We start from the raw sequence: 72,089 nt of genomic DNA, 5'->3' as shown, positions 1-72,089 counted from the left end.
AGGTTTAAATCCCTCCAGTCTCAGGGTCAGGCGGTGGGGCTCATCTATTTCTTTCTCTCTCTCTCTCTCTCTCTCTCTCTCTCTCTCTCTCTCTCTCTCTCTCTCTCTCTCTCTCTTCTCTCTCTCTCTCCTGCCACTCTTAGGCATTCTGAAGATTCCTTTCTGTGTTAGATTAGTGACTGTTTCTTCAATGCACACCGTTAGGCTCAGGACTTCTTCCAACATTGCCTTTTGTTTCTCATATTGTTTGGTTGACGTTGTTGAAGCTGGTTGCTGCCTGTGTGTTGTTTTAGAGGAGCTCGGCGCCATTTTCCAGAGAGTTGAAAAGCACTAGGCTCTCCCTTTGGGAGACTCATAAGAATGCATCTTTGGACTGTCTGCAGCTAACAGTACTGGGGGTTGGGATACCATGTTATCCCCCTGTAGTGTCACTCTTTCCCTAATGAACCAGTATTCTGTTATTTGAAAGACAAGTTGGATTGTCCTCTGAGGGGACACTGGTTGTGTGGTTGCAGGCCCGGGAGGATGGAGCTGAGCTAGATGATCTCACAGGAAGCCATGGCAGTGTAGCCAGCAGTGTGGCCAGTGTGGCAAGTAGTGGCTCAGAGTGCCTTGGAGGGCGTGCAGAGGTGCCTGCTCCAGCAGAAGTGTCTCAGAGGGCAGGTGGGGATGCCCACTTTGGTGTAGAGTGCTGCGGATGGTGAACGGAATTGGGTTAGTGGGCAAGAGCAACCTGGAGGTTGGGTAGAGTTTCCCCCAGCAGTGTGGAGCACTGTGGAGGGTCTTTGGGGCTGCCCTAGGCTGTGTGAAGCACTGTGAGAGGCAGAAGGAAGTTCCCTCAATATAATACAAGCCATTTATAAAAAAACAACAGCCAATGTAGTAGTGAATGGAGAAAAGACAAAAACATTCCCACTGAAAAAGGGGACCAGACAAGGACGCCCTTATCTTTTTAATTCAACATCACACTGAAAGTCTTAGCTAATAACATAGCCAAAGGAAAGACATTAAAGGAATTCATCTGGCGAAAGAAGAGGTGAAACTATCATTAATGTCAGATGATATGATTTTACATATTGAAAACCCCCAAAGCTCCGCAATAGGAATGCTGGAAGTGATAGAGGAATATGGCAGAGTGGTAGGATACAAGATCTACAAACAGAAGTATATAGGATTGCTGTATACATCAGACAAGATCATGGAAGAGGAGATTAAACATGTAGTACCCTTCAAAATAGCAAAGCACAAATTGAAATATCTAGCAATATACCTAATTAAAAAATCAAAAGATTTGTATGAGGAAAACTGCAGAACACTATTACAAGAAACCCAAAGTGACCTCCACAAATGGAAGAATATCCCATGCTCATGGATCAGAAGACTCAACATAGTAGAGATGTCAAACCTATCAGGGCACTATATAAATTTAATGCAATCCTGATACACATACCAAAATCTTTTTTCAAGGAATTTGAGAAACTGACTACCAACTTAATAGAGAGAGGGAAGAAGCCCAGAATTAGCAAAGAACTCCTCAAGAAGAAGACGAAGTAGAAAGGCACCCTTTACATGATTTTAACACTCATTATACAACCCCAGTGGTCAAAACAGCATGCTATAGGTATAATGACAGGTACTCAGACCAATTGAAAAGAACAGAAAATCCAGAAATTAAAAATCAGCATACAGACAACTGATCTTCGGTAAGGGTCCCAAAAGTATCACATTGGAATCAGACACCCTCTTCAACAAATGGTGCTTGAAAAAAATGGATATCTACCTACAGAAAAATGAAGTACGACCCTCACCTCATTCCGTGCACAATAATAAAATCAAGATAGATCACAGACCTCGGAGTAAAACCCCAAACTATTAGGGCCATCAGTGAAAGAATTGGGACAAACTCACGAACCCTAGTGAAGGGACTACACGGGCTACTGGAAATAGGGAAGGACACAACCACAGAGGAGGCACAAATTGACAGGTGGGATATACTGACTTTTCCGAAAGGATAATAAGAAAGCCCACACACTGGGAAAACATCTTTAGCAATGACACATCAGATACAGGCCTTATTACTAATATATACAAAACATTGCTACTCTACAACAAGAAAAGAACCAAGAACCCACTGAGGAAGTGGGCAAAAGACCCACATAGAATTTTCACAAGGGTGGAAATCCAAATTACCAATAAATAAATGAGAAAACGTTTCCAATCATTAGCCATAAGGGAAATAAATGCAAATTAAAACTATGAGATACCCCCTAACAGTCTCATGATAGCGCAGTTCAAAAAACCAGAAACCAACAAGTGCTAGAGGGGGTGTGGTGAGATAGGTACTCTCATCCACTGCTGGTGGTCCTGTCCATATGTACAGCCAAAATGGAACTCGACCTAGTGATACCTAAAACAAATGGAAATCCAGTTGTCGAAGATCCAGCAATCCCACTTCTAGGCATACACCCAGAAGAATTAAGAAACAGACCAAGACCAGACATCTGCGCTCCAGTGTTCATCGTGGTACAGTTTACAACTGCAAAGACCTGGAAACAATCTACATTTCCCTCAACTGATTAACGGATTAAAAACTCTGGTGTACACATACAATGGTGTATTATGCAGCCCTAAAAAGCAGCAATGAATGCATGAAGCACATTGTTTCATGGGAAGAGTTGGAAGAAATAATGCTAAGCGAAGTTAGTCAAGCACCAAGGGACAAGTATAACATGAGTCCACTGAAGAAAGCTCAAAAATACAATGGGCATAGAGGATAATGCCTAAATCCCGTGTTGAGATCTGAGCACTTTGGTAGGGGTTTTACCAAGTAAAGGTTGCATATGGCAGCCAACTAGAAATGATGGGAAAAGAGAGGGGGAAAAAGAAAAAGGAAAAAAAAAAACCCAGAAAAAACCCCACGAGGGTGATGGGGAATAGGACACTAACATACCCACAGGGATGGTATTGTTTATGTCTCCACAAGAAAGGGAGAGAGGTACCAAACCCCATCCCAGAATGCCAAGGCTTGCATGCAATCCATTGGCATGGAGCAGTGAACTAAGAGAAAGGACGATGGGGCTGGGCCCAAGCCATGCTATGTTAACCCCCCTCCCCAGACGAAGGCAATGCAGAGGACAGCACTGAAGATAGAGCCAGGGAGAGTGGCGGGTCTGTCGAGACCACACTGCAGCCGCCAAAGAGGGAGAGAGAGAAAGAGAGAGTGGACCTCATGATCCACCAAGCCCCAGGGCCATCATCCCTGCCCAGAGCAGTCAATGCACAGAGAGGACTACTGGGCCAGCCCCACCACAAGACACGGCGTTCCCTCCCTGACCTATAGTGCTGGAGGACAGCACTGGAGACACTGTGAGGAAAGTGTGCCTGGTCTGTCCCAGGCACAGTGGAATGAAATACAAAGGGAGTGCAACATGACAGCAAGGGGAACAAAGTAACCAAACTCCCCAGCAATGCGGAAAACAGACATCTGACTTGCGGGACAGAGCTTAGCACCTCATCAGACTGGAATGTAAAACAGCAGACAGACCTGGTACTATATATTGTTTCTTACCCTTGTTTTGTTTTTGTTTGCTTGTTTTTCTTTTGACCCTTGTTGACCTATATAAGATAGTCAGGGCCAGCAATCACTAGGAGAAAACAACAGCACAGGCGGTCCTGGCAGGGGGACACGGGAGGAGAGGAGGTGGACAGGGGAGTGGGGAACCAACACACTCAGGGATGAGGGAACAACAAGAGATGTAAAATTGATTTCGAGGAGGGTATATAATGCCTGATGGGGTTTAATTGAGTGCAATGCATCTGAGAGGAACTACTGACAGCCGAATGGAGGGTGAGCATGATAGTGGGATAGGAAGAAGGTTAAAGGAAATAGAAGAAAGAAATAGGAGGCAAAATCTATTTATAGAGGTACAGTCATAGGCCTGTATCTATGTAAACATATTAATTTATAATGAAAGGGACAGAGACCAAGGCACATATATTTTTATGCTAAGTATTAAGATATCAGATGGACTTTGGACCTCTACTCAAGGCCTCCCTTAACACAAGAACACTTTGTCCTAATAACCTGGCACTCTTTGATGCCCACCTTCCTGACATGATTGCTGAAGACAAAATGGGTGCCTAAGCACATGTGGTGAAGAGAGAGAGGATGGTATCCAGCTTTCAAAAGATATAGCTTCTGGGTTTTTAAAGGCTTGAAGTTAAGCAAACAGCCATCTGGCAGGGAAGCAAATAAACCCACATGGAAGAAGCACACCAGCCTGTATGATCACGAGGTGTCGATAGGATCAACTATCAGGGATCTGGAACAAACAGTCTATATTGATATGAATGAGGTGTTTGGAGTGGAGACCCAAAGCCCCTCTGTAGACATTTGGATATCCCTCCACAGAATGGTTATGAGGAAGGGATGATTCAACCAAGGTGCAGTATAGCATCAGACTGCTGAATCTTTCTATCATGGAGCAGCTGGTGGATTCAAACCACCAACCTCTCCATTAGCAATTGAATGCTATTTCTTGCTTCCTTTAGGATTTCCCACTCTCACCTTTAAGGATTCAGGAAGGCTCTTCCTCAAGGAATTCTCCAGCATCTGTAGCATCTGGGCTCCTTGCAGTGTGAGCATCATAGAGGACCCTTCAGCCTAATAGGCAGACCAAGAAACAACGAGGAATGAGAAGAGCTAGAGGAGATTTAGGAACAAGACGAGTTAGTTATATGCTAAAGGCCCGAACTTCTGAACCCCTTCACTCTCGTCACCTTCCTGAAAGTCCTCAACAACTTCATGGAAGAACAAGACTGGCAGACCATAAGGGATCTTTCCACAAATTTTCTCTTACCTTCCTTATTTATGCTTGTGTTAATTCTAGTCATTGATTTCAATTTTAGATTAACAAGCATACTTTAAAATTCCTACAGAATCTTTTAAAATTAAGTTGTTTTCAGTGACTCTTGATTCCACCAGTAACAATTACATTTGCGTGTATTTTTGTTTACCCTTAAGTCATATTATTTGTGGGATATTATTTGTAGTAGTCACCACCCGAATACCTCTTAGCCTGCTTCATTAAAAATGAGTGAGGTTTCTGTGAATCAGTTGGAAAACTGAGGGTCCATCCATCCATTGATCTATCCTTCCATCCATTCATCGATCCATTTACTTATTCAATACTTTTTTTGAGTTCTTATTTGGAAAAACTGTCAGTGTTAGGGGTTTGAGTACCCAATGACATGAAAAAAAAACATGACACCTCTAATCTAGCCACCCACAATTACTAAGCGAAATAAAACCTGACGACAAGTACTAAGGCAGCAGATGGACATTGGGCCTCCACTCAAGCATTTACTCAATTAAAGAGCGCCTTGTTTTAATAAATTGGCATTCCAGGATGCACACCTTCCCAACACGATTGTTGAAGAAAAATGTGTGCATAAGCAAATGTGGGGAAGAAAGCTGATAGTGCCCAGCTATCAAAAGCTATAGAATTTTGGGTCTTAAAGGCTTGAAGACAAACAAGTGGCCATCTAGCTGAGAAGCATGAAAGCCTAAATGGATGAAGCACACCAGCCTGTCTGACCACATGTTGTAGAGTGGACCAGTTATCAGACATCAAAGAACTAAAAACAATATCAATGGGGCCCGCCTTCCTGATATGATCGCTGAAGACAAATGTGTGCATAAGCAAATGTGGTGAAGAAAGCTGACGGTGCCCAGCTATCAAAAGATATAGCGTCTGAGGTATTAAAGGCTTGAAGATAAACAAGCAGCCATCTAGCTGAGAAGCATCAAAGTCCACATGGAAGAAGCACATCAGCTTGGTTGACCATGAGGTGTAGAAGGGACAGTTATTAGATATCAAAGAACTAAAAATCATATCAGTGGGTGTCCTCTTTCCTGATAAGATCACTGAAGACAAATGTGTGCATAAGCACATGTGGTGAAGAAAGCTCTTGGTGCCCGGCTATCAAAAGATATAGCATCTGGGGTCTTGATGGCTTGAAGACCAAAAGCAGCCATCTAGCTGAGAAGCACAAAAACCCACATGGAAGAAGCATACCAGCCTGTGACCACAAGGTGCAGAAGGGACCAGTTATCAGACATGAAAGAACTAAATATCATATCAATGGGTGCCCACCTCCCTGGTACGATCAATGAAGACAAACGTGTGCATAAGCAAATGTGGTGAAGAAAGCTGAGGGTGCCCAGCTATCAAAAGATATAGCATCTGGGGTCTTAAAGGCTCGAGTGGCCATCTAGCTCAGATGCAACAAAGCCCACATGGAAGAAGCACACCAGCCTGTGTGAACATGAACTGTCAAAGGGATCAGGTAACAAGCACAAGGAACAAAAAACCATATCATTGAAAATGTGGGTGAGTGCAGAGTGGAGACTCAAAGCCCATTGGTAGCCAAGCAGACACCTCTTACTGAAGGATTGTGAGGAAGAGATGAACGAGTCAAGGTACAGGGCAGCAATGATGAAACATATATCTTTCCTATAGTTCTTAAATGCTTTCTCTCCTCCCTCCCCCGCACTATCATGATCCCAATTCTACCGTATAAATCTGGCTAGACCAGAGGATGTACATAGGTACAGAGAGCAACTGGAAACCGGGAATCCAGGACAGATGACTCCTTCAGGACCAGTGGTGAGAGTGGCGATGCCTGGAGGGTGGAGAGAACTTGGGGTAGAAAGGGGGAACTGATTACAAGAATCTACGTGTAGCCTCCTCCCTGGGGGAGGGACAGCAGAGAAGAAGGCAGGGGGAGACATCGGACAGTGTAATATATGAAAAATAATAATAATTTATGAATTATTAAGGGTTCATGAGGTTGGGGGAAGTGGGGAGGGAGGGGGAAAATGAGCAGCAGATATTAAGGGCTCAAGAAGAAGGCAAATGTTTTGAGAATGATGATGGCAACAAATGTACATATGTTCTTGGCACAATAATGTATGTATGGATTGCGATAAGAATTGTATGAGCCCCCTATAAAATGATTAAATCAATTTTTAAAAACCAATGAATTCTAATAGAAACGACTAAGTTATTTGTAGGGTACAGGGAAGCACATATTGTTTTAATGTGGCTCTTTTAATGTGGGGGATTTTTACATGGTTAAAGATGTCATTTTGAGGATGAAGGTGTTAATGACCCAACACATGACAATTTACTACCTCACATGCATCTGTATGCTGGAGAAGGAAGGGCAGAGAAGAATTGATGCATTTGATTGTTGTTTCAATATTGAATATTGAACATATATCATTGACTTCCAAGGAACCTGGTGGGAAGGCCAGAAATTAGACACTACCAGCTGTTTTGTGAGAGAATGATGGAGCATTCTATTGCCTTTAAAAGTTCCAGTCTCAGAAACTCACAGGGGCAGTTCTACACTGTCCCACAGGGTCACTGAGACCGAATTGACTGAGTGGCAGTGAGGTTGGTTTTGTGAGTTTATGGACTGCCAGAAGAACAAATCAACCTGTTTGGGGAGAAATTCAGATGAATGACTCCTAATTTCAAGTCAGGTTGATCCCATGTGTTTTAGAGTACAGTTGTGCTCCAAAGGAGTTTCAATGGATGGGTTATTGAAAGCATGTTGCCAGGCTTTTCTTCTGAGGTACCTGTGAGTAGGTTGGAACCTCCACCATATTATTTAGGAGCCAATTAGGTTAACTTTCGTATCATGTGAGATGCCACAGAAATAAGTAAGTAGTATAAGAACAGCATTTTACACATTTAACTCATGCCGTCATACGGTGATTACCCAAGCAACTGCCTCTTAGCAATCCAACCACACACACACACGCACACACACACAGTATGAAAGTGTCTATGCCACAGTGATTCCTTCAGAAGCTGCGCTGTTTGGAGGAGGATGAACTACTTCAAGTGGAGACATGGAGGAAGTGTTCAGAGACAACACTGCATTGAAACTGATCTCTGAGGAAAAGGCAGTGTGAGCTGCCATGCTCTAGTCCAGAGCGGAATAACTCTGTGACTTTACAAATAGATGGTTCCTTAGAGTAGTTTGAAGTTTTCAGAAAATTATTCAGGAAGTACAGAGCATGTCTGTGGATTTCATCCCCAATTCCCTCCCCCACCCTCCCACCCCGCCCCAGTGTTGTTTCTCTTAATTAGCATTTTGCCTTCCAGTGGCACATTTGTTACCTGTGGTACATATTGAAGCGAGACAGGTTTAACATTCCTAACTAGAGTTCATAATTTATATCCAGATTAGTGCTTGAGTCGTGACTAATGTTTAACGGTATGGTTTTAGATCAGCAAGGAGGAATTACAAAGGAAGATATCTGCTTTTGCCAAGATGGCGTTCCTCCACTCCTGCGCTCCTAAATTCACAAAGAAGCACATCACCAGATCTTTTTTCCCCTAGAATGTCTTATTCTGGAACTTCAGTTGAAACCTCTTCAGCGTGAGAGTAACATACAAGCTTCCTCTGAAGGTTGATGGTGGCTGTGCTTGAGGTTTATTGGCTAGGAGCCGAGCCCAAATCTCAGGCATCACAATTAGATCGGTGGAATGGAATGGTTGAGACATAGATGGTTTATTTATGGTCAATTGATTTCTGACAGAGATCCCTAAAGCATTCAGTGGGAAACCGAAATAGGAATTTTCTTTTCAACAAATGGTGCTGGTTTTCATTTTCCAACACTCAGATGTTTCCCTGATAGACTCAAATATCTTTCAAAGTCTGCATGAAGCTATTTGGAGAGAGATTCTCTGGGAAATCTGATGTCTGCACTGCAAGCTGGCATGTCAAGGCAGTGAGCAACGTCCTTGCCATTGAGCTTCAGAGCGTTTCAACTGGTAGTTCTAGAGGCATGGACTTATTCAATGAAAAGAAAAGAAATTTAGAGAGAATTTGATAAAGCCATACAGAGATAAGAAAGGACTGAACACAAGAAACCCAATGTCCAGCCAAAGGGAAAGTAATATACACCGGGCCTATCACGATGCCACAATTCCAAGGAATGACCACAATGCCGCTCCATACATGTGCGTGATAGGTGGGAATGTTGGTGATACACTGGCTAATGTAGTTGGCTGATTAGCCAAGAGATTAGTTGTCTGAATTCCCCAGCTTCTCGATAGAAGAAAGTTGTGATAGTCTATCTCCATAAAAACGTTCAGCCACAGAAATCCGATGGGGCACTTTTACAGGGTACTAGGGTTCCCATGAATTACACATGACTTGACAGCACTGAGGTTTCATTATTGCTGCTGGATACATATGTGAGAGTGTATTAACATTAAACCAGCTCATATATATCATGTACCTAAGCATAATTTTAAAAGTGAACACATACACACAAACTAAGATATAACCAAGTGTTGGCAGTAGCATTAGACATAATATATTTACTGTCTATTTAATAAAATTATTTACTTCGTGAACAAATTTAGTCTGTATCCATTGATATAGTTCTTCTCTGCCTTTAAGTGTGTGCTTTTCATGGCCCTTCAGGGCAAAAGCTGCCAATCATTGTATTAAACCAGATGGATTAAATAAGGTAACAAGTACACAGTGTCTCCACCCAGTAAGTGCTAGATAAATATTGCATGGACAAACAACCTTTCGGGAGGTTCAGTTCTATCTCTAGTCATCTACCTGTTCTGGAAAGTACCCAAATCCCTCTCCCTTCATTTATTAGATGGGCCAGATAAACCTCCAAGAACTTTCTCTTTTAAAAGTCTTCTTTATTCATTCCATATTTTCAATGTCACTGATTTCTGCTCTCAATTCTATGATTTCCTTTTAAAAATCATTTTATTGGGGCTCATATGACTCTTATCACAAGCCACACATACATCAATTGTGTAAAGCACCTTTACACATTCGTAGCCCTCATCATTCTCAAAATTCGCCTTCCGCCTGGGTTCTTGGAGGAACTTTCTTATAGTATGTATCAAATTGTCCTTTAATCAGTAGATATCAGGATACGTTTTGATTTTTAAATTGAATCTATTCCTTTGCCTCCGGCATCTCTGCCCGTGTATTCGTCACGAACCTCAATAAAATTACTGTGATTTTTTTCACACCAGTGGAGGGCTGTGGCAAACCATGGTTACCTTTATTTTTTAGACAGCTCCTCACCTGCAAAGTTATCTCCACAATCTCCGCAGATGTCCCAGAAACCAATGAAGAGCAGCGGTGCACACTTCTAATGCCGTCCCGTGGAGCAGGCTCTTATATAGGGTGTCTTTGTGGCTCTTCTCTGGGAATGACTGTGCTGAGCTGTGGATCTGGCACTAAGCAAACAATGAAGGCTGTCCTCCGTATAAATGGAAGGCAGACCTCCCCTCCACACCTCCTTTGAAGGAGCTTGTCTGCAAGGTTGTAAACTGGCAGAGGGTCCTGTGAACTTGGTTTTCCAAAACACTTAGCTGCTCTCTGCCCCAACATCAGCAATCATTAAACCAAACCCATTGCAGCTGCTGAACTGTGGAAGAACATCGAGAACATGTTCATGAAGCAAAAGGTCGCTAAGAAAACAAGAAAAAAAACAACAAAGCGGATGTCAGATGTGACTTTGAACCTCGCTGTTATCTTGCCTACGTCAAATGGAGGAAAGGATGAAGTCCCAGCACTGATTAGGAAATTTGAAAGGGCATCGCAAGGAGACAAAGTAACATATTATAATGAACTGGGCAAAGACCTAGAGTTAGAAAACCAAAGAAGGAGGAACACATTCAGGAAATCTTACACTCAACGGACTCAAGGGAAAAAAACCAAGTCTCAAGTTTCAATAAAAAGTATTCAATGGGCACAATATCGAATGATGAAGGAAGCATCAAAAGAGGTGGAAAGATACAGAGAGCCAGTGTACCCCCAAAGAACTAGCATATATATTTGAGTATAAGCCAACCAAAATATCAGCCAATGCAGTCAACATTCCATCACATAAGAAGGTGGCACATGAGTAAGAACCAGTAGTACTAAAGGAAGACGTTCAAACTGTACTGAAAGTGTTAGACCTAAACAAGACTCCAGGATTTATGGAATACCCATTGGAATGTTTCAATGAGTTGATGAGGCATTGGAGGCACTTACACATCTATGCTAGGAAATTTGAAGGTAGCTAGTAGGCCAACTGACAGAAAGAGATCCATATTTGTATCGATTCCAAAGAACCGTGACACAAGGTATGTCAACTTATAGAATAATATCATTAATATCACATGCAAGTAACGTGTTGCTGAAAATCATCCAACAACAATTGCAGTGGGATATTGAAAGGGAATTGCCAGAGGTTGGTTCAGGATGGATTCAGAATAGGATGTTGAAATCAGACATTGCTGATGTCATGTAGATCTTGGCTCAAAGCAGAGAATACCAGACAGATATTTACGCAATACACTCAACTGCGTGGATCCTAACAAAGTATGGTTAGCCTTGAGAAGAAGGGGAATTACAGCGACTTCATTGTGTTCATGGGGAACCTGGGCCTGGATCAAAAGGCAGTTGTGCAAACAGAACAAGGGGATGCTGCACGGTTGAAAGTCAGCAAAGGTGTGTGTCAGGGTTGTATCCTTTCAACATACATACTCAATCTATATGCTGAACAAATCATCACACAAACTCGCTTATATGAAGAATAATGCAGCATCAGGATTGGAAGGCTGCGATATGCAGATGACACGATCTTGCCAGCTGAAAGTGAGGAAGACTTGAAGTACTTTTTGATGAAGATCAAGGTTTGCAGCCTTCAGGATGGATATGGATTACAACTCAATGTAAAGAGGACTCAAATCCTCGCACCTAGAACAATAGGTACCATCATGACAAATGGAGCAAAGGTTGAAGTTGTCAAGGATTTTGTCTTACTTGGATCCACAGTCAAGGTTCATGGAAACATTCCGGCAAGAGATCCAACAACATGTTGCTTTGGGCAAATATGCTTTACAAGACCTCCCTGAAGTTTTGAAAAACAAGGATGTTACTTGGAACTTAAGCATTGTATTTTCCATGGTCTCATGTGCATGTTGAACATTGAAAAAGGAAGACTAAAGAAGAATTGATGGTTTGAATTATGGTGCTTGTGAAAAATATTGAAAGTACCACGGACTGCCCAAAACACAATAACATCTCTCACGGAAGAAGTCCATCCAAATAGCGACTTTGAGACTAGGATGGCAAGACTTTGTCTCAGGAACTTGGGACATGTCAGGAGACACCAGACCCTGGAAGGACGTCATGCTTGGTAAAGTAGAAGTTCAGCACAAAAGAAGTCCTTCAGCAAGATGCATTGACAGAGTGGTTGCAACAATGCTCTCAAACATTACTGCAAGTGTGAGAGTGGTGTGGACCAGGCAGGGTTTTGTTCTGTTGTGCAGAGGGTCGCTATGGATTGGAACCGACTCAAGGGCACCCAATAACCACAACAGCATGGATTGACTCCAATTTGAGGGCACCTAGCAATGACAGCAGTCTCCTGAACTGTGAGAGAGTAAATTTCTGCTTTTTAAAAACCTCCCAATTATGGTGTTTCTAAAATAGCAACGCTATGAATCTCGGCCTATTCCTATCAGCAAAGTGGGGTCTGTGGCCCCAATCGGGTTCCAATCTTCCAAAGGCTGACTACATCCAAAGAGTAGGATCTTCCTGTGCCCTGATCCCAGGAACCAGCCCCTGCTGCTTCTCTTTACTTAAGCCCCAAGCCTCACTCAAAATGGTAGAGTTGGAAGATTCTAGAAATCCCCTTTGCCTTGAACTAGCTCCTTGGAGATGCAGTGAGTTAAATATTGAGCTGCTAGCCAAAAGATTGTAGATTCATACCCACCAGCCGCTCCTTGGGAGATAAATAAGACAGACTGCTTTCATAAAGACTTACAGTTTTAGAAACCCTATCCCAGTGCCATCAAGTCATTTGCAACTCACAGTGATCCTACAGAACATGGAAAATCTGCTCCTGTGTGTTTCAGAGACTGCAATTCTTTACAGGGGTTGAAAGCCTATTCTTTCTTCCAAGGAATGGCTGGTGGTTTTAAACTGCTGTTCATACAGTGACAGTTTGTGGCTTTTATTTGTTTTATACCTTTGTGTGTGTGTGTGTGTGTGTGTGTGTGTGTGTATGCTTCAGTGTCGTTCAATATTTTGTCTGTAGAGTCCTTCAATATGGCAACTAAAGTCTTAAAAATTTTTTCTTCATTTTTTTTGGCATGAGAAATGCTGATTGTGTGCATTTTATTGGGTGCTCTTACATCTCTTATCACAATCCATACATTCATCCATTGTGTCGAACACAGTTGGTGTATTTTATTTGAGGGAATTCTACCTCTAGATCTTTGCACATTTATTTAAAATTTTTTTTTATTTAGTAAATCTTTTTATTGGGGCTCATACAACTCTTATCACAATCCATCCATACATCAATTGAGCAAAGCACCCTTATACATTTGTTGCACTCGTCATTCTCAAAATTTGCTTTCCACTTGGGTTCCTGGAATCAGCTCGGTTTCCTTTTATTACCCTCTCCCTCTCTCCCTGCTCCCCCCTGGTCCCTTAATAGTTTATAAATAATTATTTTATCTTATCTTACACTGCCCGGTGTTTCCCCTCACCCACCTTCCCATTGCCCATCTCCCAGAGAGGAGATTACACATAGATCTCCAAGATCGGTTCTCCCTTTCTACACCCACTTCCTTCCCTGTGTCGCCACTCCCACCACTGGTGTTAAGGGGTTCATCCATCCTAGATTCTCTATGTTTCCAGATCCCCACTGCACTGCTGTACATCCTTTGGTCTAACCAGGTCCGCAAGGTAGAATTGGGGTCATGATAATTGTGAGGGGAGGAAGCGTGCAAGAACTAGAGGAAGGTTTTGAGTTTCATTGTTGCTACACTGAACCCTGAGTGACTCATCTCCTCCCCACTACCCCTCTGTAAGGGATGCCCAGCTGTCTACAGATGGGCATTGGGTCCCCATCACGTACTCCCCTTCATTCACGGTAAAGTGATCCCCCCACCCCCCTTGCCTTTGTTGTTTGAGACCTGGTCTCCTCTGCCCTTCACGATCACCGATGTTAGTGTGCTGCTTCTGTGTGGGCCTTGTTGCTTCTGGGCTAGATGGCCGCTTGTTTGCTTTCAAACCTTTAAGTCCCCAGACGCTACATCTCTCAGTAGCCGGACACCATCAGCCTTCTTCACACTTGTTTGTCTACTCAAGCTACCCTTTGAAATTTTCTGTTCAGCTCTTTTGCATCACCAATCCTTCTACTCATTTTAACTACTCTGTTCAAGAGCAAGTTTTACTTTCTTTATTAAACATTATTTTTAAATTTGTTTAGTTTAAGAGATTCTGGCCTAGAGCACGTTTTAGAGCCTTTTATGACATCTGCTCTCTTTTTTGGCATAATATTACTGGAAGTTAATACAGACATCATATCATTCCGTAGTTCAATCACATCAAGCAGTATTTTACAATTTGACCAGGGTCAGTATCAAGACATTCTTTTCCTTCTTAAATTGCTTGATATTAGCTCGCCTTTACCCCCATCTGTACTTCCCCAGGAACCCTTACTTTAACATGGGTTAAAATAAGGGTTCCTGGGGAAACCCATAGCTTCGTCAATACTGGGTTTCATATTGCCGAAAGAAAAAAAAAAGAGGTAACAAATATTCAAGATAGCTACAGCAAAGTGTGGCGAAGACATTAGATGGTGACTGGCTATCTGATAAAATAGTGTCTGAGTTCTTAAAGTCTTATTTCCAAACAAGCCGTCATCTAAGTGAGATGTCAACTATGTCCACGCGTATGAAGCACACCACCATCAGTGACCAAAGGATTGTAAATCATGCCTTCTGAGACTCTGGTTTGCAGAAGGCTATGATTGACAGTGAGGCCGGCACAGGAAATGAGCCGCTGGAGATGTCCTTCTGTCCATAGTGGAGGGATGGGAGTGTCCTGCTTCCAGAGGGCGTTGGAGAGATGCGTATAGGAGATCAATCTGACACACTGGACTCGAACTGTTAAAACCTTGTCAGCGGGTCCCCCTCTGATATACCCTTTGGGCCCGACATCAACTTTTATGTCTTCTGACCTCAATCAGGAGGGGACAATCTAGTCCTTCTTCCTAGTCTGGAAGCTCTGCGGAAACTTGTTAACAGGGAACTATCCTGCTCATATTTCAAACCCTGGTGACTGAGTTTCCAGTATCACCTCAATACACAAGCACCACAGTGTGACAAACTGACAGATGAATGGTAGTCACCCACAGCACTGTTGCTTTTATTTAGATAGCTCATGCTCTTACTGTAACTTGAAGTAAATTAAGACCACGTCAATTTTTTTTCAATCTCGACCATATCAACAATGCAATATTTATCATTTTAATCTAGTTGTCTGAGTATGTGAGATTGCCTACTGTCACGAGAATTTGCAATCTTGGATTCTCTAAGGATGCAATACTCTATCTAATAGGGTCACCGTGAGTTGGAATTTGTTCCGTAGCAGTAGGTTTACAGTGCATACATTTTAAATTTGCCAAAAGTTCACAATATAGACGGGTTTTAAAAATTTTCTCCTTACATACCCAGTCTTGTTATGTAAACGTATTCAGTAATTGTATAGAATTTGCATATATATTGCTTCTTGATTTTCAGATGCAAAGGTTTCCTATTACTGGGACTTGAAGTTAAATTATTTTCTTCTGTATTCTATGTACAGACTATATATAAAGATCAATAGGATGCTATTTATTAATTAAGACAAGAAATAGTGGAACTATTGGAATAATTGGATGTGTTTAATCTTCATTGATTATGGTCACTCTCCTAAACAGACATATACAAGAAAATAAAACTACAAACCTACCAAAAATCGCAATATTATCATGATAACTTGTCTATATTTTATGCAGATTTGTTCTTTACTAACATTTAGGCATATATGTTTTATATACGTGGAAATTATTTTAAATACTTTTCCTAAATCTTTTAAAAGTAAATAACAAACATTTACTTTCCTGTACACATTTTAGTCTCTGTATTTTTGTTTGTTTGTTTTTATTTTAATTATTATTTAAAAAATCATTTTATTGGGGGCTCGTACAATTCTTATCACAATCCATAAATCCATCCATTGTGTCAAGAACATATGTACATTTATTGCCATCATTATTCTCAAAACATTTGCCTACTACTTGAGCCCTTAATATCTGCTTCTAATTTTTCCCTCTCTCCCCACTTCCTCCTACCTCATGAACCTTTCATCATTCATGTATTATTATTATTTTGTCACATATTACACTGTCTGACATCTCCCCCTGCCCTCTTCTCTGCTGTCCCTCCCTCAGGGAGGAGGCTATATGTAGATTCCTATAATCAGTTCCCCGTTTCTACCCCATATTCTCTCCACCCTCCAGGCTTCATCACTTTCACGACTGGTTCTGAAGGAGTCATCTGTCCTGGATTCCCGGTGTTTCCAGTTGCTATCTGTACCAATGTACATCCTCTGGTCTAGCCAGATTTGCAGGGGAGAATTGGGAACATGATATTGGTTGGGGGGAGTATTTAAGAACTACAGGAAAGCTATATGTTTCATCGTTGCTACCCTGCACCCTGACTAGTTCATCTACTCCCCACAATCCCTCAGCAATGGATGTCCAGTTAGCTACATTGGGCTTTGAGTCTCCACTCTGCACTCACCCACATTTTCAATGATATGATTTTTTGTTCCTGGATGCTTGATACCTGATCTCTTCGACAGCTCGTGGTCACACGGCTGGTGTTTCTTCCATGTGGGCTTTGTTGCTTCCGAGCTAGATGGCCACTTGTTTATCTTCAAGCCTTTAAGACCCTAGACGCTATATCTTTTGATAGCTACGCACCATCAGCTTTCTTCACCACATTTGCTTATGCACACGTTTGTCTTCATTGATCATATCAAGGAGGTGGGCACCCACTGATATGGTTTTAAGCTCTTTGATGTCTGATAACTGGTCCCTTCTGCACCTTGTGGTCAGACAGGCTCATTTGCTTCGTCCATGTGGTCTTTGATGCTTCTCAGCTAGATTGCCACTTGTTTATCTTCAATATTTTAAGACACCAAATGTTATACCTTTTGATAGCCGGGCACCATTATCTTTCTTCACCACATTTGCTTACACACACGTTTGTCTTCAGGAAGTGGGGTACCCACTGATATAGTTTTTAGCGCTTTGATGTCTGACAACTGGTCTCTTCTACACCACATGGTCAGCCAAGCTGGTGTGCTTCTTCAAGGTGGGCTTTGATGATTCTCAACTAGATGGCCTCTTGTTGATCTTCAAGCCTTTAAGACCCCAGATACTATGTCTTTTGGTAGCTGGGCACTGTCAGCTTTCTTCACCACATTTGCTTATGCACACATTTTTCTCCAGCAATCGTATCGCGAAGGTGTGCATCCTGGAATGCCTATTTATTAGAACAAAGTCTTCTTGCATTGAGTAAGTTCTTGAGTGGAGGCCCAGTGTCCATCTGCTGCCATAATACTAAACCTCTAAATATGTGCACATAGATCTATTTCCCCACAATCATATAAATATATTTACATATGTATATTCTAGTCTTTGAATCTCTAAAAATATCCTTTGTCACATAGTTCTTTCCTCTTACTTTCCTCTTGTCCCACTATCATGCTCAGCCTTCATTTGGGTTTCAGTAATTTCTCTTGATTACCTGGCCTTGATGACTCCCTACCAGGCCCCTCACACCCTCCTTGCTACTGATTTTGGATTACTTATTGCTCCCCTGTTCCTTGGTTGGTCAGCACCAACTCCCTACCCCTTCATCCCCCTCTCCCATGTCCCCCTGGAACCATTGGTCTCTTTGTTTTATCCTCCAGACTATTCATCCAGTCCATCTTATCTAGATAGATCTGTAGAGATAATAATATGTATCAAAAATCAAGTCATTACAGGATAGGCAATGAGTGAGAACACAGCTATGACAATAAAAAAGGAAACCAATTACCCATAGAAGAATAAATTAATTAAAAGAAAAAGTTTAAAAAGAAAGAAAAACCTGTAAATAGATAAAAGTCTGATTTTTGATCTCTAGGCATGTCCTTCAGTTAGGTCCAATGGTCTACTATGATCTGGCCCAAGAGTCTGTCCTTTGTACTCCCTCAGGGGCTCCATGCTCTGCTCCCACTGTTGCTGTATCACATGCTTCTAGTGCATTGCCTCAGTGTCACAGGGTCAGTCTGGCCCAGACCCGGCCCTGAGTCTCCACTGCTGTCCCCCTTCTGGCCCTGGGCCGTCAAGGGAAGATGTGTCTTCTAGTGGAATCAGCCATATTGTCCGCTTAGTTCATTGGCTGTTCAGATTGGGGATATCGTCCTCCAAGCTTACTGGGCCAGGTGTGCTCCACTCTCTCTTCCTTTCCCTCCGTTGGCTCTCATTTGTGCTGTTCTGACATGCCCCTCACCCCTAGCTGGAGTTTCAGTGCCGTCCTCTCAAATAAATTCTTCTGAGGTGAGGGGAAGTTGTCCATGTAGCTGGTTTGGGGGCCAAGTCCTCTGGCCCCTCTACTGGCTCCCCACTCCTTGCTGGCACATTGCAGTCATCTGGCATTGGCTTTATATCTGGTCCTTCTTTCCCTGTGGAGACACAAACAATACCCTCCCCTAGGGTGGATCAGTGTCCTATTCCCCCATCACACATCTTTTATTTCCCCTTTCCCCTTTCCTCCCTCCACCCCCATTTTAGTTGGCTTCCTTATGTACCCCTGGGTTTGTTCTGGCCCCTGCCATACTATCTGGACCTCACCCCTGGAGTGTATGTATACAGTAGCTTTTTCCCTGTTCCCCTTTTGCACTTACATTTTTGCTCTCTCTCTTTTTTATATATAAATAAATAAACTTTCCTCAGCAGACTCATGTTATACTTGTCCTTTTGTGCTTGGCTCACTTCACTTAACAAAATTTCTTCCAGTTCTTCCCATGCTTCGATATGCTTCATGCAATCATCTCTGATTTTTAGTGATGCATAGTACTCTATTGTATGTATGTCCCACCATTTTTTAATTCATTCATAGTGTTGATCGATATTTGGGTTGTTTACAACTTCTTGTAATTGTGAACTGTGCTGCAATGAATATTAGAGCACAGATGTCTGGCCAAGGTCTGTTTCTTGCCTCTTCTGGATATATGCCCAGTAGAGGAATGGCTGGGTTGTATGATAACTCAATTTCCATCTGTTTGAGGAATCGCCAAATCAATTTCCATACTGGCTGTAGATACCTACAGGCCCACCAGAGTGGATGAGAGTTCCTATCTCACCACAGCCCGTCCAACACTTGTTGCTTTCTGATTTTTTAATTGGGCTATCCTTGAGGGTGTAAGGTGATATCTCATAGTTGTTTTGATTTGCATTTCTCTAATGGCCAATGAATGGGAACATTTTCTTATATGTTTATTGGCCATTCAGATTTCAGACACTGTGAAACTTCTGTTCAGGTCCTTTGCCCACCTCCTCAGTAGGCAATTCGTTTTGCTCTTATTGAAAGCTTGCAAAGTATTGCAGATTTTAGTAATAAGCCCTTTGTCTGATGTGTCATTGTTAAAGATGTTTTCCCAGTTGGTGGACTCTCTTATTACTCTCTTGGTGAATTCTTTCCATGTACACAGGTGTCTTATCTTCAGTATATCCCACTTGTCTGTGTCTCCTCTGTAATTGTATCCTTCCCTATTTCTTGGAGCCTATGTAAGCTATGTGTCAGGGTTCTCAGATTTGTCCCTATTCCCTCATTAATGGCCCTAATTGTTTGGGGTTTAATCTCAAGGTCTGTGATGTATCTTGAGTTTATTCTTGTGCATGGAGTGAGGTAAGGGTCTTGTTTCATTTTTATGCATGTAGATATCCATTTTTCCAGCACCATTTATTGAAGATGGCATCTGCTTCCCATTTAATATTTTTGGATCCTTATCAAGATCAGTTGCCCATATGCAGATGTTTTTATTTCTGGGGCTTCAGCTCTTTTCCATTGTTCTCAATATCTGTCATTATGCCAGTACCACATTGTTTTGACTACTGTGGTCATATAATAGATGCTAAAATCAAGTAGAGCAAGCCTTACCACTTTGTCCTTCTTCTAGAGGAGTACTCTGCTAATTCTGGGCTTCTTCCCTATCCATATGAAGTTGGTAATCTGTTTTTCCAATTCTTTGAAGAAGAATGGTGGTATTTGTATCGGGATAGCATTGCATTTATATAGTGCTGTGGGCAGAACTGACATCTTTACTATATTCAGTCTGCCAATCCATGAGCATGGGATATTCTTCCATTTGTTGAGGTCAGGCTTAATTTCTTGAAGTAGCGTTTTATAGTTTTCCTCAAAGAAATCTTTTGGTTTTTTTTTTAGTCAGGTATACCCCAGGTATTTCAACTTGAGCTTGGCAATTGTAAAGGATACTACCTTTTTAATCGTCTCTTCTGTGGTCTTGTCTGATGTGTAGAGCAGTCCAATATATTTCTGTTTATTGATTTTGTATCCCGTGACTCTGCCATATTCCTCTATTGCTTCCAACACTCCGTTTGTGAAGTTTAAAGGATCTTCAATATATAGAATCATATCATTGCAAATAATGATAATTTCACCTCTTACTTCCCCAGCTGAATACCTTTAATATCTTTCCTTTGTCTTATGTTGTTAGCTAGGATCTCCAGTATGATGTTAAGTAAGATTGGGGACAAGGAGCTACCTTGTCTGGTCCCCTTTTTCAGTGGAAATGTTTTTATCTTTTCTCTGTTAACTACCACCTTAGCTGTTGGTTTTTCATATAAGGCTTGTATAATATTGAGGAATTTTCCTTCTATTCCTATCTTCTTAAGTGTCTTAAACAGAAATTGGTGTTGGATGTTGTCGAATGCTTTTTCTGCCTCTATTGATATTATCATGTGGTTCTTATCATTTTTCCTGCCAATGCGGTGAATAATGCCGATGGTCTTTCCTATGTGGAACCATCCCTGCATACCTGGTCTGGATCCTAGTTGGTCATGGTGATTTATTTTTTTAATTTCTTCGTATTCTATTGGCCAGTATTTTGTTAAGGATTTTTGCATCGATGTTCATTAAGGATATTGGTCTATAGTTCTCGATTCTTGTGGCATCTTTTCCCGCTTTAGGTATGAAAGTTACACTAGCTTCATAGAAAGAGTTTGGGAGTTTTCCGTCTTTTTCTCTGTTCTGGAAGGGTTTGTTTAGGATTGGTGTCAGTTCTTCCCTGAACGCTTGGTAGAATTCTCCTGTGAAGCCATCTGGCCCAGGGGATTTTTTGCTGGTACCCCCTTGATTACCTTGTCTATTTCTTCCTTTGCTATGGGTCTGTTAATGTTGACATACATCTGGTATAGTCTAGGGAGGGATTGTGTTTCCAAATATTTGTCTTTGTCTTCCAAATTATTGAATTCGTTAGAATATAGACCTTTACAGTACTGTGTAATTATCCTTTTGATTTCATTAGGGTCTGTTGTAATGTCCCCTGTTTCATCCCTCATCCTTGGCAATGTAATTTGTTCCTTTCTGTCTTTGGTTAGGTTTGACAGAGGTCTATCAATTCTGTTAATTCTTTCAAAGAACCAACTTTTAGTGGCATTAATTTTTTCCACAGTTTTCTTTTTTCCCCTCTCCAAATCTCTGCTCTGCTTTTTATTATATCTATCCTCTTGCTATTAGTAGTGTTGCTCTGTTGACTGTGCTCTAGATGGTGTAAGTTTTGTGTCAGCATATCATCCACGAGTCTCTCTTCTTTTTTTAATGTGTGCATTTATTGCTATCAGCCTTCTTCTGATTAATGCCTTTGCTGTGACTCACAGTTTTTGGTATGTCATATTTTCATTCTCATTAGTTTCCAGAAACTTCCTGATTTCATTTCTGATCTGGGTCAATACCCACTCCTTTTGCAATAGGAAATTGTTCATCCTCCGATTTTTGACCCTTGTTTTCTTCACTGTCCTTCTGTTAATTTCCAGCTTTATTGCACAATGAGCTGAGAGAGATGTCTGTATAATCTCTATGTGCGTGAATTTACTCAATTTCTACATGTGTCCCAGCATGTGGTCTATTTTTGAATATGTGCCATGTGAACTTGAAAAGAATGTGAATATATTTCCACGTGGGTGAAAAACTGAAAATATATATCAAGTCAAGTCGTCCAATTGTGCTATTTAGATCATTAACCTCCCTGTTGGGTTTCTTTCCTAATGATGTGTCTTTTTCAGAGAGTGGTGTATTAAAGCTACCAACTATAATTTTTGAGCCTGTGATCTCTTTTTCATCTTTTGGAGTATATGATTTACAAGTTTCGCAGGTCTCTCATTAGGTGCATATATATTTATTATGCTCACTGGTTCTTGGTCTATTGTTACCTTGAGCATTACAGAGTTCACCACCTTGAGTCTTGTTATGGCCTGTACCTGTACCTTGAAGTCAATTTGGTCAGATATTAAGATCACTACCCCTGCTTTTTTGCATTACCATTTGAAATGTGTGTTGGATATTCCTCTCATGTGACACTGGTCGGATCGTTGTGGGCCCACAATGGCATCGCTTCCCTGGGCTATCTCTAAGTAGGCTTCACAGTTCTTGGGGCACCACAGCTGTCCTGTGGTGTTTTTCTCTGTAGCTGTACTGCCGAGGAGGGCATGTGGGTATATCCTCCTTGGTGTAGAGCTCTGTAGCTGGCAGGGGAATTACCATAGGCAGAAAGATTGCCTTGGACATTGGGAGGATGTCCCCGCGGTAGCATGGAGCCCCACAAGTGGTGGTCAGTCGTTTACCCCAGTCACTTGTTGGGCCTCAGGAATTAGGCTGGGAATGCCCCCATGTTTTTAGGGGAGAACCCTCTTCTGCTTGGTGTGTGGGAGATGACCGGCATTAATTCCCTAGATTTTTCCCATGCCAATAAATGTGGGTGGGGTCTCCCCCATTTGGGCCTTCTGAGTTGCCCTATGCAGAGAGAAGTGGCCTGGAGGATGCTAGTGTCTTGTGGTAGGAAAGACAGTGAAAGGAGAGGAAAAAGAGAGAAAGAGAAAGACACACACTGGGGCAATAATGCCAAGAAAACTGACACCCAATCACCCACGTACACCTAAAGTGCACAGAGTAAACAAAGGTGAAAACAGTACAAAAAAAGAAGGAAAAGAAAAAACTAGGAAGGAGAACTAAATCTGTTGAGGCTGTGATTGAAAATAGAGAAGACGTTGAAGGAGAGGAGAAATGACAAAAATATGTAAGAAGAGGGCAGTGAAAGAAAAAAAGAGAAAAGGAAGGAGCAGAGAGAATTTTAAAAATAGTTAATAGCTGACCCTGTGCTGTGCTGTGTGTAGCACTGACTCGTCCTGTGTTCAGCACTGTCTTAGGGGATAGGCTACCCACTGGGAGCACAGGGTTGCCCTAGGCTGAGTGTAGGAGTCTGGGAAGCAGCAGTGGTATGTGCAAGGAAATGAGAGGGAGCAGAGAGAATCATACAAGCTGAGAGAGAGGTAAAGAGAGCAAAGACAGAGAGAGGAAAGAAAGATCAAGGGAATAAGATAAAGAAGGAAATAAACCCAACCAAGTTCACTAAGGTTGGCTGTGATGGTAAAGAGGGAGGAGAGAGAGAGAAGGATGAAATAAAGAATAAAGAGACAGCTGATCCCTGATTGCTTGGATGTGGGGCCAGAGGGGTTTAGACCCCGCCCTCAAATCGTAGGTTGGTATGTCCTTTTAATGCCAGGACCCAGTAGTGCTGGGCAGAATTGCCCTAGTTGATGATCTCGCCTTAGAGGTGTGACGGTGATAGCGCATCAGTGTAGCGCATTGTAGGTGTTTGTCCCAGGTGCCTTGTGTGGTGTACAGCACTCCCATGGAGGGCAGGCTGGAGTTCCTCCTGCTATTTGGGTTGATTTGCCCTGAGCGGTGGGTAGTGACCTGAAAGCCAGTAGTGGCATATGATAGGAGAGAGTGGGAGAGAAGAGGGGAAAGGGGGAAGAGGGATAAAGAAGAAAGAGAGAAAATAAAACATCAACACAAACTTGAGCTCATTGAGACTGAGTGCAGTGGAAAAGTTAGAAGGGCTAGTGAATATAGAGAGAAGAAATAGAGTAGTAGGTAAGGAGATAACGGAAGCTCAATTGCCTGTCCGTGAGGCTGGAGGAGTTCCAACTCTTTCTCCAGGTAGCTGGGTGGTGTGCCCATTTTGTGTGGGGTTCCACAGATGCTGTGTGGGGTTACTTCAAAAGTAAGCTAGCGCTGTGGCCCAGAGTCACTTGGGTGCTAGAGTTCTCTGGTGTACCTGCCTTGTGCTGTATATAGCACTGCAGGAGGGCCTGGGAGGGGGGTACTGGGATGTTCCCTCAGCCCTCTCTATGGCCCCAGGACAGGCAAGCCCCCCCCCTCCCATCTATAATGTAGAATCACTGAGAGGGAAGCTGGGCTTGTTGTCCTATCTAGTCTGCTGGTGCTTACCAGATCAGAGAATTTTATCCCCCTCCCCCGCACCCAGCTAGAATAAAGTCAAATGAAATTGTCTCTCATAGTCACTGGGCTGTAGCTCTTGCTGTTTAAAGGTGGCTTTTGCTCCATCGGGTCTTGGTTATGCTAAAAGCTGCCAAGCCCTGTAGCTGAGTTCTGGCATTCCTTAGCTAGGTTGCTTCTTATGCTGATATATTTAGTGGCCTCCACTTATGTGCTCCTTGCAACTGAGCAAACAGACGCTGGTTTAAGTTTTAAACCAAAAATATATATCTCACACTTCTTCTTTTTTTATTTTTTGCTTGTGATGTGCTCTGATTTGGGGGCTGTTAGGCTGACCCCCAGAGGAACCAATCCAGTTTATTATGGGGGTTATTTCCTTCTCTGCCAATTGGAACTAGGTTTTTTTCCTGGATTCCCATCTTTGTGCCTATTTTCTCCCACACCTTTATCTTCCAAATTATGGCCACCCACAGACATTCCCCTGGGTGTGAGCAAGACAGCCAACCACACAGAGAGCTCAGGAGTGGGGTTGTGCTCCTGTCTGGGATTCTGTACCCTCTTTACCGGCTACCTGCAGGAATCACTGCTCCCAGCAAGGGAACAGGCTGTACCTGGGGGTTCGCCAAAGCTAGAGTGCTTTAAATCGTTCTTGGTTTGCTTTGTGAGTGGAAATCCAACGCAAAAAGGGGTCCAGGAGAAACCCTGGTATCCTATTTCTAATTTCAGGACACCAATTCCTGGTTTCTTTCGCCTTACCTCCAAATTATCTGGTCTGGCAGCAGGAACTCCGGACGGATGAGTCCTATCTAGTCGCCAATTTCTCCGCTCTCCAAGTCTGTGTATTCCAAGTAAAAGAATGCTTTCAAAATAACCATAATATCATTATGAAATCAAAAGAATTTAAAATTAATGTATTAAATTAGCAAATTTCCAGTTCATATTCACCCTTTGCCAATCATTGTAAATATTGGGAATTTTTAGTCCTCCCCAAGCATTCCTAAGGGCACTTTCTTCTTATGTAGGATTAATTCCAGATCATATAGTGCCTTTAGGTGTCATATTTTATTCACCTTAAGTTGAAATCGTTTTTTTAAACACTTTCCATTATGAGTTAGATGAAGATTCGCAGAACAGATCATCACTTTGACATCCAACAATTCATGCACATGTGGTTTCAGGCATGCATTCCTCTCCCCTCATCATGCAGCTCCCTCCTCCCTGGGTTTCCTGCTTGCACGCCTCCTCCTTTCCTATCCCTCTGCTTCGTCTGTGGATAGCCCTCTGCTTTGTCTAGGTCTCTGCCCTTTTGATTTTCAATGGTTGATCATGCTAAGGTGTGCCTGCCACCCTACTGTTATTGCTACTCTTGTCAGCATACCTACTGTTTGGCTGCTAATGGAGCCATGGGATTGAGTTCAATGCTGGACCATGACACAGACTGGTGGTGCACTACAGGGTCTAAGAGTCCATAGCCAATCCATGAGCCTGTTTCTCCATCCGACCCCACCCCGCCCCAAGATGCTTCTGCATTTACGTAGATCACTGTCCTTGTGAACTATGACTCATCCCCTCAAGAGGATTGGTTATGTCACAGATGTTTTTTATAACTTTGTTCCCTGCATGCTCCATCACACTTATGGACATATTTGCAGCAAAGACAAATACATATATAGAAATAGCACCTGTCAAACCTATATATACCTTCATGGTTATAGTCTCAAACTCCCCCCCACACCTGCTCAACTTGTTAGTGCAAGCAGAAAAATAATGGTTATTACATGAATTATGATGTAGATTAAAGCTATTATAAAAGTGTGTATAGAACAGTATTTATTTCTGTCACCTTTAACTCTTAGAAACCTGAGAGTGTCTTTTCCTACCTTCATCATTTTTCCCCAACCCCCACCTTATTGTATAGCATCTTTCCCTTTATCCAAGTCATGACTTGTCTATCCTCCAGCCATTGGTTAGAAGGTAGAGAAGTGCAATAGCCTATTGATTTTTCCTTCTTCTCATGAAATATATCTCTTTGAAGGATAGAGACCAGTTGTTTTGTAGCATGCCCTTCAATTTGGATTTGTTGTTTCCTTATGACTGGATTTGGGTTCTGTCTTTTTAGCAAGAATGCAACATAGATGAGTTGTTTTCTCAGAGATTAAATCAAGAGATCAATGTTGTTACTTTGTGTTCTGGTGATTTTAACTTTTAACACCTAGGTTAATCGGTGATTTCTAATTCAAGGAAGATGACAATAACATGACACCATCATTTTTGACAGCCCCCAAAGCCTAATGAAAGACCCCAAATCAATTGCTTATCTTTTTAGATATTCTTAAGTAAGCTCATTTACCATTGAGTCCAACTCATGGCAGCCCCATGTGTTTGGGATAGAACTGTGATTCACAGTATTTCATGGCCATGATCTTTTAGAAGCAGGTTATCAGTCCTCTTGTGTAACACAATTCTGGGTGACTTTAACAGCCACATTGTGCTCAACAGCACTCTAACCAAACCCTGTTGTAGTGTTGTTGACTCTGACTCACGGCTGCTTGTGTGCTACAGCACGGACCTGACTTGTAGGGCTCTTGGTTGTATTTTTTATAGGAGGTTCCCTGGTGGTACAGTGGGTTAAGTGGTGGGTTGCTTACCACCAGGTCAGAGGTTTCAACCCAACAGCCACTCTTTCAGGAGAAAAAAAGAGTTTATCTTCTCTTGAAAATATTTATGGCCTCACAACCCTATGCTCTACCACCAACTACCATCAAGTCAATGAAACTTCAGTTTATTAGAGAACCATAGCTTATCAAAGCCTTGTGTAGGATTTCTGAAGCTGCAATCTTCAGGGGAGCAGATATCCTGATAGGTAAGCAGTCTAATGCTTACCTGACAGTGCTACCAGGACTCCATCAAGTTAGGAGTTGAGCACTAACTGTGCAAATGCAGACCCTGTAATATATTTGTTATTAGGTATCATCAAGTCAGTTCTGACTCAGCTACATCGTGCGTAACCACACGAAAAAATTCTCAGTCCTGTGCTATCTTCACAATTATTGCTACGTTTGTGTTTATTGCTGCAGCCACTATGTCAATTCATCTCATTAAGGGGCATATTTTTTTATTGAGTCCTAACTTTCCAAATTTGATACCCTCATTCAAGGATTGGACCCTGCTGATAACATTTCCAAATCAAGTGGCACTGTGTATTCCAAAGCATTGATAGGCTAGACTCCTCCCTACATTTTTGTATCTTCAAGATGACACAAAATTATGTTATTACCGCAATGGGAAAGAAAGAAAAGAGCAACGTGGATATCACAATAGACGCTGCAACTTGTTCTTGGATGTAGAGTAATTAAAGCAAAGGGAAGAAATGATGGAATAAAAGAGTTGAACAGGAGACTTCAAAGAACAGCTGGAGAAGATAACGCACTGTAAGACAATGGGCAAAGAGGATGAAATCAGCAAACCAGAAAGGAAGAACTTCAAGCCTTGAGCTGCAATAGTGAATGGTTCCATGGTCTAACTTTCTTTCCTCCTCCTTAAAAGCTACCTTGGGCAGGTTCTCAGGAGAGATCAGGGTCTGGAAAAGGACATCATGCTTGGTAAAGTAGCAGGGAAGTGAAAAAGAGGAAGGCCCTCAAGAGAGGGATTGAGTCGGTGACTGCAACACATGGGCTCCAACATAAGAGCAATTATGAAGCTGGCAGAGGGTGGGCAGTGCATTCTCTGTTGTCTGTACAGTCACAGTAAGTTGGAACTGACTTAAAGGTACCTAAAAACAATGAATAATCCAGAAGGAGAATTTCTAGGTTAGGTACAGAGGAAGTGTCACAAGGAAAATAGCCCCTTTATAAAACATGATATTTCCTGTCATTATCAGAGAAAGAAAAAAGACTCATTAAAATCAATGAAGAAAACACAATGACATTTTTCAAATGCCTATTATTTATTTTTTCATTTTGGGGGAGGTAATACAGATATATCATTCCATATTTCAATCACATCAAGCAGCATTGTACACTTGCTACCACAATCAGTTTCAAAGCATTCTCTTTCTTCTTAAACTCCTTGAGATCAGCTCCCCTTTAGCCCACACTGCACCCCTCAGGAGCCCTGATTGTGTTGTTGTCTCTGTAGGTTCATCAAGCCTGGCTTTTATATATATCGAAAAACAACAAAATTCAAGAGGGCTATCCCCAATGACAGAATACATCAGCTCTTAACCCCAATATGAAGAAAAAGAGAAGGCAAATACATGCAAATAGGTTGAAAACCTGATCAGGTCCAATGAGTAGGTGAGGAGATGGGGCAGGGGTGGGGAGGGGGTGATCAATTGACAAGGTTTTTAACTGTTCATGTCAGGTCTATCATTTAGATCTCCTATAGTCATCTGAATGCATTGTGTTTTTTAACCCTTTTATTCCCATCCTTCCATTATGTACTCAGAGAAATCACCAGAGGCTTATTTCCTGAATAGATCTCACAAACTGTCATGGACCCCCACCGTTATGCATAGCCTTCTGCAAACCAGAGTCCCAGAATTGGGGCTCTGAAACGATTTCCTCCTTGAGGTTCAGATTCTATGGTTTGCAATCCTTTGGACACTGATGTTGGTGTGCTTTTTCTACCCACACTTAGCTGACATCTCAGTTAGATGGCTGCTTGTTTGGAAACAAGTCTTTAAAGCCCAAGACGATATCAAAGGTATATTATTGGAATCACTTTCTAATAATCCTTTGGAAGGCTAAGTTTGAAAATGTTTATTATTATTGAATTATCGTATATATTCATGTAGAAGCCGAGTTTTTCAAAACAAAAAATGTACTGAACTGGGGTTCAGCTTATACATGTCACTGTTACCCCAGTGACTCTGGCTGCGCTCAGTCTCTCACCTCTGGTCTCTGTTAATTCACATCCTGCATCCCCTGCCCAAAAAGACTCCCCCGCCTCTCCTCCTGACTAACATGCTGCATGGGGCAGAAGGGTGGGGGGCATTACCATGAAATTTCTTTTTCAAAATCTTTTTTTTTATTCTCTTAGAAATGGGTAATCTTGAAGCAAAACAAAAATGCCGGTCATATGAGGCTGGTTTCAAAATGAAGGTTGTTTCAAGAGCAGAAGAGAGCAATAACAACAGTATTGCAAGTAGGGAATTCTGTGTTGATCAAAATCAAGTGAGGGAGTGGTGGAAAATGAAGGCTGACTTGGAACAGATTCCAAAAGCTAAAAAAGCTCGTCGTGGTTTAACATCTTTTTATGGGGCTCTAGAGAGTGAATTGCATAAATGGTTTATGGAGTGTCGTCAAAATGGTTACTGCGTAACAGGCATGGGAATCCACATACGTGCTCTACAAATGGCTAAGGATGACAAATATAAAGCACCAGGAATTGAAAAATTTGCTGCATCAGCAGGACTGTGTTCCCGCTTCATGAATAAGTTTGGCCTACTATGTTTGATAAAAGAAGATTTTCCAGAAATTTCCACAAGACCTTGAAGAAAAAATTGTCATTCCAGTCATTTATTATAAAACAAAGGATTCATAATTATGACCTGGCAGATATTGGGACTATGGATGAAACTGCCATGACTTTTGATCTTGCAAGCAACAGAACTGTGGCAAGTTTAGGAGAAAAAAACATTTTTCTCAAAACCACAGGAAATTAAAAAAACACAACTTTACTGTTGTTCTATCATGTTTTGCTAATGAAACTAAGCTGCATCCTGTCATTATTTATAAAAGAAAAACCTTGCCTAAAACGATCAATTCCCCACCTAGAATTACTGTGTGTGTACGTGTTAAAGGGTGGATGCATGAAGACAGAACAAAAAAATGGCTGGAAGAAATTTGGAACTGATGACCAGGAACAGCCTTAAAGAAAAAACCATTGTTACTTGTTTGGAATATCAGAGCCCATCTATCATATGACATACAAAAATTGCCAAAATCTAGTAAAGTTACTTTAACCATTATTACAGGTGGCCTTACATCAGTACTGCAGCCTCTGGATGTATCTTTGAATAAGCCTTTAAAGATCATATGCGAAGAATGTGGCATGAATGGATGTCATCTGGTCAAGCCCAACCAACAAAAGGAAGAAATCTCATGAAGCCTGACATAGAGTTAATAGCAAAGTGTGTTCGAGATGCATGGGAAGACATTCCAGAAGACATGGTGCAATGTGCCTTCCAGAAATGTAGTATTAGTAATGCTATGGATGGCAGTGAAGACTGTGCTTTGTATGAAAATGACAGCAGTGATGGTGATGACGGCGATCTCAGTAGGACAGCATCTATGAGGACCACACACCAGCTGAAGCACTGCATTGGGATATGGATGATGATGATGAATCCATTTTTGAAGGATTTTAAGTCTTTATATTTTAGTTTGGTTGCTGATTGAGCTCAGGAAATAGTACTCTTAAGGTATCATTGTTGATACCTTATTGTTTTGGTTGAACCTATTTTCTACTTACTGTGCTGATTTACTAATGTTAAATGACTTGTTTTTCCTTTTATTTATGTGTTTTATTTAGAATAAATATTTAAATACAATACCCCACTGAGGTCTCAATTTTTAGTAATTTTATTTTCATTTGTTTTGATTATTGAAACTCACAAGAAGCTGCTACATTTTCCACCCTAGGCTTATACTTGAGTCAATCACTTTTTCTGGTTTCCCGGGTAATAATTAGGTATCTCAGCTTATATTCTGCTTGGCTAATATTTGAGTATGTATGGCAATTAATACCTTTAGATGTCAAATTTTTGAAGTATACCTTTCATGAAGCCAAAAATATCAATGATTTCCCCAAAAGAAACCTTGGCTGTTGGCCGAGTTGATCTCGATTCATGGTGACCCATGCTTCACACATCAGACCTGCTGCATAGGATTTTCCTGGCAGTAGCTTTTATAGAAACTGTTTCCCAGACCTCTCTTCTGTGGAGCTTCTGGGTGTGTACAAACTGCCTAGGTTAGGAAATGGTCATACTTCCAAACATGCTTCACCAGTAGCCATTGCTAAATTTGCCACCACCCAAAACAAACTCAATTATTTATTCTTTCTCCCTCCATAGGTCCCTGGTAACCACTATCAAATTCAGAGCAGTATACATTTGCCTATTCAGAGACCAGGAGGCAGTCATTCAAACAGCACAAGGAAATATGGAATTGTTTAAAATCGTCACAGCAGCAGTGGAGAAACAAAAGGTCATATCATATTCGGACAAATCTGCATAAAACCTCTTTAAAAGCTTCCAGAATGAAGATATCAAACCATTCATTGTGCCTGATCCAAGCTTTGGTAATTTCAATTGGTTCATTTGCATTTGAAAGCCAGACCATGAGTAAGGAAGACCAACCAAGAATGGATGCATGTGAATTATGATAGTAGCAAAGAATATTGAATATATCATGTTCTGCCAGAATAACCACGCAAAAAATGTCTTTGAAAAAGCATAGTGAAGATGCTCCTTAGATACGTGGACAGTGAGATGCTCTCATTTATGCTGGACAAAGTATCAGGAGACATCAGCACATGAAAGAAAATGTCACTCTTGCTAAAGGGTCAGCAAAAAAAGGGAAGATACTCAAGAATGCAGTGACTGCAATTGTGGCTCTTAAATGTGAAGCTAGCACAGGATCATCAGGGCGTAATTCTGTTGTATGTAGCCATCATTCTGTTGCTATGAGTCAGAATCAACTTGCCAACAACAAAACATTTTATTATATGAATATATTACTGCCACCAAAGGGAATCCTCCAGCTTAACCTCTTATTACAATGTTTTCTTTCTCTCCAGGCACACCCTCAGGCCCCTTTACACGGACTGCTCTCAGGGCCAGAGTCACAGAGGCACACAGTTCCACTGGCTCCAGTCACAGGGCAGGCGGACAAGCTGCAGACTTTCATTCATTTTCTGTACAAATATGTTGGCTCTGTCCGTATGGTTATACACGGGGAAGCCAAGTTTGTTCACAGCCTGCATATGGGAATAGAGAAGATGGGATATGAGGCCCTGTGCCCGGTACTTGGGGACAGTAGCTCCCATTCTCACCTCTCCAGTCTGGTCCATCAAGGACCAGCTCACAGGGGTCCCCTCAGGCCCCAGCAGACACAAGGTGGGGAAGGTCCGGATGCAGCGCTCAATGAATCTCTGGCTCCTCTCATTGCCACCGAAATGCCAGAATTCATTCACCAAGGCAGCGTGGGTGACGTCCAGGGACGAGAGTTTAAACAGCTCTTCATTACTGTAAGGAGGATCAAGGGAAAGGAACAGGTCAGATTGCCATGCCTACTGTGAAGTATTATGTTTGTTTTTCCTAAAACTGTCTTAGAGGCAGAAAAGGTGCACAGACTGCTCAAGTCCATGGTCTGATTACTGGTGTGACCTTGTGGGGAAACTTAATGTCTCACTGCCTCCATTTCTTTTTCCATAAAACAAGGATAGTGTTGTATGAGCCCCCAATAAAATGATTTACAAAACAAAACCAACAAGGACATTAACAGCATCTCTCATAACAGACATAGGAAACCCAAGAGCAATTGCAGGACAAGGACTTAGAGCAGTGCTTCCCATACCACTGCCCCCCAAACCAAACCAGTTTGTCATAAGATGTACTCCAGCTCATGGCCTGACCCCATGCGTGTCAAGGTAGAACTGTGCTTTGCAAGGTTTTCAATGGTTTAGATTTCAGAAGTACATCACCTGCCTCTCTCCCTGCCCCCTGCCAATGTACCTCTGAGGGTAAACAGACCACCAACCGCTGGGATAGCAGTCCAGTGCTTAACTATATGTGCCACCCAGGGAACCACAAACAGCAAGACTCTCTAATTGTGATCCTCCAATTAAGACTGGGCATGAGTGACCATCTCTATTTTACAGATAGGAAAGTGGGCAACCAGAAAAACAAACATGCGTCCGAAAGCACATACTGTCATTTTTATTGTCTATTGCCTGGGTGGTATAGTGGTTATGCATTGGGTTATGAACTGCAAGGTCAGAAGTTCAAAACCACCAGCCTCTTTTGGGGCAAAAGATGAGCCTTTTTACTCTCACAGTTACAGTCTTAGAAACTCACAGGGGCAGTTCTACCCTGTCCTATAAGGTTTCTAAGAGTGGACATCAACTTGATGGCAGTGAGCATTTAAAAACCTTTCATTGTGAAGTTTATTCTGCTTCATATTGTCCCATATGACAGAACTGCCCTATAGGGCTTCATAGGCTGCAGTCTTTACAAGAGTAGATGGCAGGTCTTTCCCCCTGGAAACCACTTGTACGTTAGAACTGCCAGTCTTTCTGTTAGTAGCTAATAGCTGCCATTGTTCCACTAGGGCTTCAAAGCCACACGCTGTTGTTAGGTGTCATTGAGTCAGTTGTGACCCACATCCACCCAATGCACAACACAACAAAACACTGCAAAGTCAAGTGCCATCTTCACAATTGTTCCTTTGCCTCAGCCCACTGTGACAGCCACTCTGTCAATCCATCTCATGAAGGGACATCATCCTTCTCCAAGTACTGGTCTCTTTGGATATGCCCAATGTATGCAAGACAAAGTCTCTCTATCCTCGCCTCCAAGAAGTACGCTGGAACACTCTTCCAAGACACATCGGTTGGTCCTTTTAGCAGTTCATGATACTTGCAATATTCTTTCTCAGCACACAATTCAAATGTGTCTATTCTCTAGGGTCTTCCTTACACAATATCCAACTTTTACATGCATATGAGGCAATTGAAAATGCAAGACTTGGGTCAGGCACACCTTAGTCTTTAAAGTAACATTCGTGCTTTTCAAAACTCTAAAAAAGGGTTTGTGCACAAGATTTACCTAATGCAATTTGTTTTTTGATTTCTTGACTGCTGCTTCCAATAGCATTGATTGTGGATCCAAGCAAGACAAAATCATTCAAAACACCAACCTTATTTTCTTTATATTGAATTGTAATCCATACTAAAGGCTGCACACCTGGATCTTCATCAGAAAGCGCTTCAAGTTTTCTTCACTTTCAGCAAGCAAGGTTGTGTCATCTGCATATCTCAAGTGGTTAATAAGTCTTCCTCCAATCCTGAGGCAAAAGTCTTCATATAAGCCAGCTACTCTGATTTTTTACAGCATACAGATTGAGTAAGTGTGGTGAGAGGTAACCACCTTCGACACACAATTATGCTGGTTTTGAAGTATGCAATATCCCCTTGTTCTGTTTGCACAACTGCGTCTTGGTCCATGTTAGAAATTCCCATTGTCAGATTATCCACAATTTATTAAGGTCCACACAGTCAAATACTTTGGCATAATCAATAAAATATCTTTCTGGTAGTCTCCACTTTGACTCAAGATCCATCAAGCATTAACAAGTATATCCCTTGTTCCACATCCTCTTTTGAATCTGGCCTGAACCTCAAGTTCCCTGTGAATATATGGCTGCAACTATTGTTGGATGATTTTCAGCTAGACTTTACTTGCATGCTCTACCAGTGACCTTGTTCCTTAGTTTCAGCATTTTCAACCTTGGGTCACCTTTCTTTGGAATGGGCACAAATATGGATCTTCCCGGATCAGTTGACCAACAGCTGTTTCCCAAATACCTGGCATAGACAAGTGAGTGCTTCCAGTGCTTCATTAGTGTGTTGTACCATTTCAGTTGTTATTCCATCAGTTCCTGCAGCCTTGACTTTGGATAATACTTTTTGGGTTCCCAAATTAATTTAGTCTACTTTCCCATTTTCAGGGGGAGAAAATATTAGTCACCGTGCCACTGGCAGCTGAAAACATTCTTCCTATATTACTCTGCATGCACTCTAGATCATTACAATGCTGCCAAGCAATGGTATCACCCACTTTGGGAAACAATGATCTAGACTTAACCTCCATATATGCTAATACCCCTCCACCTGAACTTGACCAAGCTGTTATCACCTGCACCTCCTTTATGCCAGGATAATGGGAATAATACTTTTCACATTGTTTTATAGACTAACAGAACAACCTACTGTGATTTAGCTGCATACTGCCATTCATGCTGCAAATATATAAATGAATAAATCTCTTCAAACCATATGTCTGAGTTGGTCCTGGGATTGAGCACATCTAAATCAAATGCCACCACCAATTCTTAGTTGTATGAAGCTTTAGGCTGGAAGTCAATTGAGGACATTGGGATACGTACAAATGAATTAATCTCTCAGTTGGAAACCTTTTGTTCTGTGAAGTGAATTCATTCAGCACAATCTCATTAAACACTCGCTATGTGCTGGACAAACTATTGTACCCATTGAGGATAAAGCTATAGATCAGTATATTGAGGATCTATCAACAAGTAGAGGTTTTCTCCTAACATGGGTTTGCAATATCCAAGAGAAGATTACAAACAGCACAGAAGTAGATAAATATAGAAATCGTTGGTGTCTGATCATGATAAATACCATTAAGGAAATAAAACTGGGTCAGGCAATCAAGAGTTCTGGACAGTGGTACCTTCACAGAGTGTGCTTTAAGAAGACATGGCGAAGAACGTTATGGTAAAGTCTGAACAGCAAGGGTCCATTGAGTTTCTATCAGCGACAAGGCATCACAGTCAGGAGAGCAAGTTCTGTTTGAAAGTCTTAAGGCATGATGGAGTTTCACAGGGATCTAGTAACAGAAGGCAGAGTTTTCAGAGTTGCGTGAGAAAGGCAGATTAGAGGAGGCCCAGTGGTGCTGGGTCTCTAGTCATCATGGGCTCTCAAAGCATGGAGTCGGGATGTTATAGAAGGCGAGTCGAGAGGCACCGGGGTTTTATAAGCAGGTCAACAAGAAAATCCACATCAGGCACTGCAGAGACCACCACGTTCCCTGTGCGGGCCATGAGTTGAAGGGAGATCAGAGTCAAAGCCGGATGAGAAGTGGAGAGGCTGCTTGTGTCGAGAGAGATCTGCGTGCCTTTGATCATACTCACATGGGCTTGGCTCTCCTCGTTTCTTGAGCTACGTTTTTTGCCTGCAGCAGCGAGGGAACCAAGGTCTTCATGCTTTCAGGCATCATGTAAAGAAGGCATTGTGTTCTCTTGACTTTAACGGATTTAGTGGACGCAATATTTTGTATCACTTCATCCAGACTGGCCTGGAAACCTAGAAAGCATGCAAGGGAAGAGAGCTGTGATTGCCCATTCTCCCGGAACGTGTTCCACAGAAGCCTATAGAATTTAGAGTCAGAAATCTTGCTCCCAATGTGGCAAGTGCCGTTACCTTTGTGACCATGGCTGAGTTACTGTACACTGAGCACGTTTTCTCTTCTGGAAACACCAAGATAACAATGGAAAGCTTGACGAAATTGTTGTAAAATCAAGAGAAACAAGCTATCTTAAAAAAATTGCAGCCAAATTTATACACCATTAGCATCTCCTGTAATCCATCGTAATGGGCCCATATTTTCAAGTCTTTTCATGATTCTCACTTTTACATAGGAGGAAACAAAGTTACATGTAAGACACTTGTTGAAGATCACACAAGAAAGGAGCAGGGTAAGGGGACTCCGTGGGGAGCTGGACTCTGGGGGCATGTTTGTAGCCCAAAAGTCATCTTTGCTGCCATCGAATCGCTTTGTGCCACAGTAGCTAACACTTTTACTCCAGGCACAGGAGGCCAACACGAATCTCTTCTTCCACATGCAACCCCCCAAAGAGATCTGGGATGTGTGTGTAAATTACATCATGAGCCTGCAGCTACCAATAAAGTATACAGCTAACAGTTTCTTTCATCAACCCCTTAACTGACAGACTTTATGTTATCCACTCAGGAGGCAGTAACGGCTGATTCAAGAAATGGATATCAGGCTGAGTTGAGGAGTTGATGGAAGGAGGAAATCCCTTTAGGGCAGCAGTACTCAACCTGTGGGTCATGACCTATGTGGGTTTTAAATGACCCTTTAACAGGGGTCTCCCACTTCATAACAATAACAAAATTCCTGTTATGAAGTGACAATAAAAATACTTTTATGGTTGGGGGTGAGCACAATATGAGAAACTGTATGAAAAGGTCACGGCACTAGGAAGGTTGAGAACCTCTGTTTTAGGGGTTGGTGGTTGGGTTAAAAGGGACCCTACAGATGCAAACACGAGACCCCAGCAGCCAACACACATCTCAATCTCCTTACTTTGAATCTGCAAATGCTGTTTCCAGTTGATGACTTCTGAAATGCCAAGGAAGTCCTGGCAGTTCTTGGGATCCTTGGAATAGATTTGGTAAGTGTTGGTGTAGTGATCAAAGTTATCTGTCATGTCCTGTTTGTTGGACAAAAGGAAATAAATTTGTTTTTACTCAATAATTGCAATACTAGTGTTCAATTATAAAGTCTGATTTTATATACTACATTTTGATTACTTTGCTACAATCCTATTATGTCTATCTTTTTTACTGTATAAGATTAAGGCAGGGCTTCAGTTGATTTTTTATTGTAAAGAAAATTTGTTGAACAAGATACTTATATGTTGCATTTAATTTCACATCAACCAAAGACATACTGATTTATTTAAGCTTTATTTGAAATACCATGATCCTAAAGGTAGTAGAAAGTTATTGATAAGGAAATTTTGGTTACGAGTAAATCTTACTTACTCTGTTTCAAATGGTTTCAAAACATGAATTAGGAACCAATGAACTGAAATTGATACAACTAATCTTATAGTAAATCTTAATACATCTGTGATGAAATTGAATGAAATGAAGACTTGTGTTAAAATGAAAAATGACAATACAGTGTTGATTTTTTTCATTGTACATTCCCACCAAAATTAAAAGCCAGACTTGTTCCAAAGGACCTTTTCAAAGTTACCAAGCCAGAACTAGAATTATTTGAAGAAGGAAAGCACCAGGGGGCAGCCATTCACTAAAATGTTATTATGACTAGAAAATATAGTAAAGAAATGCACTCATAACTCAGCAGTGACAACAAGGATGATCTCTATTTTAAAAATTAGATTTTAAACTAAATGTTAGCTTTTAACCAGTAAATAAAATCTCTATCCTTAGTATTTGTTCTTTAAAAACAAATTGATTTATTGATTTATTTTTAACAACTTATCAAAATGGTGCTATACCTGTTAGTGTGTATAGATTTTTACTTTACATCTTGTATTTCAAATATACTAATGATTGAATTAAGGTGATTAAAAAAAATCTTGGTCCTGAACATATGGTCCAAACACAATGCAAGCATTGTGGTTTACACTTTACCTTTTCTTCAATACTTTGTTTCACACTTTTAGGCATTTTGTTTGTTATTTCCTCTGCTAAGGATGTACTTCCTGCCATTGTAAGCCTTTTAAAAGTCAATTTATCATCAAATTGCAGTTTTGATGAAACATCTACCAGGAAGACTTTTAGGTATTTTTCTGCATCTCCCAAAGTCTGTAGTTTTGCATATTTCCTTGGCAGTGACCCTTGTGTGTCTTGTATGTTCTTAGGTTCTTGCACACTTTCCCACTGTACTATACTTAGTCTGCTTCTCTCTGTGCTTCCCTAGGCTGAGTTTCTTGAGGATCAACACCCTCACAGTGATTTCTGCACTTCAGAAGAGCATGATATTGCTTGCAACAAGAAACAATTTAGTTCTATCACTCTAGATATTCATCTAAAATGCAGATAGAAATTCTAACTGCATAATTCTGTTCTTCATAGTCATCCTAACTCAGAGGGTGGTTTCACAGCTACAGATAATTGCTCTTTTAATACATGTATAAATATTTAATACATAGTTTTATTTACATAATCCATGTACCTATACTTTAAAGATTTAAATATACTAAAAAATTGGGGTGTCAATACCACATTCAATTTTAGATTTTTCTTCCCATTTTTGTACTCATTATCATTAACTCTCAGTTTACGCACCCCCCCAACCCCAACCTCACCTGTCTTAAATCTATGGAACTATTAATCTAATTACTGCTGCTATACATAGATTTACCTATCCTGGATTCCATATACAAGATCATGCAACACCCCCCCAACAAAACAAAAATAAAACACAGGAAACCTCAATCTAAGAGAAAGTAAAAGATAATAGAAACTAAAACAACTTAAAATGGGTCAAAAGGGAAAACGATAATATGTTAACTATAGAACCAAATGCTGATATTTCCATCGAATTTTTTTCTAATGATCTCATGCACATTTCATCGGGTTTTGCCTGGGTTTATCATCTTTCACATTTTCTGTTCTGCAGATCACACAGCATGTGGTAACTTATTTGCATATTATCTTTAGGCTGCCAGCTTCTAAGAAACTTTAACACTGTGACTTGGTCCAAGGTTTACAGAACAAATCAGTTTTCCATTCGTTAGTTCATGCACATTTTGTTTCATATCACTGATTGAAATCCCCACTTCTCTCATTTCCTTGCTCTGTTTACCATTTCTTTCCCTACTTTGAAACCCATTCCTGCCTTCCGGACTTCATCATTTGGCAAACGCTGTCCTTTTTGTCTCAAATGGTTGGTGATTCTGAAGAGTGTGTTACCCTCTAATGTTATTATTCAGTTTATTGACTGTCTATAGTTGGGCTAAAATGGAATCATAGGGATGAATTCAGTTCCAGAACTGAAGGGTGACCAAGAATTATAGTCTGGGGGTTCCACAGTCTCAATCTAACCCCAAAGCCCTGTAACTTTTATGATTATAGGGTTTGTTCCCCATGTTTCTCCCAGGATATCCAGGGCCACCTAATGTGATCCCTTTCAGAGCTGTTGACTGTAGTAGCTGTTGACTGTAGTAGCCAGCGATCTTCTAGTTCTGGGCCCAGGACCTTAGAAGCTGATGCTCATGTGCTCCATTCGTCTATTAGACTATTTGTTTTCACTTGTCTTCAATTTCCTTCACTTTTCTATGCTCCAGAATGGGACAGACTAATAATGGCTCTTTAGATGGCATTCATGAGCTCTTTAATGTACTTCTTGCCATCTTTCCATTCAAAACTGAATGTTTTATTTTTTTCTCTCCCCGCAGAGGGTGATTTATCCAGAAACCGGCGGGGGGGGGGGGGGGGGAGATGCGAAATCAGCATAAACTAAAAAAGAAAACAAAGGAACATGAGAGCAACGTGATAGACTAATAGGCAGCCAGGCCCGCACCCACCCGCTGCCTGGAGAGGGCTCCAGGCCCACCTAAGGAGCCAATGAGGGCAGGGTTGGCCACCACCAGTTGCTATTCTCAAAGCGGTAACATTGCCTTGGTGACTTAGGTTATGCCAAGTGACATGATGTCCCCTGAGCCTATGGTCCTGAGCAGCCAGGCCCACTGTCTCAGTCCCTGAAGGCATTGCCTCTTGCTAAGAAGTTTTCCTAACTCTGTCTCCTGTGTGTCCTCGTACATTCTTGGATATGTTGGCATTGCAGGGAAATGCACATGTAGAAATATCTTTGGTCAAATCTGTAGATGTTCATGAATCCCATTCTCCTCCCCGCACCTGTTCAGCTTGATTATGTATCTATGCATATGCTCAGATTATTGTTATTGCAAGGTTGTGTACATTAATATAATAGTAGTTACTGCTGTTGCTTTTAAGTCTTTATAGCTCCTAGTGTATTCCTTTGCCCCTTACATTCCTCTTAGTGTATACTGCCTTCTCTTTCGCTGGAGACAGACAGTAAATACTCCCCTCTTCCTTTACTTCCCACCAGATAACCATCGGATAATGGTTGTTTTTTCTTTGGGTGTGAACGTATGTTCCTGCCTTACTATAATATTTGTTTTCATATATTTGTCCTTTTGGTGTTTGACTTATTTCCCTCAGCGTAATGAACTTCTTGAAGAGCAACACTTCTTTCCCTATCTCCTTAATTAATCCCTATAGCCCCTGGGTCTGTCATATTCCCAGGCACATGCTAGCACACAACAAATGGAAACATGGAAGCACTTTCATTCCACATGTAGGATCTTACCTGTTCTTCTGGGCGGATGACCACTGCATTATAATCTGGCCATTTGTCCACTAGTGCCTTTAGCTTAAAAGGGTTTCCCTGGTTCATGTGAAATATGGTCCCGTAAACCTGCAGCACCCCAAAAAGTGTTTGATCAGAACAAGGCTTATTTACCGGAGGCCAGGGAAGATACTCTATCAGCCATGTGGTTTAAACAGTCTTCAGTTTCTACTTTATTACCTGAGGTAGAAATAGACATTTGGGCCAAACCAGGATAATGTTACAAAAGTATTTCTAAATTTTCAGAGAGATAATAAAAGTAAATAATTTTCACTCTAACCTTGTAGGGCTGAATGTTCTATCTTTCGCTTGCTTACCATTTATATATATAATGCAAATATTTTTTAAATAATGAAATTACCCAATAGATTCCATTTTAAAGAAGCTCTCATGGAATAGTGGAGCAAGTACTAAGCTACTCACTGAAAGGTCAGTGGTTCAACCTCACCAGTTGCTCCTTGGTAGAAAGATGAAGCAGTCTGCTTCCTTAGATTTACAGTCTTGAAAACCCCAAAGAACAATATTACTCTCCCCTATAGGGTCTCTTTGAGTCCAAATAGACTAAATGAGTGTGGGCTATACTATACTAACATGTTTTGCCCAAACATACTATGTATAAGGCATTAAAAAATTTAATTAACATAAACCTACACAATAATTTGTAATGATTAAATAACACTGATTATAATGAAGGATTTTGTGTAGTAAGAAATTCATTGTTGTTGTTGTTAGGTGCTCTCTGTACAAGAGAACTAAATATTGTCTGGTCCTGGACCATCTTACTATCATTATTTTCAAACTTGCGATTGCAACCAGTGTCAGACAGCTGCTTGATAGTCTTCCTCGTTTGGGCTCACCTTCCACATTACCAAGTCTCTCACTGCCATCAATTCAATGTCAACTCAAGGAGACCCTATAGGACAGGGTAGAACTGCCCCCATGAGTTTCTGAGAGTGTAACTCTTTATGGGAGTAGAAAGCCCTGTCTTTCTCCCACAGAGCAACTAGTGGTTCCAAAGGGTTGACCTTGAAGTTAGCAGCCACTTTATTACCAGGGCTCCTTTGACACGATCTGGTCTTTCTGATAACAGGTCCAAAGTAGGTAAGATGACATTTTGACATTCTTGTACCCCAAAAGGCTTACTGGTTATGCATTGGGCTGCCGTCCACCTGGCAGCCACTTCAAAACCACCAGCAGTTCTGCAGGAGAAATACTGGGCTTTCTACTTCAGTAAACAGTTACAGTCTTGGAATCCCACAGGGACTCTATGGGTTAGCATTGATTCCATGACAGTGAGTTAAAGGAGGCCTGGGCCTTGCTCTTGCCACATGGGAGGTGATCTTGAAACCCGTAGTACTAATGGGAGTGTGTGTGTGCGCGTGTGTGTGTGTTTTAGAAAACATTGCGTAGTCTAACAAAGTTTGGGGTAGGGATTGTCTATACCAGAAAGAAACAAGGCAATTTAGGGTGAAGGATTTGAGTGATAGATCTCAGATGACTTGGAGATTGGTATTAATTGCAGAGTCAAACAGTCAGTCATGTCTATATAAAGGAACTCCCAAATAATCAGGATTTCAGGGCTTAGGGTTTCCCTGATTAAACATAGTCTGTGAACCTGTTCACATCTCAGTGAAGAGAGAGTATTGCTTTCCTGAGCCCACACAGGGAAAATTTTAGATTAGCCGACTTTTCCTGTTTTTCTTCTCTTAAATCCATTGACTCCTGCTATGATCTTTTATAATTTATTTCTACTGGCTTTAGGGTTAATTTTCTCCTTGTTGCTGACATCCTTGGGATGAAACTTAAATCACTGGCTTGTGATTGTTCTTGTTTAGTATAAGCATGTAATGTTGTAAATTTTTCATTGATTCCTTTATCTGTACCCACACACTTTGATTTTTTGGGTAAAATAATTTCCTATTTTACCTGTTACTCTGACACAAGAAATATTTTAAAGTATATTGTACAATGATAAAAAGAAATGATTAAAGGTGTCAAGAATTTCATTTCACTTGGATCAATGGAACCAATGTTCATGGAAGCAGCAGTTAAGAGATCCAATGATGCATGGCATTGGGTCGACCTGCTGTACAAGAGGTCTTTAAAGTGTTGAAAACAATTTTACATGGAGGACTAAGGTACACCTGACCCAAGCCATGGCATTTTCAACAGTGTCATGCACATGGGAAAGTTGGACATTGAATAAGGAAGACTGAAGAAGAATAGATTTTAATTGTGGTTCCCAAGAAGAATATTGAAATTACCACTGATGGCTAAAAGGACAAACCAGACCGTCTTGAGAAAAGTTTGGCCAGAGTTCTCCTTAGAGGTAGGATCGCAAGGCTTTGTCTTATATACTTTGGACATTTTGTCTGGAGATGACCAGGTGAAAAAACGTCACACGTGGTAAAGTGGAGGGGCAGCAAAAAAGAAGGGCATCAGAAAGGAGGAAGATCCTCAAGGAGACAGGCTGACACAGTGGCTGCAGCCACGGACCGGGGCCTAGGAACGATTGTAAGGCTGATGCGGGACCACGCAGTGTTGCATTCTGTTGAGCATAGGGTCGCTATGTGTCCGAACCAACTCAATGGCCCCACCACCAACACATAGGCATGTGAAAGCTGGATAGTTGACTAAGGTCCACTGCAGAAGAATGGATGCATTTGAATTATGGTGCTGGGGAAGAATCCTGACAGCACCATGGACTGCTTAAAGAACAAACGATTCTGTCTTGGAACAAGTACAGGCAACAGGGTCCTTAGAAGCATACATGGCGAAATGCCATCTTACACACTTCAGACATGTGAGGAATCCAGTCCCTGGAGAAGGGCTTCATGCTTGTTACAGTAGAGGGGCAGCACAAAAACGGAAGACCTTTGACCTCATGGATCGCAACAGTGGCTGCATCGAAGGCCTCGCGCATCATCAGAACAATTGTGAGAAAGGCACAGGGCCTGGCGGTGTTCCCTGCTGTTTACATAGGGCTGCTATGAGTCCCATCTGACTGGCTGGATCCCAACCATAAAACAACGGCATGCTGGACAGTCACTAAACATTTTGGGATTTTCCAGATCTTTTAATTTTTTATAATTTTCATGCCATTACTATTCAAGAAAATATTTGGTATGATTTTAGATTATTTGAAAATTCTTAAATCTGGTCTATTTGGGTAAATGGTCCTTATCCTTTCTTCTCTTTTGGGGGACATGGATTTTTTTGCCCTTAGGTCAAATTGGTTGATAGTTTTGTTTAGGGATGTGGACAGCTTTGCTATCAGACATAGTGCTTTGGAAAGTGGACTGATGCCGAAAGACAATTAAACACCTGGTCATGTGTTCTTCCTTTTGATCCATTTAAAATATTTTCCAATTTTTATTATTTTCTATTATCTAAAATACAAATTTGTCTTGGAAGTAGTACAGCCAGAATGCGCCCTAGAAGTAAGGATGGCAAGAAGTGATCTCACGTACTTTGGACATAATCAGAAGAGACCACTCCCTGGAGAAGGATATCATGTTGGTAAAAGAGCAGGGCAGTTAAACAGAGAAAGGTTTTTGACAAAATGGTTTGAAACAGGGGCTGCAATACTGGGATCAAGCATCATTAATTGTAGGGGAGGTACAGGACCAGGCCACCCTGCCTTCTGTGGTACATAAGGTTGGAATGAACTTCTTGCGGGCACCACACAACAATTAGTGATCCCGGCAGCACTGTGTTTTCAGCATCCAGCTGCTAACCACAAGTTGGTGGCTCAAATTCACCCCTCTGGGATAAAAATGAGTCTCTTTGCTCCTGTTAAGATTAAGAGCCTCAGAAACGCTGACATAGGGTTTGTATGAGTCAGAAATGATTCAGTGACAGTGGGATTGCCACTTTGTTGTTGTTGTTGTAAATATATGCTCTTGGTTAAGATTTGTAATTGAGCCTCAATTTTCTCTTCTGCACCACAGGCCTGTCAGTGCTTTAAAGAGAGATGGTGGGACCTAAATGAAATGCAGCAGGAGCGAATGCTGGTCACTGCAGAGATGACCTGAGGATCTGCTTTCTTGTCCTCACTGCTGCCAACCGTGACCAAGTCCACTGCCACAGAGTCCACTCCAACTCACACCCCTATAGGACATCGAACCCCTCTTCTGGATTCTAGGACTACACGTCTTTATGGGAGCAGACAGTCAAACACATTAGCCACCACGCCACCAGGGTTCCTTCCCCTCCCACAAGAAGCCACTATCCCCATCTTTCCCACGGAGTTTCCCTTCTCACCTTCAAGGCCTCAGGGAGGCTTGCCCTCAATGAGTTCTCTAAGAGCTGTAGCATCTGTGAGCTCCGCACGTGGAGGATGTTGGCAGACATCTTGACCTAGAACCAGAACCAGGAAACACGAAGGAAGGAGTGCAGTTGCCGCCAGAGACACCCCTCCAGTTCTAGATAATGACCCGCTTCATCACCAGTCCCTCCTTGACGAACCCCCCTCATCAATCCTAAGAAAAGATGAGATTGGCAGAAAGCACAGATGTCTCTTTCCAGAAATATCTGTGACACCAATATAGATTGTTTGCTTTTTTACTTAAATTTATTGAAGCACAGCATATATGTTATCTGTGTGTTGGGCGTGGGTATTAGTACCAGATACTTCCTTTGAATAGCAATGACCAATGAATCTGGCTAAAAACACACTCAAGAAACCTGACACTTTTGGGGTTCTCAGCACTGAAAAGGGCAAACTCTTCTGAAGCACTTTTGGAAACCATTGACATTCCAGTATTTGTTATTTATTTGAAGAAAAATATATGAGAAAAAGTATCTCATGTTTAACAGTTTATAGCAACATTAGTTGATAGGGAAGCACTGGACACAATCTGAATATTTCTCAGTGAAGATCATTTACAGAATTTAGGACCCAGAGTTTTTCTATTATTTTAAGTTCTGATAACATGAAGGCGGTGGTAACATGTGGAGAGATTTCAAATGCAACTTCCAAAAGATAGACCCTGAAAAAAAATACTTAAAATACTAGAGGTCAAGCCATTATTTTCTGCACATATTTGAACAACATATATAAAGGACAAATGTAGAATTTCAAAAATACATAGCAGCATTCTAGTTGGGATATTTAAGACTAAAGTTCTTTTTACATAGTTTTAAGTGAACCTCAGTACCTCGGCTAGAAGATTTCTTTTCTTTTTTTTTTCTTTTTAGCTAATAAAATTTTATTGTTCAAAATGTACAGTTGGTTGGACCTGCTCACGCATCTTCACCGGCTGCTGGGGCGTCTCCACCCTTGGTGTTCCTGGTGTAAATGACTTGAGCTCTGTGCTTTGAGACCAGCTTGAAAAGTCCTTTACTCAGCAGCTCCTGGAGGGCTTCCCTGGCCAGGGAATGGCAAATCTTCAGCTGGGGTGATCAGCTTATAGTTGGGAACTTCTTTACAGAACTTGTCATAGGTGGCTTTGTCAAACAAGACCAGGTTATTGAGCTTGTCCCAAACTTTGCCTTTGGACCACTTCTTCTTCTTGGCCTTGCCCCCAGACTTGTTCACTGGGTCTTTGTCCTTCTTGGCCGACTTTCCGGCATCCTGCTTCTTCTTGTCGTTCTTGGGCTGCATCATGAAGCTCGAGAGCAGTTAGCACCATGCAGCCTCACTAAGATGTCAGACAAAAGAGTTCTTTTCTGACTTTAAGCAGGGCACAGAATTTCCCTGGTCATTATTGTGTAAGGACCAAACTGTCTACCTTAGACTGTTACTGGATAATGAAATAAGATGATGCTTGTGTGGTCCATCTATACATTAAGTGCTAAATAAATGCCACCTGGAAGATGATACTCCATTCCAGAGACTGTTAGATATTTCTCCTACCTGCCTACCACCAGTGACCTCCCAAGCCTCTCCATTATTTATACAATCAAGTAAAAAACAACAAACTACCTTCCTTTATTTAATCAATAATATCTTACATACAGATGGAGCCTATGACCAAGCACAGAAGATGACCAAATCAGATGTCTGAAGTCGATAAGCTTTCATTTCCCCAAAGAGGATCCTCCCCATAACGTCCCTCAGACATTTCTCATGTGCACCCAACGAGAGCATTTTGATGAAACTGCCTCAGTGTGGAAGGAAAAGTAGAAGAGAGTCTTGGCTCGATGCTGCGTTGTGAGATTTCCCCCTCACCTGCAAAGATGTCCTCTTAGCAGAAAGGACAAGCAGCAGCAGTCTATCCGAGAAGACGTTCCCCTCTGACCCCGTGGTGTACTCAGATCTCAGCCAACTGAGTGTGGGATCAAGCTCCCCTTCTTACGTCCCGATCAGGAAGTTGACTCTGTCATGTTGAGAAACGAAGCATGTGTCCACAGCGAATCTGTCTGGGACGGTCAAAAAGCCTGCTATTGGTTACTCAGCAACTCTGCCTTGTGAAACCCGCAGGGAAGGAGCTGGGAGGAGGATACCACTGTGGTAGCATTGCCCCTTTCCTCTCCTCCCCTTTCCTAGGTCCTGGCAATAGACTCCATCTAGAGCAGCTGTTCAGGTTTTTATGCAGAAAAGGAGAACTGTTTCCCCCTAACATCTAAGTAAAGAAAGCTATCTGTTTGCTGAGACTAAAGGATTGATAGCCCCGCGCCCCCACCCCAACCTTTAGAATAAACTCAGTGAAGCGAAAGTAGGATAAATAGAACCAAACGACACCTGGAAGTGATTTCTGTGCCCACACAATCCTACAATCACAGTCTTAACCATAAAATAAAGGTGTGTACGTAGATAAATCAGCAAGGTGATCAGGTATGAGAAGGCAAATGGGACTGCCCAAATGAACAAAGGTTTGAAGTAGAATATTTCTGCATACAGGTGAAGTTAAAAAAAAATCCTTCATCTTAAAAAATTTTTTTCTGCCAGTCCATGGTAAATTCAATATTCTTTGCCAACACCTTAATTTAAAGGCACCAATTCTTCTATCTTCCTTATTCATTGCCCAGTTTTTATATGTATATAACACTATTGAAAATACCACAGCTTGGTGATTCACCTTAGTCCTCAAAGTAACATCTTTGCTTTTTGACACTTTATCAGGCCTGGTACACTAAATTGGGCAACTATTCACAGCTGGGCCAAGTCATACAGGGAGAAAGGCAGGTGCTAAAGAGAACCCTAGTGGAACATTGAGCAACACACTATTACCCACAATGCCCTCTGTTCTAATTCCCCAGGTGAAAGATGAGGCTGCCAGTTCCCACAATGATAAAAATTTTTGGAAACCCAAAGGACACGTCAACTCTGTGCTATAGGTGAGGCAGAGCAGCCAAAGAAGCTCCAGTTTTGTTAGCTGCTAAGGGACTTGCCGTTCCTCCCTCATCTCAGAAAGTTGACTGTCAGTTGACCTGCCTGTTCTCCCTCGTCTTATGGGAAAGTCTCTGTTGGTGATTCATTTTAGAATGTGCTCCATGTTCCCAGACTCTGGCCACTACAAGTAGTTTCAACTATTCTTCAATATATTGTTTGTTTTGGTTATTTTTCAATATTGCTCCCTTTGACGTTGTAATCTGAATGGTGTAAACTTATGACAACTAAGAGGTTATAGTCAATTTTGTTATACTTTCTTTTATGATAAGGAATGTACTTTATAATGAATGCTTAGTCTTCATGAAGTTACAATTAATGCATTCATTTTGCTTTCTGCTTTTGTTCATGAGTGGTAACAAATGAGTTTTTCAGCCTTAAAGATGGAATTCAAAGTTTAAAATGGAGCTTAAAGGGTGAACTTGAGAGGTCTACTGAAGGCTGCCATGAAGGGAGACATCTTTAGTTTCTTGGTAGCCCAGTGAGCTGAATAAAGACTCTATTAAATGTCAAACCATTCTAGTGGCTGTCCCTTATTTGAACCCCCAACATTTTGGTTCCCTGAGCAGGAAAGCTGCTCCTGAAAGTGTGGGACCTCTAGGGAGGCGCCCCTGCTTTCTCCAGGGCCCCAGACTCCTACCTTCACAGTTGAGTGGCGTCCTGGGATGCTGGGATATTGGAATTCGGCCTGAGTCTCCTGTCCCTCTGGAGGTAAGTTTCACTGTGGGTTAAGTTTAACTGGTCTTCTGGTTCGACTTGGGAAGGGGACGAAACACGGTCTGAACTCTTCCCAGTGCTTCTCCCCAGGACACTGGCTGAGAAGTCCGGTAACTTGTTAAGCTAGGGGCGTGCCTTTTCAGACCTTCTCTTAATAAGTTCGCTGCCTTGCTGAATTGCCAACAGGTTTGGGTAGCTTGCGGATGGCCAACAAGTTTGGTGGTTTGTTAACGTGGCCGCTACTCTTTTCATACAGTTACTTAACATGTATGGTACTCTGGTTTGGCAAGACATGGCTCTTAGTCTCTTTGTGGAACTTGATAAGTCGAAATATTGTCCTCTTTGTGTGAATGTCTTTATGCTTCTCCCACAACTCTGCTAGGTCTATCTATCTATCTCTTTTATTTTCTCCTGTTCTCCCTCCCAGTGACTGGGTTGCAGCTGTTACGCTCACAGTCACAGACCTGACGGACTGGACATCTGGACAAACAAGCAAACACTTATTTTGGTTGTTATTTTTGTGCCTTTTATTGTCATGTATAAATTGTTGGCTAAAAGTAAATGACTTTCATTCAGGAGTAAAGAATTTTAAAAATAAATTTAAAATCTTGTGGTATTTTTTTAAAGAACACGGAGTGATTTTATCCACACACCTTTGATTTGGACAGATGGAAAGGATATGAATCTAATCTGCCAGCCCATTTGGCAAAAGTGTAAGCCCTGGGAAGGTAGATTTGTGTTTTTGCTTTTGTTTTTATTATAAAAATAAATAACAATTTTAAACTGCTGAGACAGAAATGGTCCGGTTTGGCTTTCAGTTCTCCGGGTTTAATTCTTTTTACTCTCCTTTACAGGTGGCCTCTGAGGACCTTGTGTCTTTCTAAGGTTTTCCCTGCTTGCTGTGCTGTTCAAACAGACAACCTGTCGAGCTCTGTGTCTTGGTTGAAGGACTTGCAATGGTTTCACTTGGAGGTTTGGTAATCTGAGTGTGTCTTTGAATGGGCATTAACCATTGCTTCCAAGAAGCGCTCTGTAACTTCTGCCCAGAAAAGGAGATTTGTTTTCCTTTTTAAAAAAAGTAATACTTTATTGTGCCTCTTTTATCACAATCCACACATTCATCCAGTGTGTCAAGCACATTTGCACATATGCCACCATCATCATTTTCAAAGCATTCTCTTCCCACTTGAGCCCCTGATATCCACTCCCCATTTCCCCCCTCCCTTATGAGCCCATGATAACTTATAGATTATTTTTCCATATATTATATCATCCTCCCTCGTCCTTCACCTACTTTTCTATTATTCGTCCCCCTGTGAGGGGGTTCTTGATTGATCCTTTTGCTCAGTTCCCCCTTTGTCCTTTCTCCCCCACCCTCCTAATCATCCTGGTATCTCCACTCTCCTTGTTAAGGAGTTTTTCTTTCCTTTTTTCCCCGGAAACGGTCTATTTATATTTTGTCATATTCAGAAGGGAATTACTGGTTTGTAATTAACACAAACACATATCTGTGTGTGGGCGTATGCATCTCATTAAAGCTCTAATCTGCAGGTCAGGTGAGAATCTGAATGGTTTCACATTAAGTGGAACTCCCTCCTATTTGTGTGCAGAGAACTGAAAAAGTCAGCTCAAATAACTGACCTTTAAAGCGTTTGTCTCCTCCCCTGTGGAACGCAGTCTCATTCATCCTTGGTTAAATCTCATGTTATCTTTTGGGTCACACTTTTTGGCTGCTCAGTGTCTTTAACTTTCTGTACAATAGCTTCTTGCCGCTGCAAAACACTCTCTCTGCATTTGTCCGCTCAGGGGGTTCTATGTCACTCCCCTGGGTGACCCTGTGCTCCAGACTCTCCTTGCGAAATGAAATATTCTCTGTAGTGGCTCCAAGCCCTGCCAGTCTCCTGCGGCTTCTTGGACCAAGATCAGCTGCCTTGCCTGAATCTATTTGCTGTGGACTCTGTCCCCAAATCCACAGGCAGCAGCCACCCCACTTCTCTTGTCCCAGGAGAGCAAATAGCAGCCACAGATGCTGACTGCCTGCTCTCACCTGTAAAAAGCAGAAAGCGTCAGCAGACTCTGGCACCTGCTCTGCAGAAATCCGGCAACGTCCCTGATTTGTGTGTCTTTTTCTAAACGTTTCACCCACGTGAAATTACTGCCAGCAAATAATGGTTGTGATTTCATGTCAAAGGGTCACAGTCGTATTCGCTAGGAGGCCCATAATTCTGTGTTGAGCATCCTCAGGGGTGGGACAGGAAAGGAAATAGAAACTGATTAAAAATTGTAAAATCAGAATTAATAGGCATTGCTCAAAGGGTTAATAATGCTGGAGAAACAAACAAAAAGGCTGTAGCCTGCACTGTAGTGGTGGCCTTAAAGGAAGCAGTCAGACCCCGCAGAAGCCGATAAAACTCAAGACAGTAAGAGTTCAGACTCAGAACAGGTGATCCTGTGGGAGGAACCAATGCACAATTAGAAAGAAGAAAAGCATTGAAATTATAATAATTATGTATTAAAACCTTTGCTCACCCAAGGGAAAAGTTATGTTTGTATTTCAACAGGTGAACAAATGTTACATTTCTCTTTGATGTGTCCCCTTCTAAGCCATTGTCTTCAGAGGTTCCAACCAGGACAGGCTCAGTCAGCGGGGAGATACTGTGTCCTGAGACTCGTGGATGCTCATGTCTGGCCAAGCCGGCGGTGCTTGTTCTGTCATCTAAAGTAAGTGCTGATCCCTCCTACTGGGCTCACAGTCCTCATACAAACTGCTAAACAGCATTTGCCGGGACCTGTGGTTTCCTCCAGTGACACTCAATGAACTGCAGGACCACGGGAAGATAGAACAGAGTGGCTTTCTCAACACGAAAGGATGTGCCTTGAACTGTACTTGGGTTATAACTTTTATCCTTTGTGTGTGGAATCTGCACAAGGTTGTCAGCAAGCTAAAGTGCAAGTGTAAAGGTCTTGGTTATCTGTTAACCAGACTAATTATCGATTTCTCTCCTTAGCAGTAGTAACATTAGCTAAATATGAGAATTACACTACACAGCTTGGCAAAGAGAATAATAAATTTTGTAAAGTTTTCATATCATAATATTATATAAAAGGAGTAACATTAATTATGCTGTCAAAGGCCACTTTGAAAAAAATACATATATGGCCAATAATTTTGTTACTATTTTTACTTGAGGTCCTCACAAAAATTGTTCTAAATGTATAAATGCAACCAATTGTAATTACATAAACAATGCTATTTGGAATGATACATAGTCTTTTTATTAGGCTGACACTCCATCTTTTGTGCCCATGAGCAGTGAGACGTATAAAAGTTACTTGCAGCTACACAGCCAGAGGTCAGATATGGCCACGCTGTCTACTCAATTGTGTTCTGAAAAGAATATGGAAGATTAAAGTTTTAATTCCTAGAAGTTGTCTTTAGGTAATCCAGTCTAATAAGGTTAAATAAACAAATAAATATAATAAATGTAATTTTAAACTAAAGGGCAAAAAGGTCCCCTTACAACTCTCTGGCAAAATCTGTGTAGCTTGATTAATGGCTGAAGGAAAGAGACCCTGCCCTGGCTTAAGTCAATCAGAAAGCTTGTGGCCATATTTTGTCAATAAAAGTGTTGAGGTTCCAGGAAGATGGCCGACAGGGACACCGGCATACTCTGAGAGCTCCTCCAAACAAAGCGGGATTGGCGACCAGGTAGCTGAATAGTAAGAGTCTGGTGAGTGAAATATCCCCCTGGGACAGCACCCCAGTCCTACCCCACGTATTTGTCCTGAGCAGAGGTCTAGGTGAAAGAGGACCGGACTAGTGGGACATCTCTAGCCATTAAGCTGCCGTGAGCTCACTGGCGACCAGCCTAGGCTCCATCCCCAAACCGGACGCCAGCCCAGAGCCGCTTGCCTGCCCTGCCTAGACAGGCGCAGCAGGTCACGCTCCCCTACTCCAGAGGCACACTCCCCACTCGCGGATCCCCACTGGGAGAGAAGCTTTCCTCTCCCGCAGTTCCCCTCTCCCCGCAGGGCAGCGATCTGCCCTCGGACCCACGTCCCTCCCTCCATTCATCCAAGCTCAGGGGAGCGGACCCCCACGGGGGACCATCCACCCGCACCGCTGCCGCGGACCTCTCCACCTGCCCTCCATGCGCCGGCCTCCCACCCCCGCCCGCCCCCGCCAGCCCCTGGCAGCCTAGCGCCAGCTCCACTCCGGGCGGGGACCCTGCGCTGAGCACTTCCCGCCAACAGGAGCCATAGCCCAACCCACGCCTGTCCCGGACCCTGAGCTTCCACGGAGCGCCCCGCACTGCTGAGTCTGCCCACCAAGGGCCCCTCCCTGCGCAAGGCACAAGAGTAGGTGCCCTCCCCAGGGTGCTGCGGGGACCCCGCCGGCCGCGACTCTGAGCCTGAGCGGAGGAAGGGCGCCATTGCCCCCTGCGGTTTCGCGCCAAGCCACTACGGTCCGCGGGGTTCTGAGCTCAGAGCAGGGCAGAGAGCGAACACCATTGTTTCCTGCAGTGTCGCACAGCTGTCTGCGCAGCTGTCCGAGGGGACTCCCCGCAACCGCTCACAGCCTGGGCAGATCAAACATTCCACCTGCAGTGGAGCCTGGGTCTCGGCTTTGCAGTCCCTGAGGAGCCGTCAGTGAGCTCCAGCCAGCTCTCACCACCTGGGGCCCTGTTGGGTCCCCAGTGCCAGCCCTAAGCCTGCCGCAGCCCACCCCAGCCACCCCAGGAGATGGCACAGTGGCCTGAGCCTCCACACAATAAGGTTACTCCTATCTCCCAGAAGCATGGGGCCTATTAAAGGATCAAGGAAAAATCAACAGACCACATCACTCCCAACAAAAAAATCAGAGAAACGAGGCACTTTAACAGACCTAACGTCACTCATAGAAGAAACAGATATAGATCAGCCACAAAAGGAAATCTTCAGAACTCTGCTTGCAGTAATACAGGAGCTAAGAGAAGCAAACCAAAATAAGGATGCAACGATAGAAGGGATGAAATGCACAATAGAGGGGATGAAGTCCACAATAGAGGGGATGAATACTATCCACCAAAAGGAACTGCAGAAACTAACAGAGGAGGTAGCAGAGGCCACACAAAAGGTCACAGAAGCTATATCTAGGCTTGAGGAGGCTGACTGAGAACCGTATCAGTGAACTCGAAGACGCTCAAACCAAACGAAGCAAGCGAGAAAAACAATCAGATAGGAAAATTAAAGAAACAGAAGACAGCCTGAGATCAATGACAGATGCTATGAAGAGGAATAATATTCGAATAATCGGTCTACTGGAACACAACATAACACACAAATCGACTGCCAAGATAGCAAAGGAATTCCTGGAAGAAAATTTCCCCAACCTAACAAAGGAGAATCCGACTCTCATACAGGAAGCAGAGAGGACGCCGGCTAAGCTAAACACCAAGAAGAACACGCCAAGACATATAATTGTAAAATTATCCAACTTAGAGGAAAAAGAGAAAATTCTACGAGCATCAAGAGAAAGGAAGACAGTCACATACAAAGGAGCGCAAGTAAGAATATGCTCAGACTTATCATCACAAACCATGAAGAGGAGGAGAGAATGAAGCAACATCTTCCAAAAACTGAAAGATAAAAATGCCTCCCCCAGAATCCTATACCCTGCCAAGTTATCCATTAAGATAGAGGGTAAGATAAGGGTCTTCCAGGACAAGGAAGAACTCAAAAAATATACTGCAAGTCACCCGACCCTGCAGAACATACAGGCTGACTCACTATGGCCAGAAGATCAAGGTCCAACTAGAACCACCAGGAGACCACCATATAGCCCATCTCCATCTAGAAGCCAACATGCCAGCAACACGTACCAGGACAACACGGTCTCAGATGGAAAAGAGGACAGGATAGAAACCCTCCACTCAAACGCAGTACACTGATATGAAGGAAGATAGGCAAAGACCCAAAACACAAAACAATATGGCAACCATGAAGCCAGAGATTGTAATAATCACTCTGAATACAAATGGGCTCAATTCATATGTTAAAAGAAAGAGGCTGGAGGATTGGATTAGAAAACATAACCCATCAATCTGCTGCCTGCAAGAGACACAACTTAAGCAAGCAGACAAGCATATGCTGAGAATAAAGGGCTGGCAGAAAGTTTACCAAGCAAATGGTAACTCCAAGAAGGCAGGAGTGGCTATCTTAATCTCCGACAAAATGGATCTCAAGTTCCAAAACATACAAAGAGACAAAGAGGGACATTACATAATGCTCAAAGGATCAGTAAACCAGGAAGCAATAAGCATACTGAATATTTACGCACCTAATAATGGTGCGGCAAATTTCGTCAAACAAACTATTAAAAAAATGACAGAAGAAATCACGGAAACAATAATAGTGGGGGACTTCAACACTCCACTATCAGAGAAAGACAGGTCACAGGGAAAGAAGCTCAGCAAAGAGGCCAGAGAGCTAAACAATGTAATTAGGCAACAGGGCCTGATAGACATCTATAGAGCCTCTCATCCAAAAGCAAAAGGTTTCACATTCTTCTCCAATCCACACGGATCTTTCTCAAGAATAGATCACATGCTGGGGCACAAGGCCAGCCTGAGTAAATTCAAACACATAGATATTATCCAAACGTCTTTCTCAGACCACCATGCCATAAAGCTGGAGATTAATAGGAGGGCACCCAGAAAAGCAAGGGCCACCAATTGGAGAATAAACAACGATCTCCTGCGACATGAATGGGTTAAGGTCCAGATCAGAGAGGATATCAGGAAATTTCTAGAAACTAATGAGAACGAGCATACAACATATCAAAACTTATGGGACACTGCAAAGGCAGCTATCAGAGGTAGCTTGATATCACTGAATGCATACATGAAAAAAGAAGAAAGGCGTATGACAGATATGTTAACACAAAACCTCCAACAACTAGAACAGAGTCAACAGAACTACCCCTCCAATAGCAAGAGAAAAGAAATAATAAAAATCAGGGCGGAGTTAAACCAGTGGGAAGACAAAAGAACAATGCAAAGGATTAACGCAACTAGAAGCTGGTTTTATGAACGAATTAATAAAATTGACACTCCCCTGGCAAAGCTTACCAAAGATAGAAAGGAGCAATCATCAATAGCCAGGATGAGGGATGAATCGGGGGCAATAACAACAGACTCCAATGAGATAAAAAGGATAATCACAAAATACTATGAAGGTTTGTATTCTAATGAATTCAGAAACCTGGAAGACATGGATAAATATTTATAAAAACAATCTATCCCTAGATTATCTGAGACAGAGATCAAGAACCTCAACAAACGCATAGCGAAGGAAGAAATAGAGAGTGTCATCAAAAACCTACCAAGGAAAAAGGCCCCAGGACCAGATGGCTACACAGCAGAATTTTACCAAACATTCAGGGAAGAGCTGACACCGATCCTCCACAAAGTATTCCATAACATAGAAAAGAACGGCAAGCTCCCAAACTCATTTTACGAAGCTAGCATTACTTTGATACCCAAACAGGGAAAAGACCCCACAGGTGTAGAGAATTATAGACCAATATCTCTAATGAACATAGATGCAAAAATCCTTAACAAAATATTGGCCAATAGAATACAAAGGAACATCAAACATATCATTCACCACGACCAAGTAGGATTCATCCCAGCGATGCAGGGATGGTTTAACATCCGAAAATCCATCAATATCATACACCACATCGAGAAGAAAAAGGATAAAAACCATATGATAATATCCATAGATGCAGAAAAAGCATTTGACAACATCCAGCATCCATTCCTAATCAAAACACTCATGAAGATAGGATTGGAAGGTAAGTTCCTCAAGCTCATACAAGCTATCTATGAAAGACCAACAGCCAACATCATAGTCAATGGAGAAAAGACAAGAACAATACCACTGAAAAAGGGTACAAGACAAGGATGCCCCCTGTCCCCTCTTCTATTCAATATCGTTTTGGAGGTTCTGGCTAACAACATAAGACAGCGGAAGGACATCAAAGGGATCCAGTTGGGAGAGGAGGAGGTGAAACTATCGTTATTTGCAGATGATATGATCCTACACATTGAAGACACCCAAAACTCCACAGTTGGAATACTTACAGCAATAGAGGAATACGGAAGAGTAGCAGGATACAAGATCAATAAACAGAAGTCGGTAGGGTTTCTATACACATCGGACAGGGCCATGGAAGAGGCGATTAAGAGGGAAGTACCCTTCACAGTAGCCAAGAACAAACTGAAATACCTAGGAATATACTTAACAAAAAATACTAAAGACCTTTATAAGCATAATTATAAAACCCTATTACAGGAAACCAAAAGTGACCTTCACAAATGGATGAAGCTCCCCTGCTCATGGTTAGGTAGGCGGAACATAGTAAAGATGACAGTTCTTCCTAAAGCACTCTACAAGTTCAACGCTATACCAATCCAATTACCATCAACCTTCTTCAAAGAATTGGAAAAACTGACCACCAACTTCATATGGAGAGGGAAGAAACCCAGAATTAGCAGAGAACTCCTCAAGAAGAAGGACACAATTGGAGGACCCACCCTACCTGATTTTAATGCCTACTACACAGCTACAGTGGTCAAAACAGCATGGTACTGGCACAATGATACACACTCAGACCAGTGGAAAAGAATAGAAAGCCCAGGAGTAAAATCATCAGCATATAGACAACTGATCTTCGACAAGGGTCCCAAAAACGTCAAGTGGGAAGCAGATGCCCTCTTTAATAAGTGGTGCTGGAAACAATGGATATCCACATGTAGAAAGTTGAAACAAGACGTCTACCTCACCCCATGCACAAGAATACACTCAAGGTGGATCACAGATCTAGAAGTCAAACCCAAACCATCAGGACCATTAAGGAGGGAATCGGGACTAATCTCAGAGCACTGGCCCAGGGAGCACATAGGCTCACTGCAACAGGGAAGGGGACACACACAGGTGATCTGGAAATTGACAAATGGGATCTAATAAGAGTAAAACACCTGTGCACCTCGAAAGACTTTGCCAAGAGGGTGACAAGGCAACCCACAGACTGGGAGAAGATTTTTAGTAATGACACGTCAGACAAAGGGCTCATTACTAAAATCTACAACACCATCATGACCTGCAAAAAGAGGAAAACAGTTAACCCCCTAAGGAAGTGGGCAAAAGAAATGAGAAGAACTTTCACTAGAGAGGAGATCAATATGGCCAATAAATATATGAGAAAGTGCTCGAAGTCCCTTGCCATAAGAGAAATGCAAATCAAAACAACCATGAGATACCACCTAACACCCCTGAGGCTAGCCCAGATCAGTAAATCAGAGAGCAACAAGTGTTGGAGGGGCTGTGGTGAAGTAGGAACCCTCCTCCACTGCTGGTGGTCGTGCAGATTTGTACAGACACTGTGGAAAGCAATCTGGCGATACCTAAAGAAAATGGAAATTGATCTACCTTACGACCCAGCCATCACTCTACTGGGCATATACCCGGTTGAAGCAGCAAATAAAACACGACCAGTCATATGCGCTCCAATGTTTATTGCGGCACAATTCACAATAGCAAAGACTTGGAAACAGCCTAAGTTTCCATCGATAGACGAGTGGATTAGCAAACTTTGGCACATACACACAATGGAGTATTATGCAGCACTAAAAAGCACCGATGAGCACATGAAACACGTTATTTCATGGGAAGATCTGGAAGGAATTATGTTAAGCGAGGTAAGCCAGACCCAAAGGGACAGGTACAACATGAGTCCCCTGAGGTAAGTACAATCAGCATGACAGAAATGGGGCATTAATCCACCCAAGGGGAGGGTATGGTTTATATCTCCACAAGGAAAGTGGGACCAGACTTCAACCCAGTGTCGCAAGGTGTGAATGCAATATCCCGGCGTGGAGGAGGGAACCGGTGGAGAGGTCTGGGAGGCTGGCCCCAGCACCATAAATTAAGTGGATTCCTGCCCCTCCCCCGAAAAGAATTTGTTCCAAAGGACGACATTGACTCTGCAGCTATGGGAGATGGACATATTTGATCAGAGCACACGGGAGCAGATGAAGGGGCAGGAGGAGAGAGTGGAGCACAGCCTGGCCCACCAGGCCGTGATGATGATGTTCCTGAGTAGAGCAGCCAGTCCACAGAGAGAACAACATGGCTGGCCCTACTATGAGACATGATGCCCCTCAGTGACTAAGGGCGATACAGGGGACAGCACCAGAGACACAGTGTGGGAATTGCACCTGACCTAATCCCACCACACCGAGGCAAATCACTGGGGGAGTGCAGCAGAACAGCAAGGGAATGGAGTGGCAAGGTCCCCAGGGAATGCTGAAAGTGGACTTTGGGGCCAGGGCGTGGTGCCCCAACAGACTGGACTGGAAAACGCTCCTAAGGGCCAGCAAACGATCCCTGAACTAACTACAAGCTTTTCTCTTGTGAACTGTTTTGTTCTGTTCTTTTTCAGTGGTTTGTTTTGGTTGTTTTGTTGTCTGGTTGTATACTGTTGCTTTGTGTTCCTCTGTCTAGTTTTCGTGCATGTTAGTGACTCCACAGGTCTGTCTGAATAGGACAGGCTGGATGAACTATCTGGATGAAAAACAACGGGACCGACAGTTCCGGGGGGCCTTGGGGTGGGGGGGTAGGGAGGGTAAGGAAGTGGTGTTAACAAACCCAGGGATAAGGGAAAAACATGGGACCCCAAATGGTAGAGAAGGGGGAGTGGCAGGCCTGGTGGGAAATGATCAAGGGTAAGGTTGCTTAGAGAAGAGGTATACTCTAGCCCAGGTGGCGATGAAGCATGGTAGTAGGGCAGGAGGAAGGTCAAGGGAGATGGAGGAAAGAGCTAGGAGTCAAAGGGCATTCATGGAGGTCTAGACAAAGACATGTACATGCAAATATATATAGGAGGATGGGGAAATAGATCTATGTGTCTATATTTATAGGTCAAGTATTAAGGTGGCGGAAGGACCTTGGGCCTCTACTCAAACACTCCCTCAATGCATGAATACCTTCTTTTATTAAATTGGAACTCTATGACGCTCACTCTCCCGACACAACGGCTGGAGCCAAAGTGGGTGAACAGGTAAATGTGGTGAAGAAAGCTGATGGTGCCCGGCTATCAAAAGAGATAGTGACTGGGGTCTTAAAGGCTTGAAGATAAACAAGCGGCCATCTAGCTCAGAAGCAACAAAGTCCACATGGAAGAACACACCAACCTGTGTGATCGAGTGGTCCCAAAGGGATCAGTTACCAGGCATCAAAGAACAAAAAATCATATCATTGACTGCACACCTCCATGATAGGATCACTGAAGACAAATGGGTGCATAAGCAAATGTGGTGAAGAAAGCTGAGGGTGCCCGGCTATCAAAAGAGATAGTGTCTGGGGTCTTAAAGGCTTGAAGGTGAACAAGCGGCCATCTAGCTCAGAAGCAAATAAGCCCACATGGAAGAAGCACACCGGCCAGTGCGATCACGAGGTGCCCAAGGGACCAGATATAAGGCATCATGCAAAAAAAAAAGATATAAGTGTGTGTATATATGTGTATATGTATGTGTATATATATATTATATTAAATGAAGGGGGAAGTGCAGAGTGGAGACCCAAGGCCCAAGTGTCGGCCAATGGAGATCCCCTCATAGAGGGGTTTAGGAGAGGATATGGGTTAATTAGGGTGTGAGATAGTATCGATGAAGAACACAGCTTTCCCCCAGATCCTGGATGCTTCCTCCCCCCAACTACCATGATCCGAATTCTACCTTGCAGGGCTGGATAGGACAGAGGCTGTACACTGGTACATATGAGTGTTGGAGGTACAGGGAATCCAGGGTGGATGATACCTTCAGGACCAAGGGTGTGAGGGACGATGCTGGGAGAGTGGAGGGTGAGTGGGTTGGAAAGGGGGAACTGATTACAAGGATCCACATGTGACCTCTTCCCTGGGACAGGGACAGCAGAGAAGGGGGGAAGGGAGACTCCGGATAGGGCAAGATATGACAAAATAACGAGGTATAAATTTCCAAGGGCATATGAGGGAGGGGCAATGGGGAGGGAGGGGAGGAAAAAAAAGAGGACCTGATGCAAGGGGCTTAAGTGGAGAGCAAATGCCTTGAGAATGATTGGGGCAGGGAATGTATGGATGTGCTTTATACAATTGATGTATGTATATGTATGGATTGTGGTAAGAGTTGTTTGAGTCCCTAATAAAATGTAAAAGAAGAAGAAAAGAGAAAAAAAATGATTAGGGCAAAGACTGTACAGATGTGCTTTATACAATTGATGTATGTATATGTATGAACTGTGAAAAGAATTGTATCAGCCCCAATAAATTGTTAAAATAAATAAATAAAAGTGTTGAAGTAAAAGTTAAAGCAAAATAAATAAAAATTAAATTTGTTTAAAAATTGAATTTAAAATCCGGGTCTACTAGGTATCTACTGTTTTTATTAACTATTATTAATATAGTAATTAATAAAAATGATATATACAACTTTCCTCTAGTTCTTTAATGCTTCCTCCTCTCCATTATTGTAAGCCCAATTCTACCTTACAAATCTAGTTAGACCAGAGTATGTACAGATAAGAGATGGTACAGATAAGAGCTGGAAACACAGGGAATCCAGATCAGATAAAACCCTCAGGACCAATATTGAGAGTGGCCATACCAGGATGGTAAGGCTAAGATGAGGTTAGAAAGGAGGAACCAATCGCAGTGATCTGCCTATAACCTCCTCTCAGGGGGGTGCACAACAGAAAAGTGGGTGAAGGGAGACATTTGTAGGTGTAAGACAGGAAAAAATAATAATTATAAATTGTCAAGGGTTTGTGAGGGAGGGAGGGTGGTGGAGGGAAGGGGGAAAATGAGAAGCTAATACCAAAGTGTCAAGTAGAAACAAAATGTTTTGAAAATGAAGATGGCAACAAATGTGCAAATGTTCTTGTCACAATGAATGGATTTATGGATTGTGATACGAGATGTATGTGCCCCCAATAAAATGATTTAAAAAAATGAAATTGAATTCACACACACAAATGATAATGAAAAAGGAAGAGAAGGTTTGTAAGCCTACTTGCATTCAGCCATCAATTTGAATCTGTAAAATGGGTATAGAACACACCTGCAAAGAAGGTTCTGAAAAGGTAAGCCCCACCCAGTGCTTTGAGTCCTCGGGACATTGCAGACACTGGTGAAGATTGCTTGTGGCAGAAGAAAAACAAACCCCTTTAAAAGCTTTTTTAAACTTTAAAGTAGTGGCTTGAGACTCTCGGGGGAAAAATTTAAAGGCATGAGGAAACGCTCTTCTCTAGGACTAAACATTAAAAGGAGCCTGTAGCAGCCTGAAATGCTTGCTAGTTGACCACCTGGGTTCACTTGTTGTGTGGAAATGGAAAGCAATCTAGCAATAAGAAAGCTGATTCGGTCTGGCCACTTACATCCTAGAACTTGGTTCACAGAATTGAAAGACGAAGAGATTGGGTTGGCTGAAGCTCAAGGCCTAGCCCAAGGGGGTTAAAGTTGTTTTAATAAAAATTGTGACTGGGCCCATGGTCAAAGGGAAGCAGACCAAAGGGCACCCTGCTGGAGTCAAGTGAATCTGTCCACATTGAATGAACCAAAAAGCCAACCATTTGAAAAGAAGATTTTTGCACCGGGTATTGGTGCATATTGCTGCTGACTTTATGGGTGGCCTGTCTTACTTTGACTTTACCAATGGATACAGACTCACAAGGTTCCCATCAGAATGAAGATTCTTCACATCAAAGAGCTTACTTGTCTCCTCAAAGCACTAGATTAATATAAGTAAGCAATATAAAAATTGGATGTCCTGGGACATCCGAGAAGATGGCGACAGAGTGAAACATACCAGGTGTACTCTGCAGAATCCAGCCCTGGAGAGTTGCTTAGAGGGAAATTCAACACTGCTGGATCGCAGGAGGTACATCATAAAGATAAGTGGGCACAGACCCACGGGGTTTTGAGGGGCTGGGGGCTTTTGGCTTACCTCAGTGGAAGCGCGCTGGGGCTTGTCCTTAGTCCAGCCACTGTATCTGCTGGAGCTGGGGCCATTTCGAGCCCAACCACCGTATCTGCCAGAGTCGGGACTATTTGGAGCCTATAGCGGGGCTTGGTCTCAACAGAGACATAGTTTTCCCCTGCCTGATTCAGGGCAGGGACAAGACACTTGCAGCTCCACCGGCAGGGATCGGGGTTAAGCTACATTGTTGCTTCTGTTTACATCTCTGCTCTCTGTTCCCACACAGACTTGGAAGGCTGCGCAGGGGCTTTTTCACGGCACTGCAGTGGGACTTGGGGCAAGGAATAAATTCTTGCAGTTTAGAAAACACAACCCATCAATCTGCTGCCTACAGGAGACAGATCTCAAGGCTACAGACAAAAATAGGCTGAGAATCAAAGGCTGGAGAAGGACCTTCCAAGCAAACAGCAGTACAAAAAAGAAGAGGTTGCAATCATAATCTCAGATAAAATTGACCTCAAAGTCTGAACCATAAAAAGAGATAAAGAGGGACACTATATAATGCTCAAGGGAATCATAGACAATGAACCACGAAACATTGTAAACATATATTCCCCGAATAAGAGACCAGCTCAATATGACAACCAAACACTCCAAAAGATTAAGAAAGAAATCACAGACTTGACAATTATAGTGGGTGACTTCAACATACCACTCACTGAGAAAGATAGATGACAGGGAAAGAAACTCAACAAGGAGATTAGAGAGCTAAACTCCACAATTAGACAATTTGATCTGATAGATATTTACAGAGCTTTTCATCCAAATATAAAAAGTTTCACATTCTTTTCAAGTCCCCATGGCACGTATTCAAAGATAGACCACATGCTGGGGCATAAGGCAAATCTACATAAATTTAAGCACATTGAAATAATACAGACCTCTCTCTCTGACCACTGTGCCATAAGACTGGAAATCAACAAAAGGAAGACAAAGAAAATAAGAGCAAATAATTGGAGGATGAATAACTCTCTACTACAAAAGGTGTGCGTACTGGTGCAGATCAGAGGTGAAATCGGGAACTTTCTAGAAACCAATGAAAATGAGCACACGATGTAGCAAAACTTATGGGACACAGGAAAGGCACTCATCAGAGAAAGTTTCATAGCAATATACGCACATCTGAGAAAGGAAGAGAGACTCATGATTGATACGCTGAAACAAAATTTACAAAATCTAGAGCAGAGTCAGCAGGACAGTTCTACTAATAGCAAAAGAAAATAAATTATAAAAATCAGGGCTGAGATCCAGGAGAGGGAAAATAAGAAAACTATGGAAAAAATTAATATCGCTAAATGTTGGTTCTTTGAAAAGATAAACAGGATCGATAGACCATTGGCAAACCTAACCAAAGAAAGGAGGGAACAAATCTCAATAGCAAGAATAAGGGATGAAAGTGGGGTCATTACAACAGACCCTAATGAAATCAAAAGGATAGTTACACAGTACTATGAAGGATTGTACTCCAATGAATTCAACAATTTGGAAGACATGGACAAATTCCTGGAAAAACAATCCCTCCCTACACTATCTCGGTGGGCATCAAGAACCTCAACAGACCCATAGCAATAGAAGAAATAGAAAAGGTTATCAAGGGATTACCAACAAAAAAATCCCCTGGACCAGAAGGCTACACTGGAGAATTCTACCAAGCATTCAGGGAAGAACTAATACCATCCTACACAAACTTTTCCAGAACATAGAAAAAGATGGCAAACTCCTGAAGTCCTTCTATGAAGCTAGTATAACTCTGATACCCAAACCGGGCAAGGATCCCATAAGAATCGAGAACTACAGACCAATATCCCTAATGAAAATTGATGCAAAAATCCTTAACAAAATAGTAGCCAACAGAATTCAAAAGTATATAAAACAAATAATTCACCATGACCAAGTGGGATTCATACCAGGGGTGCAGGGATGGTTCAACATACGAAAGATCATTAGTATTATTCGTCACATTGACATGAAAAAGTATAAGAATCACATGATAATATCAATAGACGCAGAAAAAGCATTCGACAACATCCAACACCAATTCCTGTTTAAGACACTAGCGAAGATAGGAATGGAAGGAAAGTTCCTCAAGACAATACAAGCTATATATGAAAAACCAACAGCCAACATGGTAGTCAATGGAGAAAAGACTAACACAATCCCACTGAAAAAAGGGGACCAGACAAGGATGCCCCTTGTCTCCACTCCTATTTAATATCGTGCTGGAGGTGTTAGCTAACAGCTCAAGTCAAAGAAGAGACATCAAAGGTATACGTCTGGGGAAGGAAGAGGTGAAATTATCGTTATTTGCAGATGATATGATTTTATATATGGAAAATCCCAAAAGCTCCACAAGGGGAGTATTGGAAGCAATAGAGGAGTTTGGCAGAGTGGCAGGATAAAGGTCAACAAACAGAAGTCCATCGGACTCTAATACACATCAGATAAGACCATAGAAGAAGAGATCAAAAAGGTAGTACCTTTTAGAATAGCCAAATACAAATAGAAATATCTAGGGATATACCTGACTGAAAAAAAAAAAGATCTATATAGGGAAAACTATAGAACACTATTATAAGAAACCAAGAGCGACCTCAACAAATGGAAGAATATCCCATGCTATTGGATTGGAAGACTCAATATAATTAAGATGTCAGTTCTGCCAAAAGCACTATATAAGTTTAAAGCCATACCGATACAATCACCATCATCTTTCTTCAAAGAAATGGAAAAACTGATTGCCAACTTCATATGGAGAGGGAAGAAGCCCAGAATTAGCAGAGAACCCCTCAAGAAGAAGGACACCGTGGGAGGGCTTGCTTTACCTGACCTTGGCACATACTATACAGCCACAGTTCTCAAAACTGCATGGTATTGGTACAATGATAGATACTCAGACCAATGGAAAGCACTGAAAACCCTGAAATAAAGGCATCAGCATACAGACAGCTGATCTTTGATAAGGGCCCCAAAAATATCAAATGGCAAGCAGATGCCCTCTACAACAACTGGTGCTGGAAAAAAAAAAAGGATATTTACCTACAGAAAAATGAAGTATGACCCTTATCGCACTCCAGGCACAAGAATAAACTCAAGGTGGATCACAGACCTTTAAGTTAAACCCCAAACTATTAGGGCCATCAATGAGGGAATTGGGACCAAGTTGAGAACTTTGGTTCAGGGAATATACAGGCTATCAGGAATAGGGAAGGACACAAACACAGGAGAGGAACAAATTGACAAATGGGATATACTGAAGATAAAACACTTATGTACATCGAAAGAATTCACCAAGAGAGTAATAAGAGAGTCCACAGACAGGGAAAACATCTTTAGCAATGACACATCAGACAAAAGCCTTATTACTAAAATCTACAATACTCTGCTAGCTTCCAAAAAGAAAAAAAATTATAGCCCACTGTAGAGGTGGGCAAAGGACTTGAACGGAAGTTTTACAATGGCAGAAATCCGAATTGCCAACAAACATATGAGAGAATGTTCCCGATATTTAGCCATAAGAGAAATGCAAATTAAAACAACAATGAGGTACCACCTGACACCCTCAAAGGTAGCCCAATTCAAAAAGTCAGAAAGCAACAAATGTTGGAGGGGCAGTTGGGAGACAGGAACTCTCATCCACTGTTGGTGGGCCTGTAAATATGAACAGCAACTATGGAAATCAATCTGGCGATATCTAAAACAGATGGAAATTGAGTTACCATATGACCCAGAAAACGCCCTACTAGGCATATACCCAGAAGAGTCAAGAAACAAACCAAGGCCAGACATCTGGGCTCCAATGTTCATTGCGGCACAGTTCACAATTGCAAGGAGCAGGAAGCAACCCAAATTTCCATCAACTGACGATTGGATTAAAAAACTGTGGTATATACATACAATGGAGTACTACGCATCACTAAAAAGCAGTGATGAACGTATGAGGCACATTGCAGCATGGGAAGAACTGCAGGAAATCATGCTAAGCGAAGTAAGTCAGGCACAAAAGGACAAGTACAACATGAGCCCGCTGAGGTAAGTATTAAAAAATATATAAAAGGGGCATAGGGAAAAAGCTATTGTATATAAACATTTTTGGGGTGAAGACTGTGTAGTATGTCAGAGACCAGATCAAAACCAGGGATGCACATGGTAGACAATGGGGGAGGAGGTGGGGAAAGGAAAATAAAAGGATGAATATAAGCAAGAAAAGGGGAGTGGGGGCATGGGGCACCAACCCACCTAAGGGGAGGGTATTGTTTATATCTCCACAGGGAAAGTGGGACAAGACTTCAACCCAGTGCTGCAAGGTGTGAATGCAACATTCAGTCGAACCAGTGGAGAGGTCTGGGAGGCTGGCCCCAGCACCGCAAATTAAGTGGATTCTTGGCCCTCCCCTGAGAAGAATTTGTTTCAAAGGACGACATTGATTCTACAGCTCCAGGAGAGGGACATATCTGATCAGAGCACACAGGAGCAGATGAAGGGGGAGGAGGAGAGAGTGGAGCACAGCATGGCCCAAAAGGCCATGAGGATGATGTTCCTGATTAGAACAGGCAGTCCACAGAGAGGACAACATGGCTGGCCCCACTATGAGACATGATACCACTCAGTGACTAAGGGCAATATAGAGGACAGAAGCGGAGACACAGTGTGTGAATTGCACCTGACCTGATCCCACCACACCGAGGCAAAGCACTGGGAGAGTGCAGCGGAACAGCAAGGGAATGGAGCGGCAAGGTCCCCAGGGACTGCTGAAAGTGGACTTTGGTGCCAGGGTGTGGTGCCCCAACAGACTGGACTGGAAAATGCTCCTACGGGGCAGCAAAAGATCCTTGAACTAACTACAAGCTTTTCTTTCTTGATGTGTTTTGTTTTGTTCTTTGTCAGTGGTTTGTTGTTGTTGTTTTGTTGTCTGGTTGTATACTGTTGCTTTGTTTTTTTCTGTTTGTTTTTGTGCATGTTATTATCTCCACAGGTCTGTCTAAATAAGACAGGCTGGATTAACTATCTGGAGGAAAAACAAAGGGACCAACAGTTCCGGGGGGGCTTGGTATAGGGGGAGGTGGGGGGGTAAAGAAGTGGTGTTAACAAACCCAGGGACAAAGGAAAAACATGGGATCCAAATTGGTGGTGAGGGTGAAATGGCAGGCCTGGTAGGGAATGATCAAGGATAAGGTTACGTAAAGAAGTGGTGTAGCTGTAAACCAGGTGGGGATGACACATGATAGTGGGGGAGCAGGAAAGTCAAGTGAAATACAGGAAAGAACTAGGAGGCAAAGGGCATTTATAGAGGTCTAGACAAAGACATGTACATGCAAACATATATATGAGGATGAGGAAATAGATCTATGTGTCTATATTTATAGGCTTAGTATTAAGGTGGTGGAAGGGCCTTGTGCCCCTACTCAAGCACTCCCTCAATGCATGAATAATTTCTTCTATTAAATTGGCATTCTATGATGCTTACCCTCCCAACACAACTGCTGAAGCCAAAGCGGGTGAACAAGTAAATGTGGTGAAGAAAGCTGATGGTGCCCGGCTATCAAAAGAGATAGTGTCTGTGGTCTTAAAGGCTTGAAGATAAACAAGCGGCCATCTAGCTCAGAAGCAACAAAGCCCACATGGAAGAACACACCAGCCTGTTTGACCACGTGGTCCCGAAGGGATCAGTTATCAGGCATCAAAGAAGAAAAAAATCATATCATTGGCTACACACCTCCATGATATGATCGCGGAGGACAAACGGGTGCATAAGCAAATGTGGCAAAGAAAGCTGATGGTGTCCGGCTATCAAAAGAGTTAGCGTCTGGGGTCTTAAAGGCTTGAAGGTGAACAAACGGCCATCTAGCTCAGAAGCAACAAAGCCCACATGGAAGAAGCACACCAGCCTGTGCATCACATGGTGCCAAAGGCATCAGGTATAAGGCATCGTCATAAAAAAAATCTTACCATAGTGAATTAAGGGTGCAGTGCAGAGTGGAGACCCAAGGCCCATTTGTCGGCCACTGGAGATCCCCTCACAGAGGGGTCTAGGGGAGGAGATGAGTCAGTCATGGTGCGATGTAGTACCAATGAAGAACACAGCTTTCCTCCAGATCCTGGATGCTTCCTCCCCCCAACTACCATGATCCGAATTCTACCTTGCAAGACTGGATAGAGCAGAGGTTGTACACTGGTGCCTATAGGAGCTGGAGGCACAGGGAATCCAGGGTGGATGATACCTTCAGGACCAGGGGTGTGAGGGGCGATACTGGGAGAGCAGAGGGTGAGTGGGTTGGAAAGGGGGAACTGATTACAAGGATCTACATGTGACCTCCTCCTTCGGAGATGGACAACAGAGAATGGGGTGAAGGGAGATGCTGGATAGAGGAAGATGTGACAAAAAATAATCTATAAATTATCAAGGGCTCATGAGGGATGGGGAATTCGGGGAGGGAGGGGGAAAAAAGAGAGGACCTGATGCAAAGGGCTTAAGTGGAGAGCACATGCTTTGAAAATGATTAGGGCAAAGAATGTACAGATGTGCTTTATACAACTGATGTATGTATATGTATGGATTGTGATGAGTTGTATAAGCCCCCTAATAAAATGTTTAAAAAAATTGGATGTCCCAGATTTGGAGGATAAAGTCATAAGGGCTTACAAACTTTCATTGATAAAAATAGAAAATAATTTTGCTTTGCTCATTTATATAATAGTATGTTTAAATAAAGCTAATACATTTCAATTTTATTCATTTTATTTTTATTTTGTAAAAGTGATTGTCCTTGTTTTGAAAAGTGTATGTGGCTAACAAGTTATTTAAAGGTGTCATGTTAATCCCACACGGATCCCTTCACTGTTCCAGGGACACCTGCAGGCAGAGTTTCATCATCATCATTTGCTGAAGTCCCTGCAAACCTTACAACCTGTCCATCACCAACTCCACAAATTCTTGAGGATTTGTTTCAATTTAAAAAAGGTTGTTACAATTTAAATGTAATTCCCATGGTAAACACAACGAAACTCTCTTAAAATATACACAAAACTAAAGAAAAATGGACAAAAATTGTTGATTACCAAAAAATCAACTGAGCACACAGAAGATAGGACCAGAGAATATAAGGGATAAAAGAGGTGTAGCGCGCGCGCGCGCACACACACACACACACACACACACACACACACAGACACAACAGAAAATGGATGACCTTAGTCCTTTCTTAGAGGTAATTACTATAAATGTAAATGGATTCAACTCTCCATTTAAATCAACATTAACTGGCAGAATCAATTTAAAAATCACAACTTATCTACATGCTATCTACTAGAGGCACACTTTAGACTCAAATAGAAATGACGGGAAATTTATTCCATACAAATGAATAACCAGAAAGAAATAAGTAATGGCTTTATTAATATGTAGGAGAAACAAAGACTTTAAGTGAAAATCTGTAACCAGAACAAAGAAAATCAGAGTAGAATATGAGGGGCGATTCGTCATGAAGACATAACAACTGATAAACATTCACTTAACTTTGCTGTCATTTTGGTGAGCCATAGAATTCATTCTGACTCACAGGGACTCTGTGGAACAAATTGAACTTCCCCAAAGGATGTCGTCGTCTGAAATCTTTATGAGAGGAGATGATACGGCCCTTCTCCCATGGTAAGGTCTCTAACCATATTCCTTTCAATTAACAATGAAGCATTTAACCTTTGGGCCATGAAAGCTCCTTGAATCAAATATTCCTGAAACCGACTCAAACTCACTGCTATAAACCCAATGCTGATGAAAGCGACACTATAGAGCAGAGTAGAACTGCCCCTGTGGGTTTCCAAGACCATAATATTTCATGGGAGTAGAAAGCCTCACCTTTCACCCACTGAGTGGTTGGTGGTTTCGAACCACTGATCTTACAGTGAGTGGTCCAAGGCATAACACACTCTGCTACCAATGCTCCCAGTATCTCACATTAGAACCAGAACATACAGGAAGCAAACACTGACACAATTTGAAAGGAGAAAAGAAGTTCCCCAATAAGAAGGGGAGACTTCAATACACTCCTTGCAATACTGAACAGAGCTGACTTGTAGACAGAAGATTAGTAAGAAAATACAGGATTTGACCAACGCTCCAAATCAACTATACATAATAGATACATGTCATCCTCTCCACCCCACAACAGTGCAATAAACATTTTTATCCAATGTCAGCGGATCACGCACCAGACAGATCATATACCCAGTCGCAAAACAAGTCTCAGTGAATTTTTAAAATTTGAGATCATATATTGGAATTAAATAAGAAATCAATATCCAAAGACAAAAAGGAAATTACACAAATGTTTGCAAACTATTAAACTACCAATGAGTCAAAGAAATAATAAGAAAATATTTGAAGAAGGATAAAAATGAAAGCACAACATGACAAAACACATGGAAGGCAGCCAAGCCCCCAAACTCATTACCATCCAATTTGATTTGGACTCATAGTGACCCTATACGATTCAGTGCTTCTCTTGAATTGTGAATTCTGTGAATTTCTAAGATGGCAAAACTTTATTGGAGTA

General features: G+C 42.1%; 2 protein-coding genes and 1 pseudogene across 2 annotated transcripts in view; all 3 read right to left on the bottom strand.

Moving 5' to 3' along the window:
• The window catches only part of LOC142446313 (glycine N-phenylacetyltransferase-like), a 16,871-nt gene extending 12,223 nt beyond the window's left edge, over positions 1-4,648 (bottom strand). The window contains exon 1 of the mRNA XM_075548078.1: positions 4,568-4,648. Coding sequence (XP_075404193.1) covers positions 4,568-4,648 — 81 coding nt within the window. The remainder of the gene's footprint in view (positions 1-4,567) is intronic.
• Positions 4,649-32,324: 27,676 nt separating this feature from the next.
• LOC142446312 (glycine N-phenylacetyltransferase-like) lies at positions 32,325-45,768 on the bottom strand. The gene is made up of 5 exons (XM_075548077.1): positions 45,697-45,768; positions 41,395-41,502; positions 37,612-37,738; positions 36,416-36,587; positions 32,325-32,727 (listed from the first exon to the last, which is right to left on the bottom strand). Exons 1-5 carry the CDS (start codon positions 45,748-45,750, stop codon positions 32,325-32,327), a joined length of 864 nt encoding a protein of 287 aa, XP_075404192.1. The 5' UTR covers positions 45,751-45,768.
• Positions 45,769-46,605: 837 nt separating this feature from the next.
• Positions 46,606-47,038, bottom strand: LOC142446311 (small ribosomal subunit protein eS25 pseudogene; annotated as a pseudogene).
• Positions 47,039-72,089: the final 25,051 nt, after the last annotated feature.

The sequence above is a fragment of the Tenrec ecaudatus genome, chromosome 4, assembly GCF_050624435.1.
Source record: "Tenrec ecaudatus isolate mTenEca1 chromosome 4, mTenEca1.hap1, whole genome shotgun sequence".
Taxonomy (NCBI): domain Eukaryota; kingdom Metazoa; phylum Chordata; class Mammalia; order Afrosoricida; family Tenrecidae; genus Tenrec; species Tenrec ecaudatus.
The sequence above is the reverse complement of the archived record's forward strand: the minus strand, read 5'-3'. Positions and strand labels throughout refer to the sequence as shown.

Excerpts from the sequence above, each read along its gene's own strand:
- LOC142446312 (XM_075548077.1), bottom strand. The coding sequence starts at position 45,750 with ATGCTACAGCTCTTAGAGAACTCATTGAGGGCAAGCCTCCCTGAGGCC. Across the intron at positions 36,588-37,611 it reads ACAGCATTTGCAGATTCAAA|GTTTCCAGGCCAGTCTGGAT; the intron begins GTAAGGAGATTG and ends CATGCTTTCTAG. Across the intron at positions 32,728-36,415 it reads ACGAGGAGAGCCAAGCCCAT|TAATGAAGAGCTGTTTAAAC; the intron begins GTGAGTATGATC and ends TCCTCCTTACAG.